General features: G+C 32.8%; 3 protein-coding genes across 5 annotated transcripts in view; 2 read left to right on the forward strand and 1 right to left on the reverse strand.

Annotated features, from left to right (window-relative positions):
- The window catches only part of LOC132759222 (atrial natriuretic peptide receptor 1-like), a 237,583-nt gene extending 218,132 nt beyond the window's left edge, over window positions 1–19,451 (forward strand). The window contains exons 14-22 of the mRNA XM_060750954.1: window positions 893–1,048; window positions 2,477–2,648; window positions 3,320–3,469; window positions 5,507–5,630; window positions 6,131–6,199; window positions 13,115–13,289; window positions 13,774–13,872; window positions 14,267–14,358; window positions 14,829–19,451. Coding sequence (XP_060606937.1) covers window positions 893–1,048; window positions 2,477–2,648; window positions 3,320–3,469; window positions 5,507–5,630; window positions 6,131–6,199; window positions 13,115–13,289; window positions 13,774–13,872; window positions 14,267–14,358; window positions 14,829–14,909 — 1,118 coding nt within the window. The 3' untranslated portion in view covers window positions 14,910–19,451. The remainder of the gene's footprint in view (window positions 1–892; window positions 1,049–2,476; window positions 2,649–3,319; window positions 3,470–5,506; window positions 5,631–6,130; window positions 6,200–13,114; window positions 13,290–13,773; window positions 13,873–14,266; window positions 14,359–14,828) is intronic.
- Window positions 19,452–26,202: 6,751 nt separating this feature from the next.
- Window positions 26,203–44,563, reverse strand: LOC132759219 (uncharacterized). The gene is made up of 4 exons (XM_060750950.1): window positions 44,344–44,563; window positions 27,636–27,843; window positions 26,872–27,079; window positions 26,203–26,630 (listed from the first exon to the last, which is right to left on the reverse strand). The coding sequence occupies exons 1-4, from the start codon at window positions 44,416–44,418 to the stop codon at window positions 26,312–26,314; spliced, it is 810 nt and encodes a 269-aa protein (XP_060606933.1). The 5' UTR covers window positions 44,419–44,563; the 3' UTR covers window positions 26,203–26,311.
- A 16,550-nt stretch (window positions 44,564–61,113) lies between these two features.
- LOC132759221 (collagen alpha-2(IV) chain-like) overlaps window positions 61,114–72,089 on the forward strand; it is a 15,128-nt gene continuing 4,152 nt past the window's right edge. For all 3 annotated transcript variants that reach the window (XM_060750951.1, XM_060750953.1, XM_060750952.1), the window contains exons 1-2: window positions 61,114–61,296; window positions 62,450–62,797. In XM_060750951.1, the coding sequence (XP_060606934.1) occupies window positions 61,254–61,296; window positions 62,450–62,797 (391 nt within the window). In that variant the 5' untranslated portion in view covers window positions 61,114–61,253. The remainder of the gene's footprint in view (window positions 61,297–62,449; window positions 62,798–72,089) is intronic.

Here is a 72,089-nt window from a genome sequence, read left to right on the forward strand (position 1 = left end):
AACTTCCTTATTTGAACTCAGATTTTTAAACTATTTCACAGAAATGATGACCATATTAAAATGGCGTGTCATGCGCAACATTTGGCTCGCTACCTTGAAGGTCAAGGTCACAGCATGACCTTGAAGCAAAATTGTGTCCGGCACATAACTTCATTATTTGAAGTCAGATTTTACAACTATTTCACAGAAATGATCACCACAATGAGACATTGTGTCGCGCGCAACATTTGGGTCGCTACCTTGAAGGTCAAGGTCACGGTATGACCTTGCAGCAAAATCGTGTCCGGCCCATAACTTTGTTACTGGAAGTCGAATTTAACAACTATTTCACAGAGATGATCACCATATTGAATCGACGTGTCGCATGCAACATTTAGGTCACTACGTTGAAGGTCAAGGTCACAGCATGACCTTGCAGCAAAATAATGTCAGGCGCATAACTTTGTTATTTGAAATCGGATTTTACAACTATTTCACAAAAATGATCACCATATTTAGACAATGTGTCGTGCACAATATTTGGGTTGGTTTTACACTTTGAACTTTGTCTGTGACATAACTCTGACACAACAAGAGGTATACCTTCCTGTGTCCAAAACCTATTCGGGGAGCATCACCCGGTTCAACCGGCTCTTGTTTAGGTTTGTTATGAACTCACATACATCCATAATACCGTATCTTTGTTTGGGTTTGTTATGGACTTGCATGTAAAGTTCATATTATAGAGTAGCTTTGTTATGAATTATAGTAGCTTTGTTATGAATTTTTGTATATCCAGACATATGTAATGTTCTTGAGTATTAACATATGTACATTTGTTATGAATAAACGTATAACCTGTCTATGTTAAAGACTTATTATGGACTCAACATTATCATATATATTTGTTTAGGTCTGTTATGGACTGCACCAGAGCTTCTTAGAATGTACAATCGATCTCCAAACGGCACTCAGAAGGGGGATGTATATAGTTTTGCAATCATATGTCAAGAAATTGTTTATAGGAATGGAGTATTCTACTTGGCAAATCTTGACCTACAACCAAAAGGTAAGACATTTGTAAAGCATGTAAAATGTTTTTAGACATTATTTGATTATTTTTTGAAAGCTGATAATGAAAGATTATTTATTGTGTATACAAGAAATTGACAATGTTCTAAAACATGTTTTGTGGATTTGTTTTTCTTATTAACTGTACGTATTTGATTGATTGTATGTAGCAATATGTTACAAATAACGTGACTGTCAAAATAATATTCGATCGAAACAAAAAAGCTATCTTGACACTAATTAATTACCTAATTTCCAATTTACATCAACGTGCAGATCTTAGTTTTAGCCTAATCAAATTATCTGCTGTACGCGGATTAATACTCTTGAAGTACTTTGGTCATTGACATACATTATATGATCGATCTATTTTCTCTGTCGGAGGCACATTCATTAAGATTAGACTGTCAAAAAGAAGTGAAAATGTAATGGATAAACCATACTGTGGAGACTTCCACAATTAGTTATCTGTCAATTTTTCTTGGAATCTAAAGAAGAAAAAAAAGATATATAATGCGATGGGGTTTAAGAAAACTGGATTTTAAGCACGTGGTAAATATTTGAAATTTAGTGTGTTAAATAAGCAATGGCGAAGTATTGCTCAGCCACGTGCTCGTTTTAATCGGATTTAATCTCGATTTATATAAAATTTTAAGAATAAGGTTTCCCCACCATCAATATATAGTTCACGAAACATCGGAACCTTTCGTCAGTTTCCGTGAAAACAGTTTTTTCTTAGAAATAAAACGAGTAAATGTGTGTTCTTACAAATTTGAAGCGGTCATAGAAATTGTATGTAAATTGCCGTTTATGGGTGTGATACCTTAATAGGTTGGGTGATATTTATAACCAAAGAGCGTCTTGTTAAACCAGATTTATTTGTTTGGAATCACGCAGACTAAGATGGTTATAAAATAAATCTTTGTCTGGATCACCATTCATATATAAAATTTTCACTGTGGATCTAGTTATAAAATATTTGAAGGATTTAAGAAAATAAACGTAAATATATACCAACAACATAACGTATTGTTGTACTTCTGCTGTTGCTTTTGTTGTTGTTGTTGTTGTTGTTTTACATAGATTTTATTTATGCGTGCAGCGTCATTAAATTTGTGAAAAATATAGTTCAAAGGTTTTGTTAATAATCAAGATTTGTTAATATTAATAAGAGCTAGAAAACATTGTAAACTTATTTTAAAAGGAAATTGTGCGCAAGTCTTTTGCAATTGAGTAGTAATATTTGCAGATTATAAAAAAGGTAAAATTCATATTATACCCGATGTTTAGAAGAAAGCAGATGAGTAGAAAAGGTGTCCAATAAATGATACATCTTTTTTGTGATTATGACTTAACTATAAGTTATCTCGTAGAATATAAGATAACATTGTTAAAGAACGGTGTCATTGGGTATAACATTTTGCAGAGGTGGTAGAAAGAGTTCGCGACTGGCAGAAGCCCCTGTTTCGCCCAACCCTGGAGGAGTTTGACTGCCCGTGTGACGAGCTCGCCGTCGTTATCAGACGCTGTTGGGCGGAAGATCCCATGGAGAGACCGGATTTTACGTCATTAAAGTCTATAATTAGAAAGTTAAACAAGTAAGAATGATGTTTTCTAAGGCGTTATTTAGATTAATGACGCCACATATGTAGCCATATTTATTTCAAAGTCTATAATTAGAAAGTTAAGCAAGTAAGAATGATGTTATCTAAGGCGTCATTAAGTTTAATGACGTCACATCTGTCGCCATATTTATTTTGAAGTCTATAATTAGAAAGTTAAACAAGTAAGAATGATGTTTTCTAACCGTTTGATGCATTAACGTCTGTGCGTTATTAACTTAAATGTGCGTCATTAAGTTAAATGACGTGATATCTGACGTCATATGATGTGTTACTATCCATTTCCTTATTCTGTGCATTACACGATCGCGCAAATACCGTTTTTACAGAGTCGAAAAAGCGGCACTGAGTTGTGATTAAAGCTGAAACGATATCTGTTAAATATATAAGTTAAAAAGTTTCTTTATGATTTATCCAATAGGTCTTAGATCAATGTGGCGAAAACATATATGAAAATACATATATGGCGACAAGCTACAATCATCACAAATACGCGTATTGAATTTATACATAATTTGGTTATTTCAAGTAAATAAACTAGGGTACAAAAGCCCGCATTGGTCTCATTTAGTTCGAAAAGGAAAGGAACAAAATGTGACAAATATTCTTATTATTTGATACTTTAAACGTTTTATTTTAATTTTTAGGGACGGGGACAAGGGTAATATATTGGACAATCTGCTATCTCGTATGGAGCAATATGCGAACAATTTGGAATCACTTGTCGAGGAGCGTACGGCCGACTTCCTGGAACAAAAGAAGAAGGCGGAGGACCTTCTGTATATGATGTTACCGAAGTAAGTTAAATTTGTCATATACTTATAAATTAAAAATTGATGAAATAAAATGCGTATTTTCATTGTTTTTTCATTTTCTGTATTTTCACTGTAGAAAAAATATTTTTCACTGCACTGAAGCATATTTTCCGTATTTTCAGTGGTGCCTTGCGTCTCTTTTGATTCCGTGTCATAGTATATTGTTATATTGACCTTTAAAGGGTATAAAGCTATATATATGTGTCAAAAATTGTTGTTTGAATTTTAAAAGTAAATACTTCCAAATTATTTATACAAAAGAAAAATGAAAGTATATTGCCTTTAAAGATCCTGTAACACAATTTGATATGGTTTTATATCGTAAATATGATGCTCAAACTAAGATTTATCAATTTTCAAAGTTCCAAAAAGCATTATTTATAAAGACATTATTGAATTTAACATTTCATGTAAATAAAGGGAGGTAATAAAAAGTTATGTTCTATAAAGTTTAAGTCAAATTTTTCAATAAGAAATGAATGCATATATTTTAATGATTACATATAATATATACGAATATTTGCAGTAACATTTTACATATTCTTCGATGTTTGAAAATTGTTTTATAAGCATAATTATATACACATATATAATTTCACTTAAGCGTGGTATACAACCTTAATTACAACATACAGAATCTTTAAAGCGAATGACGCACGAATGGCGCTCGCATGGAACGCACACATTGAACGGTTAAACGCTACTTTAAATAGCAGCATAATATTTTATTGCGAATTAAATTATTCTGTTTCCGTACAACATTCATATATAAATAACAGTTACATTTTATGTTACAATCGACCTTAAGATTATGGAGACAATACCGTACAGTTATACTGTTGTCAAGTTTTATCAAAAATGTTTATAAGATATAGCTTTATACCCTTTAACGTTGTGTTGTTGTTTGTATTTTTCGTCATTGACAACACTCGGTACTTGCTTATTGATATAATGAATTATAATAAATTTAGCATTGTCCATTGTCAAAATTAAGATATTTCATTGTTAAATTCTTGAACAAAAATCTGCCGCAGGAAAGAGTGTCCTTATACTCGGTGTAGAAAAATAAACTTGTTTGATTAGAATACACAATGAGTAGACAATGAGGCTCATGTTCAAAGTAAAATACGAAAATTTATAGTGTTCGGTTAACATCCGGGCAACATTCTTTCATTAAAATGATAATACTATTTGTTTTATATAACCGCCTTTGTTTGTATTTCGTGTGTTTTACTGAAGACAAATAATTATCATCATGCACTGGGTGCAACATCAATTATGACAACATATTGCATGTCAACATCCGAATGGCGTGTTCTAGATATTTTATCGAATTTGAGCCCAACACTAATTTACGGACAAAAGTTCAAACGCTTCAGTACATTGTTAATTTAATGTCCTAAATTTTTGCAGACCTAAGTTGAAATTGGTGTTTTATTTTCGTTATAGGAATTCATATAAAAAGTGTCTGTTAAGTAATTGATACAAAGTTATAAAATGTAAACATTTGATCATTTATACTACTAGTTACTTTACTAACAATAAGTATATTTATTACTATATCATAAGTGACAAGTATATATAAAAGTAGCATTTATTTTTTTAATAATTATATTTATAAGCAATAAGTATATTTTATAAGTATACATTTTATTTCTCCCTTCGACAAGTAGTTATTATACTTATATGCAATAAGTATATCTATAAGTAATATGTATATGTGTATACGTATTAGAAATTAGTACATTTATAAGTATATCTATAAGCAATAAGTACATCTATAGGTGTATATGTATAAGATATATTTATAAGTATATCTATATGCAGTAAGTATATTTATAAGTATACCTAAAAGCAATAATTATATTAATAAGTACAATTAACATGTATCTATAAGTAAACTTGCATGCAAGAAGTATATTTATAAGTATGTCTATAAATAATAAGAATATAATTACAATTATAATAATAAGTATATCTATAAGCAATAAGTATAATAACAAATATTTTTTTCCTTAGACAAGTTGCTGGTCAACTGATTCGTGGAGAGACTGTTATGCCGGAGACGTTTGATTCCGTAACCATTTACTTCAGTGATATATGTGGCTTTACGGCCTTGTCATCAGAAAGTACGCCAATGCAGGTACGTGTACTCCATATGTGAATTATACATTTTATGCCCCGCACTACTTTGGGGCATTTAAATTTGATATTTCCCTTCCCGTCGTTATGCTTTTCGTCCGTAGATTGGCAATATAGTGAAATGTGGAGCATCTGTGTCCTATGGCACGCTTACTCTTTATGTTTAATGCCGCGCACTACTTGATAATACACAGATTATTATTTTTTTGGTCTATAACTCGTGGTCAGACTTGATCATTGCATTTTTAAGTCTGTCGCAACATCAAAATTAAGCCGAGTGTAGTTAGAAATTACTGCACTTAGTCATGAAGAAATTTTACACAGTACAGCTTTCACCTGTTTTTCTTGTGCCTTATTCAGACATGCACTACATAGTATGTGCTATTATTGTAGCGGTAGGATATTGCAGCCAATGAAAAATTCCTTCCATTAAAGAGTTTGATTTACTTAATATGTTCTTAAAAACTATAACTTACTATGTATTCTTGTTTTCATTCACAGGTTATAGATTTATTGAACGATCTCTACACAACTTTTGATTCCATTATTGAAAACTTTGATGTATATAAGGTAAGTTCATTCATTAAAAAAATCCCATGGATATCAAAAAAAATATTTTGAATAGTTAAAGGAATATAAATTAATGTTTGACATGAAATTACAATGTTTCAGTCAAATAATTTTAGTAGCCATATTTACGATTTTTTTTTCTCTGAAAACATTTGAATGATACAATTCCACATTTATCTTAATATATCAATAATGTCTAATGGCCGTAAAAAAACCAATTTTAGTTTTTGGTGTGAAACAGTTGTAACTCTTTCTTTATGTCATATCATTTACATGTACGACCTTTTGTTTTTATTTGCCAACGTTATACAGTTTTAAATTTTAAATGTGTAGTTACTCAAGGAAGCATACTTTCTGTTACACTTTTTGGCCTTAAAATAAACAATATTGCTAGCGCTCTTACACCAGGCATAGATTGTTCTCTATGGAACGCCGTGACTGTCTTATGTAATCAATGTTTTTGTTATCTTGTGAAACGATGATATTGTTTTGTCGTTTGAGCATGTTAACATGTGCAATTTACATCATGTCTTGTCAAATGAACATGCTGACTTGTGCAAACAGCATGTTAACTTGTCAAACTATTATGATGACATGTGCAGACAACATGCGATCTTGTCAAAGTATCGTTATGACTTGTGCAAACAACATGTTAACTTGTCAAAGTATAACAATGACTTGTGCAAATGACATTGTAACTTGTCAAAATGTAATGATGACTTGTGCAAACGTCATGTGAACTTGTCAAATTATTGTGATGACATGTGCAAACAGCATGTTAACATGTCAATATGTCATGATGACTTGTGCAAACGCTATGTTAACTTGTCAAAGTATAATGATGACTTGTGAATAGGACATGTTAACTTGTCGAAATATCGTGATGACATGTGCAAACAGCATGTTAACTTGTCAAAGTATAATGATGACTTGTGCAAACAGCATGTTAACATGTCAAATAACCATAATGACTTGTGAAGACAACATGTGAACTTGTCAAAGAATCGTGATGACTTGTGCAAATGACATGTCATCTTGTATCATGCTGACATGTCAAAACGCACTGTTAACTTGTCAAAGTATCATGCTGACTTGTGCAAATACCATGCTAACATGTCAAAATTCAATGATGACATGTGTGTAAACAGCATGTTAACTTGTCGAATTATCGTTATGACATGTGCATACAGCATGTTAACTTGTCAAAGTATCATGATGACTTGTGCAAACGACATGTTAACTTTGTCCAAGTATAATGATGACTTGTGCAAATGCCATGCTAACTTGTCAAAATTTCATGATGACATGTGCAAACAGTATGTTAACATGTCAGATCATCGTGATAACATTTGCAAACAACATGCTAACTTGTCCAAGTATCATGATGACTTGTGAAAGCAACATGTTAACTTGTCAAAATTTCACGATGACATGTGCGAACAGCATGTTAACTTGTCAAGGTATCGTGATGACTTGTGCAAACTACATTCTAACTTGTCAATGTATCATGATGACTTGTGCAAATGCCATGTTAATTTGTCAATGTATCATGATGACTTGTGCAGACAACATGGTAATTTGTCAAAGAATCGTGATGACTTGTGCAAAACACATGTTAACTTGTTAAGGTATTATGAGCATGTCATCACGATAATTCGACAAGTTAACATGCTGTTTGCACATGTCATCATGAAATCTTGACAAGTTAACATGTCGTTTGTACAAGTCATTATGATATTTTGACAAGTTAACATGTCGTTTGCACAAGTCATCATGATACTTTGACAAGTTAACATGTCGTTTGCACAAGTCATCATGATACTTTGAAAAGTTAACATGTTGTCTGCACATGTCATAATGATTATTTGACAAGTTAACATGCTGTTTGAACAAGTCAGCATTGTCTTTAGACAAGATATGATGTAAATTACACATGTTTATATGCTTAAATGACAAAATAATATCATCATTTCACAAGATAGCAAAAACATTGATAGCATAAGACAGTCACAGCGTTCCATAGTTCTCTATATGTAGACGATTTTCTTATCTGCTATCGATCGAAAAGTATGAGAACAATTGAACGGCAACTTCAACAAAATTTAGATATAATTCAGAAGTGGGCAATAGAAAATGGGTTTAAATTTTCAAAGTCAAAAACTCAATGTGTTCATTTCTGCCGATTGCGAAAGCAACATAATGACCCTGAACTTTACATATCTGGTTCTAAAATTCCAGTAGTTGATAAAGCTAAGTTTCTAGGAATTATATTTGATAAAAAACTTTCTTTTATACCACATATTAAACATTTGAAAACTAAATGCCTAAAAGCTTTAAATTTACTTAAGGTTTTATCAAGTACAAATTGGGGATCAAATTCTTCCATATTACTGAAATTATACAGAAGTCTTATCCGATCAAAATTAGATTATGGTTCTGTAGTATATGGGTCCGCAAGAAAATCATATCTTCAAATGCTAGATACCATACATCACCAGGGTTTTACGTTTAGCTTTAGGTGCTTTTCGCACTTCACCTGTAGAAAGTCTATATGCGGAAGCTGGGGAAACCATCGCTTTATCTTCGTCGTAAAAAAACTATCACTTCAATATGCAACTAGAATTTCATCTAATAGGAAAAATCCAGCTAAAAATATTATTTTCAAACCAAGTTATACTGAAAAATTTGTTAGCAAAACCAAAGGAAATTAAACCATTAGGCCTTCGTTTAAAAGATGATTTAGATAAACTTAAAATTAATCCAGACAGTATCCTTCAAAATGACGATGAGGATGTTCCACCTTGGACTTATAATTCCCCGGAAATAAATATTAACCTTTCAAATATAAAAAAGGCATCAAATTCACCTGAATATTTCAAAGAGAAGTTTCTAGCAATTAAGGAAGAACATGAAGATTTTATACATATTTATACGGACGGTTCAAAAGAAGGTTGCAAAGTAGGTGCGGCTGTGTTTGAAAATAATTTTACATCTAGTATGAGGTTACCAGATAATGCATCAATTTTTACTGCTGAAGCAAAAGCTATCGATTTAGCATTGTCATACATAGCACAGCATACCCACGATAAATTTGTGATATTTTCTGACTCGCTTTCTGTTTTAATATCCATTAAAAATAAAAAAATCTGACAATATCATGGTAAAGAAACTTCTTTTGCGATTTCATGATATACTAAAACAAAATATGTTAAATTATATTGGATTCCAAGCCATGTAGGAATACGAGGAAATGAAAAAGTAGATGCTTTAGCTAAACAATCATTAAATTTTCAAAAAACTGACTTATTGTTACCTGCTTGTGATTTTAGACCGGCTATAAATAAACTCGTATCATCTGAATGGAAAGCAAATTGGGACAATGCCGTTTTTAATAAACTTCACGATATAAACCCGTCTCTTGATATGTCACCATCTCTATCTCTGTCAAACCGCCGTGATCAAACAGTTCTTCTTCGATGCCGAATTGGACACACTAAAATTACCCACTCTTATCTCCTCACAAATGACAATGCCCCTTTCTGTGTAGGTTGTAATGAAAATTTTACTGTCAAGCATTTTCTTCTTGAATGTCATGATTTTTCACAGGCCCGTAATAGATTTTATTCTGTATATTCACTCAAAGAACTTTTTAATACAATTCCATCAAAAAACATAATTGATTATTTAAAAGAGATAAACTTGTATTCTAGGATCTAATTGGCTCATTTCTATTGTCATTTACAATGTTTTACATAATATTTTAAGCCTATTATAGCATTCGGCACTGTCGGACCGTATTTGGTACAAAAACGAATATGGTACAAATTTGTACCATATTCGGCCGAATATGGTACAACTGTCTAATTGTACCATATACGTATCTGCAGTTTTGGGGTAAAATGCCTGACCAAATATGGTACAAACTTGTACCATATTCGGATGAAAAATGTACCACATTCGTTCCGAATATGGTACACACTCATCATCGTCATCATCATCATCATCGTTATCTCATCATCATCACCATCATCATCATCATCATCATCATCATCATCATCATCACCATCATCATCATCATCATCATCATCATCATCATAACTACAATTTGCATCAACGTCATCAATACCATCATGAAAATAATCATCATCGTCATCTCATCATCATCATCATCATCATCATCATCATCACCATCATCATCGTCATCGTCATCATCATCATCATCATCATCATCATCATCATCATCATAACTACAATTTGCATCAACGTCATCAATACCATCATGAAAATAATCATCATCGTCATCATCATCATCATCATCATCATCATCAGCAGCATCATCATCATCATCATAATCATCATCATCGGCGGCCGGTAATCATTGGCGTCAACATAATAAAAAACTTTTTTCATCATCATCATTATAATCATTATCATCGGCCGATAAACATCGCAGTTATCATCATCACAATCATCAAACCCCAATCATCATAACCACTGTCATCATCATCACCACCACCATCATCATCACAATTTTTTTACCATCATCATCATCACAAATGTTTTGTCATCATCATCATCACATATTCATTTTACATTTTGTATTTTATAATTTGTTTCATTCAAGAGATTCAACAAACTTGTACTTTTTTCATTTATTGGTATACTGACAGGATTTTTCAAAGTAATATTGAAGAACATAGAAACAGCATTTAAATTTTAATCCAACTGTAGCATTTTGACCAGACATAAATATACATATATACATTCATTTAGTAGCAGCCAAAATATCCCCAAATGTGCTTCGTAAAAAGTTACCATTAAATGAGCAAATGACAACAAATTTCCGGTAGAAGAACATAATCATCAATCACAAAAAATAACATAACAGGTTTCCAAACACCGATATACATGTATATTTCACCTGTAATGTCTGTACATGACAACTATGATATCATACCAACCGATTCCACTAAACACGCAAACGCAGCCATGCGTTTGCCCATTTTGGCCCCCTTGATGATTTCTTTTATTGCCGAAATAAGACCGCTGTTTCTGCCCGCTCTTGTTAATAGGAAACGAACGCTGACAGGATTTCTGTTACTAGTATCTAGTCCAATATCCGGCCGAATGTAAATTCTAGGTGTTTGCAAACTCATTGACCTTATTAAATCTCTAAAGGGTTTGCCGACCTTCGCCAACACAAACTGGATTGACGGGTTTGATTGTGTGCAGAACTTAAAAATTTCAACTTGAATGTGAAGTGGTAACATCAGAAATGGAAAAGTCGTTCGCCTCTGTGCCCTCCTATTGTTTATCATATCTTGAAGCTCTTTCAGGGCTGAACACACAGAGACGTCACCGTTGTCGCCAGAGTCACCGTTGTCGCCGAGTCACCGTTGTCGCCAGAGTCACCGTTGTCGCCGGAGTCACCGTTGCCGCCGGAGTCACCGTTGTCGCCGGAGTCACCGTTGTCGCCAGAGTCACCGTTGTCGCCGGAGTCACCGTTGTCGCCGGAGTCACCGTTGTCGCCGGAGTGACCGTTGTCGCCAGAGTCACCGTTGTCGCCGGAGTCACCGTTGTCGCAAGAGTCACCGTTGTCGCCAGACGCAGCGTTGTCGCCAGAGTCATCGTTGTCGCCAGATGCAGTGTTGTCGCCAGACGCAGCGGTGTCGCCGGAGTCACCGTTGTCGCCAGAGTCACCGTTGTCGCCAGACGCAGCGTTGTCGCCAGACGCAGCGTTGTCGCCAGACGCAGCGCTGTCGCCAGAGTCACCGTTGTCATACGACTGTTCTAAGCGTGATATTATGTCCTTGTACACGCGTTGATTGATACGGATACTAACGTAATGCATGCCAAATCCTTCTGGGAAATACCCCAATGCAATTGTTCCAACATCACCATCGAACTTTCCATCTGCTGACACAATTGATGAGTGTTCTAGTCCTCGGGTAGAAACTACCAGGCACTGCAAATTATATTCTCTCATAAGTGCAATGAGCGTGAGGTTGTCGCCGTATGTCCCATTCTTAGACATATTCTTAACGTATTCATCAAATGTTTCATCATAGACAAAAGTTTCATAGAAATATCTGTTTAATTGACAACTGCCCTACTTGAAACAGCGGTAGGGGAAGAATGGCCGTAGAAATCATTTCGTGACCAATCTCCACGAAAGTATCTGGCCCGCCCGGGAATCGAACCCAGGCCGCCTGCGTGCCAATCTGACGCGCAACCGACTGAGCTAGCCGGCGAAACAGTTACACAACCAGCAAAATCCATGTAAAGTGTGGTTAGGTTAGCTGTTTCTGTTACTGCTAGTTACGATGACGACGACGACGACGACGACGACGACGTGATGATGATGATGATGATGATGATACTTTTGTCACTTCCAATATTAGGTTAATACAATGTATTTGAGTTTGAAAAAAAGTTTACACATCGGCAGACTATTTCATTTATTAAGAAATACATAATTTATGTACCATATACGTAGGCCATTTTCATTTTATGAGTTTTTTTGGTATGTACCAAATACGTTTTGGCGAGCATAGAAAAACTTATTCCAACCGAATATGGTACAATGTTTGTACCATATTCGGTCGAAAATTGTACCATATTCGGTCCGAATATGGTACATTTGTACCATATTCGACCGAATATGGTACATTTGTACCATATTCGTTTTTGTACCAAATACGGTCCGACACGGCACGATATGGCCAGTTATGTGTTGACGTGCCGTAAAAATCCAAACAAACAAACAAAAATTTTTAAAACAAGATTCAATTCATATAAAAACACAGTCTAAATACCGCCTTTTCAAAAATTAATTATTCTCCTAGTGGAGTCTTCATTTTCAAGTTTGTAAGTCAAGGAATTGTCATATTTAATTATTCATGCCCCGTATTTCAGGTTGAGACTATAGGCGATGCGTACATGGTGGTCTCCGGCTTACCAATTAGAAACGGGTCCATGCATGCACGTGAAATAGCTAGAATGTCCATAGCGTTATTGAACGCTGTTCTGTCTTTCAAAATACGTCACAAGCCTTCTATCCAATTAAAATTAAGAATAGGAATTCACACTGGTAAGTTATTTAGAGATATTTGACTGTCTTCCTAATTTAAATTCAGGCCAGACATTCATACTGGTCAGTTATTTATAGATTCCTCACAACATGTCCGATTAAAACAAAGACGGTAAGTTATTCATGGATATGTCACAATTTGTCTGTCCAATTAAAATAAAGACGGTAAGTTATTTATAGATACAGTATGAATATTTTATCCAATTAAAACCAACAGTATAATGTAACTTATTTCTATATATGTCACTAGCTTCCTATCGAATGCTGGTTTATAAAACATTGCTTATAAATACAATGTATTTATTTAATAATACTTTTGTATAAAATATAAATACTAAATGTTAATTACAAATTATTATATTGTTGTAGCCATTCATAGTATGTAAATGTCTGTACTATCTGGTCTTATGGGAAAAAATCTTACAAAGTCATATGTAAGTATTCCGAAAAATGGGGAATTTTATGAATGTTTTATCGTTCACAGGTTCGGTATGTGCCGGTGTGGTCGGGTTGAAAATGCCGAGATATTGCTTGTTTGGTGATACTGTAAACACGGCATCGAGAATGGAATCAAATGGTTTACGTAAGTCTCTTTCTTTTGATTTTTTTCATTGATTTAGAATAAGATAGAGAAAACAATTCTTTACAATAATAAGACAAGTTATTTGAATGTGAGAAGCTTAATTACTTGTATTATTAAAGCTGAAAATAGGAGCTCAACACACCTGTAGTCAAAACCAATCAGAACATTATTGTAACAAGTAAAATCAGGCTGATAAAAGTTTTGCCTCATTGCGCATTGCTTAAATTTTGCACGAAGGTTTACCTCCACCGCTAGAGCTGGCGACGGTAGAGCTGGAATGTCGCCATGTGACTTTTACAGTGTGGGTATGGCTGTAAGCCAAACAAAACAAGGTAAGGCCGTGAACCAAACAAAACAAACAAAACGTTTCATACCAAATGTTTTATGTTTACAGCCCTTAAGATTCACGTTAGTCCTTACACTAAAGACATTCTAGATCAATTTGGATCCTTTGATCTAGAGCTGAGAGGTGCCGTCGAAATGAAGGTTTGTGTGCTTCTATGTTCTTCCTGTCTACATAATTATTTTGTCTGTAAATTGAAACTAAACATAACACTCGTTTGTGTCTTCTTCTTTTTGAAAAAAGTGCCGTACTTTGTTTATTAGATGTTGAAACATGAAATCGTTCGAGTTTTCAAATTCTTTGATAAATTAATTCGTTTAATCAGCACTACCTCATAATTTAATACTTCATACAATATGATGTCATTCATAGAATTATTCATTATAATTTTTTTTTTAGGAAAATAGACTCTAATTAACGGCCATTTTGGTATTTTTCTCAAATAATGACGTCGCAGCGGAAAACACTCTCTCACGTGATATATATACTAAAAATAGATTTTTACGAAAACTGTTGCGGTTTATAACAATATTAGCTGAAATTAGTCGATAATTACCAATTTTCATGTCAGTACTCTTTAACCCACAGTTAATTAATTATTTTTTTTGTGCAGGGTAAAGGGTCCGTAACAACATACTGGTTAAATGGCGAGCGAACTGGGATCGGAGATACGAAGATTGCGCCATTCTGCTGAAGCGGCTATTGCACGGGAAACCCGTGCATGATATCAACGTCTTGTCTAGAGTGATGTGTGAACTAGGGCGTGACGTGACAGTATTTGACAATATGTTTTTGTTATAACATATAAAGATTCAGCAACTGGGTTATGTTTTGTGACTTTTGTACAATCACATTCTGATACTTTTTATCACACCATTTCTTACTAAGGATATGTTTAAATTAGTTTTAAAGACGTTTATTTAGTGACACAGTCTGTGGTCAGTTACATAGTTAGTGCAAATTTTATTTTCTCTAGAAGTTACAAACGTAAGTACATATTTATTAGAAATGCTAGCTAGATCAGTTTTCATCCGCCTTGGAAAATAGTCCGGCAATGTACTAGTTATTTTGTTTAAATAGTGACAAAGACTTCGTAATATATCAAATCGTTTAATGACAAAAACAAAATTATTACTTCGGGACGTAATTTTTTGGATGGGTGTAAGTTATATTTTACATATCATTTACATTCCGTTATTTTATTTTGCTAACATTGTTTTGCATAATTATATGTTGCAAGTATTTCCGAACCAGAATTGCAAAAAAGAAACCTTTCACTCTTAAACCAGGATAAATTGAGAAAATCTATTGACGTGTATGACGTAATTATGACGTAAATGACGTAATTATGATGTCAAATGACGTAATCATGACGTAAATATAGTTATTCCGAACATGTGTTGTATGACATATCATGTTAAAGCTATTGTTTCTATAGGAACAGATTTTGTTACTACAAAAAACTGTATATATGTACACAATGAATTATAGAATGAATACTTGATCATTCATTAAGTTTGTAACCAGTTATAAAACACGTGTGATAACCAATTTCATTAAAGCACGTGACTTGGGTACGCATTTTGTAAAAATGTCTTTGGAAACGAGTCCACTAAAACGACACACAATTTTTCAAAGGATGTTTCCATCTGGATAAAACGGTGATAGATTGACGTTTAAATGTATGGGTGTTGTTTTTCCCTAAATATCGCTTACATACCGTTCTGTTTTTGATTTTTGTTTCGTTTTTTTCGTTTTCGCTATTTTTTTAAATCAATTATAAACAAGTTATAATTTCAAGCCCTTCTCATGGTAGCGCAATAATTTTATAATTATGATTATTGTTATACATGTAGTTTACTAATGCATATTTAGCTAAGCAATTTGTTGTATTAAAGGGACATAAATCACTCTTAGAAAGACAAGTAGACGCTCGCATATATTATATTTGTTCTGCTTCCGTGTGAGAAAATATCAAAGTCCTCGCTGCGGTTACCTCCCTTGAAAGGTTCAGTGACGTAACCGGCGCGAGGATTTTGTGAATAAATGGCAGACGATAAAATGAAACGTTGTTTTTAATATGTATATTATTGACGTCAAATGATAAGTCTAGAAGTTTTGGATTTAGATAACAAAAGAACGAACTATTTAGCCAGTCGTTTCAGGTTTGTGTCACGTATATGTAAGAATAAAAGTGACTGGAAAGTTTAAAATGGTTATGGTGATATAATTAGATCTATATGGAAGAAATAAATGTTTAAATATGTACATGTTACGTCTGAAATAGTTTTACGAATGTATTTATTATTATATATATATATGTATTTTTATTGTGTTTGTTTAGATGATATTTCAATTTAGCTTTTTAAAATTTCATTTTTTATTGTTCATTTCTTTTGAACGTTTGACTGAGTTAATGCAAAGGCTGTTTGAGTAGCGGCTAAATGAGGGAAACTGTTTTTATTGTCCCTTGATAGAAACCGACCAACTTTTGAAATCCGCACCTTCTTTTACGTACGTTTTACGTACGCTTTTTACGCTTTGACCATGTCATGTTCTTCAGGAATATGAGATTTGGAAATCCACTGATTATATTTACATGTAAACATTACCTACCTTTTACTGTACATACCAGTGCTACGAAATATTTGTCGACGAAGTTAATGCATCTAAGCATTCTGAAAATTCAAGCGTTTGTGTGAAGTCGATTTTTGTCGTCTGCTAACATTGTGACTGCGCGTATTTTTATTTCATAGTGAAAGAGAACATCATGCTTGCATCACGTTTTTAATTCACGAAAAATGCTGATATTTAAAAAGAAAAGCACGATAATTATATCTGAATAAATTAATGACGTATTTATTCCACTGATGTATCTATTTATAGAAATCGTTTTTTTAAGTAACTATTACCCATATTGGATTCGGTAAGATCAAACGCCTAGATAGTGTAAACCGATATAACTGCTTTAGGTAGTGATAGGCCATTTTAATAAAGACATCGTGGAAACAGCTTCCACTACAAAGCCGTAATGTCTTCCCAAAATTGTTTTTTGTTTATTATTTTCCTCGTGGGACTGCTCTATTTTTTCACACTTAAACCGGGTTTTCCCATGTGCGTGTGTGTGATTTTTTTTGCTGATGCTTTAACGTCTATATTTCTTTAGAAATATCTTTTGTTTGTATGACAAAAATTTGGTCAACGCTTACTGAAATTTCATCTAGCCTAGTGAACGTAATATGGATAATGAAAATGTTTTAATTATTTCGGTGCCAAAGACCTGCCAATTTATAAAATACTGTCAAATGTTTCCAAAAACAGGCTTATTTTGTTAGATAAAATACGATCCGATATCGAATAAAGCAATAAAACAAAAGTAATATAAAGATTCCGCTAAATGGGTATAATTATAAATTTCTATAAAATGTATTAATTTACTGAACTGCTACATCCTCTCTATGCCAACGGCAAATAATTCTGTCCATGCGACCAGTGCAGACCAAAATTATCAGGATTACTGTTTGGACCGGCTGATCATGGTCTGCAAAGTTCGCTATTTAGTCAACTTTAGTACATATTTTGGGGGAAAAAATCCCTATAAATTATAAATGGTTTTGTCCAGATTGAAAACTGGACAAGTTCATTAAATAGTTTTAGGTGGTAAGAGCTAGATAACAAATGACGGTATGTTCGGACAGCTTCTTTACTTTGCATCAAATGGAGAATATGTTTTCAGAAAAAAAATGTTCAAATATTTAAGTCGAACTAATTTGAAATTTTTAGTATGCCTGTTATAATAATTGGGAACAAAGGTTTAAGTTTCAACATTAGAAAAGTATATGTGACCAGTTTGACTTGTAATCAAACGAAACAATCATGTAGAGATTATTTGGTCAAGCGTATGTATACACCAATAATTTTCACATTCATTTCTTTTATTTCATTTCACTTCTTTCTTTGTTTCTGCTAGTATTTTCTGTAAAAACATTTGTTGTACATTAAAAATCTTAAAAGAAATTCCACTTTCCGTGATATTTAGATGCACATATTTTAGATAATTGTTGTGTTTTAATGTGTTTAGCCTAAGTTTTTAATAAAATGTTGTTACAGACATTTACAAATGTTGTTACGTTTTACAGACATTTACTAATCTTGTTACCGAGATTTGGGTTTTTTTTAATGTTTCTACAGACATTACCAAATGTTGTTACGGACATTTACAAATGTTTTACAAACATTTACGGACGCTATGACAGACTTTAACAAATGTTTAACATACATTTACTAATGTAATACATACACATACAAATGTATTACAGACATTACGAACGTTCTTACAAACATTTACAATTGTTGTTACAGACATTTACAAATGTTTTACAAACATTAACGAACGTTGTTACAAACATTTACGGACGTTGTGACAGACATTTACGAATGTTTTACGGACATTTACGAATGTTGTTACGGACATTTACGAACGTTGTTACGGACATTTGCGAATGTTATTACGGACATTTACGAATGTTTTACAGACATTTTTATACAGGAGTCTTATATTAAGAATTAAAATGAATACATAGAGTAAACAAATATTGTTTTTAGTGAGTAGAAATAATTTTGCATAATCAAGAAGTTAACTGTCCGAATTTTAGATTAATTTACACGATAGTTGGTATGTATAGCATTGAACTTTAAAACAATCAGTCGCATTTCGATATTTTTTCGTAGTGAGTAGAATTTTACATAAACAAGAAATATTTTGTCCGAAATTAAATCTTCTATAAATATATTAGACAGGTGGAGGGTTGTTAAACTTAGTTACTTAAGAATCTAGATTTAGGTGTTATTGACCAGAAGTGGTGATATTAAGCTAAAGAAGAGATATTAAACCAATTAAGGTGATATTAAAAAAAGGAGCCATATCAAACCAAAAAGGATGATATTAAACTAAGGGATGGTATTTAGAACACAAAGGGACGATATTATTCCAAAGGCACGATATTTATGGGAAAATAGGAGCTAAGTTTTATTTCTTAGAATAGATTATATTCCAAAATTCATTGTCTTAATAGAATTAATTATTTTTTAAGTTTTTATGGACTTGTACAGTGTCTGTAACAATATTTAAAACATCTATTTGTTTGAATCTTATTATATATAATATCGGATTATTTTGCTTAGGTTTTATAGTTAAATTTACTAATATTATATCAATAAAATCATGAGAAATTGATATTTTGTTGTTGTTGTTGTTGGTGGTGGTGGTGGTGTTGTTTTTTACAAATGTTGAAATTGGAACAGCTTTGAATACATAGTTACGTTTAAATAGTAGATATATCATATAAGCCGAAACTGTCCAATATATTAAATATTAAATTTCATTGGGCGCGGAGTACTGGAGCGAATATAGTGCCAGAGACTTTTATTGGGATTTGGAAGCTCTAAAAATAGAACATTTTCACATCCTCACTCACAATCCCGAGATTTACTGGCCCTTGAAATTGATCATTTTCCACCATCTTGTTTTACATAACCGAATTTGTTTACAGTTTCATCCATTACTCCATTACTGGGAATAACTTAGATCTCCTTAATCTTTACTGCTTTTTAACATTTTGCAACTTCTTTTTTTGTTATTTCTTTTGATTTTAGATAACAGGGCGGAATACAATATCGTGAAACATAGTCTCGGAAAATATCGCAAAAGTGTGAACTCGCTAGATAATAAATTATGACATAATAGCTTCATCTCCGTGTAAATATAACTCTGTGATATTGGATAGTTTGAGACTAATATTTTACTTAAATCACTGTTTTCAAAATTTAGGGGTTTATGTATTGAAGAAATTGAAATGTATTTTGCTAAACAACGCCAATTTGTAATTTATACGGCAATTTAAAGTAAAGTTTTCTGACAAATACCCATTTGTAGCCTCTTCAATAATAAGATATCCAGAGCATGGATTTTTCGTGTTTTGAAAAAAGACAACAAGTTTTACCACGGTAAATACACAGTGATGTACACAAAGTGATTAACAGTAAAACTTGAATACTCTTGAAAATAGTGAATTGACTTGCATAAAAATTAATTAATAACGGTGGTTTAACTTGGAGAAACCTTATCCAAATATGCAGTGAAAAACATTCAAATTTTCTTTCTGGATTATGGAGACTATTTACGTTTAGGAATCACGATCATGGTGGATTCAAGACGGTTTATATTAATCAAGGTAATCAAATAATAATTCTTATGGATCCCTCTGTTCTGTCAATTTGATTAAAGTGTTTCATATACAAATGATATCTTATGGATTTATACGATATTTTAATTTACAAGATCGGAAATTTATTCGATATTCTTTTTTATTTTATTGACTAGATTATATCATGTGATTATCAGATTATGTCACTGATGTGAAATACCTTGATCAGATTGGCCAAGCAGGGGCATGACGTCATGGCAGTATTTTACGTGTTTATTTTAGCTTGACTATAAATTTTACACCACAATCGTGTCCGCTTTCTAGGAGCTGGCCCGTTACATGGTTCAAACCCACGATCCCTGCGTTAACACATATATGCCTTATATGACGCCATACTCTTTAACATTGTATATTTCTAGCGTTCGAACGCATTTCTTGTAGAGGGGCGTATCATCTTAATAAGACTGCCTGATAATTACGTAATCAAACATTCTGTCCCTTCTATATATAGTTAAGGTTTAAAGTAGATTGGTCTGCAATGGACATATTTTCCATAAAGTATTTCAAGGTTCTATAAACTGATAAAAAAACAATAGAAATTTGGACAATCTTGTAAAATATTGCGATAAAAGATCTAAGTTATTCATTATGAACATTTATATGATAAATAGTAATATTTTGTTCAAGAATATTTTATTATTTGCTGTATTAATATATAAAATTAAATGTAATATCGGATCATGTATCTAACTATTTCCAACAACATTCATATATAATTCTTTTGCGGTTTCTTGTTATGTATGATACTAAAAATTATCAACGTAACTATTAATTGCATTACAGACCTTCCATTATAGACCAATTCACTTTAAATATTGCGGTCAACTAATAAAAAATAATAACACCAACAAGTTAGCTTTAACAAAATATTTATTCAACAATTTGAAAATTAAGGTAAAACAAATAGACAATAAATCATAAGATTGACAATAACAAAAAATCACGTGACCAAGATAACATACATCTTAATTAGGTCATGGATCATACAAACGTATACATGCGGTTTATACAATGATAAAGCAATTTAATTGACACACATCAAGTGTTCACAACATGTATAGACATCAAAAAAGACCAAAAAGAAGTATTTCAACATAAAGGACCAAAATGGAGTAATCCAACAAAATTGAATTATCTGTCATAAAGGATCAAAAACGATTTATGGAACAATAATTACCAAAAAAGGAGAAGTGCTACATAAAATACCTAAAAGGAGTATTCCCACAAAAACTACTAAAAATGTGTAATTATAAAAAATGAGTAATTCTACAAAAACTACCAAAAAGTAGTAACTCCACACACACACAAAAACTTTAATGGAATAACTATAGGTGTAATAAAAAGTCGGCTTACTTTTTTGGTATGGTAATATTTTTAAAACTTGTAAATGTTATCTAAATAACAGTCTGTCGAATACATTTCTTAGAAGATAACACAGATGTTTAGTCGAATTTAGTTGAAATATGCCAATAAGACTCATAATAGACCCTAAAATAAGTGAAATAAAATCACTATATTAATCTATATAAAAATATTTTAAAAAATCACTACTTAGTAGTGACGTCATTCTAAAAAAAAAATGAAGAAAAACGTATTCTACCATTTTATATAAAAAACGGAACAATTTATGGGTAATTAAACATGGCGGGTGTGTTTACATGAGCACATTTAGATCTTTCATCACTGTTCCCATGTTAATTACCAGTACAATATTTAAAACTATTTTCTGTCATGTTGTTCTGTATATGAGCCTGACATGAATAAACGTTTTTGTTGTTGTTGTTGTTGGAACGTTACGTCATTTGCTATAGTCTGGTTCCCTACCTACATTTACTCACCTCCTCCACAGTAGTTAACTCCCTTGGAAAGTACTGATAAGGGGAGATCACTACGTAGGAGATTGACATTAACTACGGAAAGTAGCGTATGGGGAAATTTATAAACGACAATTTTTTCTGAACACTTAAAGCCGAAAAGTAAGGAAAGAGTTAAGCATCCCAACGAATTTGCATTAAGAACATAATTTTTATACAGCAGTTTTTTTATTCTTAAATGCAAAAATGGACCATCAATAATATTAATATCACAATTAACAAAGGATGATAAATATGACTGGAAGATAAACAATGAAAAAATAACATAACCACAATGACAAAATAAAAACATCAATTAATCATTCTTAGGAATAGCCTTCTTGTGACGTGACGACAAACTTAATAATTATAGCAAAAGCGGGCAATTCTTGCAGTTAATAAACAATTTTAATGAATGTACTGATCAAATTGTGAAAATCATAATCTTCCCAATATGAATTTCGCAACATTCCATGATTATTGAATATTATAATAATAGTAACTGATTTGTGCCATTTCGCATTTTGAGCCGTTTCGGGAAATTTGCATAATGGCATTTGTCAGCCGCGCCATAGTTGTTTGATTTTCATAATTAATTTGCACCAACATGTGCTGCAAAAGATAACTAGCGTAAGCGGATTTTCACTACCACCTTTTGTTCGACTTTCCATGATTGATGTTGAGGAGAAATTATGCTTATTTGGATATTAAAAAAAAGAATCATTAATAAATTAGTCCGCCTGAAATTGACAGTATTACTAAGCCAGTGAGATATATTGACAAGTTTATCACATTAAACGATTGATCGGAGACGAATATATTCACTCGGTGTTAATGTTGCGCGCGCATACTAAATAAAACGTCGCGAAACTATTCATGTATACACATATTATAATTATCACATTGTTAAAAATTTTTGAAAATGTATATTTCATTTGTATTGTCCTTAAATGTAAGTAAAATGTAATATACAATGTAAATATCTTTCAAAATGACAACTCGACAAATGACGAAGACTTTTTGGAAGAAAAAGAGATAGAGTTATAAATAAAACAAACAATATATTTCATTTCATTCAAAGAAAATAATGATGAATTTCGGGGAAAATTATAAACTTTTCTTGGAAGAGTGTGAGTACAAAAACGCCAAAAAAAACTGGAAAACACTATCTTAAATCAAAAATGAAAGAAGCAGCTTAAAACTAGATTGAAATTTTAAAATGAAAAGATAACATACGAAACATATTCAGTTTGATGAATTATATTTAAATATTTTGCTATCTAAAGTTGATCAGGCCTTAGTTTAATTCAATACATCATATTAATTTGTTCATTACTTTTTAAAAAGGTGTGACAAGCAATTAGTTATCTCACGCATAATTTCATCAGTCATACAAATGTACATGTATAATTATTATAGATAAAAACGTCCGTTAAATATGACGTGTATACATTTGCGAAGAAATTGTTGCGCCATAATTCAGTGTCAAAAGAAATTGGAAAAAGTTTTAAACGTGAAAACTTTCCACAAAGAATAAAACTTATTTTGTCCTACATTTAACAAAACAATTTTATTTTCCTATGATAATATTGAAATTAATTACACCTATTCAGGTAATAAGTTACTACTGCAAAATTCAAGAGATATAGTTAAAGATCTCAACAAATCGAAATCATAATAATTCGAAATGCCTGTTCTATATACTAACTAAACAAATACATGTCCTACATTTATACCTATTTTGTTTTTTTCTTTTTTCACTTAGTTTTGAAAATTCCCCTCCATATTCTATGACCCTGTCAACAAGATGGCCAGATCCACCCTTTGTGTAATGTTTCAGCATTCACAAGCCGGGCGAGCACAAGCTAGCATTGCTCAGGCTCCTTTATACAAGCACGAAAAGAAAGCGAAAGCATCTAAATGATGATCTGGGACTAACGAAAACTGTCCAAAACTATCCAAAACTGTCTAGACATATTAGTCAACGCTTTAGACTTAAAACTGTCAGGAAATATGAACGTCCTCCGAAAGCAATATTTCACTTATGAATAATGTGTAAACAATGCAGCTTTCCAAACGTTTGGTAAATATCCACTTATTGGTCCTGTTTAAACATGCAAGTTTTCGACCATTCTTGCAGTGATATAAAACATGCCGCCGTCTTTCGTTTAATACTGTTTTATAAATCTTTTAAGGCATTGTCCATCGCCTTAAACAAACGTATACATTTAAAGTGTGAAGATGGGGCAGCATTTCTTGCACTGCTGTATCACCACACTAAATTGCAAGATAACGTGTTAACATTTTAACCTGAATAGTTTCAAGGTATTCGCTGACCCTGTGGTACAAATGTTAACGAAGGCGGAGACACCCCGAGTAGATTATATTGAGGCATAACGTCAGAATTTAGATTCTTAGCTGGACTTCCATTGGCTGATTTTTGAAATATATTCAAAGATTGTATACGTCTATCAGATAGTATTGCAGGCCTGTAAGTAGTTGAAGCGAATTTCTTGGACTTAAGTGATAAATCCGACTGTATTGGAATTGTTTTAGTCTGTTGGTTTGACATATACTTTTGAGTGTTAGCTATAAATTGATTTAACAAACCAGCATTTCCTACATTCATATCAGAGACTTTTGGAGGGCGAGGAATATTCGGAGGTTTGAACAATTTCATTAAGCCATCTGCCTTTACACTGGCATTTGCTGTTTCATTCTTCACAGAGGTATTAACAGACGCAGAGGCTGTATCTGCTACAGCTGTTTCTTTTATCTGAATTGTTTTCTCTATTTTAGTTGTGCCGGGTTCAGGTGAATTTGCGGGAACATTGATTGACACTGGGCTAGCCGCAGAATCTTTGTTCATAATAGGATCTGTATAAAATGGAGCATTTGTTGTCCAAATGGCATCTGTAAATCCAGATATTCCAATATTAGATTGAGTTGGTGACTCGGTTGTTGTAATATCTTCGGGTTCAATTTCACCGTCTAATAAAGGGTTTGCTGTGGTTTGCTTTGTTTGTACTGGGTTAATTAAAAATTGAATTCGACCGTTTGGTTTAACTATGCGTTCAATTCTGACCGGTCCAGAGGCTCGTAAAACAACTGGTTCACCGTATCCATCTGATAACGTTATGATCGAATCACCATTTGGTTGACGTCTTACAGTAATTGAGCCTGCGTCTGGGTTAGTACTTGGGTATCTTTTCTTTCCACTTGCTCCAGCCGAAGCTTTAGCACGGTTTGTCATTGGCTTTCCTTTCGCGACAGCATTTGCAATATTTGCTCCTGCTTGATTTGCGGCAGCCGCATTTACGTCAGCCTTTGGACTGCTCTTTACGACGGTTGTCACCTTGATGGTTTTTGTTTTGACAGATTTTGTGCTTGTTTGATTCGATGTGCTGTTGGCTTCAGCAGAAGACGCTGACACTTTTGCTGTGGCATTCAAGCTGACAGCCGCTGCAGCAGCTGGAACTGTTGTGTTCTTTGGCTGAGGATTAAATTGTTGGGTTGTATTAACCGGAGGAGGTCTAGGAATTGCTTGGAAATCATTGATTCTGGATGGTGCTGGAATCGGAACATCAAAGTTTCTCGGTGGAAATTGGCCTGGATATTGGGGTAAATTTTGTTCCACATTGTTTGAAACGCTATTACTTCCTTGTGAATCAAATGTTGAGCTCTGTCCGGGTGACACATTATTGTTTTGTGCCGAAGTTAATGAAGTCTGTGGCGTCCAGGGGTCTGCCATTAAAGTCTGAATATCCAAATTTGGTTGATCAGCGTTAGTTTGTACAGCAGTTTTATCTAATGTTTTGTCTTGAAATGTTCTGAGATTTGAACCTGTTCGACCTGCGGAAGATGGCATTTGAAGCAGGTCGTTGTTTTTCACAAACGGTCCATTTCCATTCTGAGTCTGTCTAACTCCGTTCGAATTCCTATTCAATTGATTTTTCTCCCGTGGAGATACACCATTTCTACCTAATGTACTCGAGGACAATAACGTTCCAATGTCCCATCTTGGAGTATTTCGAATTAGATCTGCTCCCAGAGTTGCCACTAGTTGTTGCCTCGTTCCGATTGTTTCGTTCATTGAGTGACAGCCTGGAGAGATCAATAACACCGCCACTGAATGGAGAACGATCAGGCGTGCTAGGTGCACTAGGTGATGGGGTCATTCTAAAATCGTGTCTTGGAAGAACGTTATTGTCCCGCACATTTCCTTGAAGTCTTGCCCGCTCTTGGAGGCGTCTAAGAGCGGCTTCTATCACACTTGGTATATTTAGTTCACCAAATCTGAGGAGAAGAAAACACCAGGTTATATGTATTAACTTATGCAAAATAGAATACGGTACATTTACCTCATATTCAATTCATATTTGTTATAATGGCAATGGTTCAACTATGGTGTTACTTAAATGTCGATGTTGTTTTATCATTATTTTTATCATTTATTTATTGTTTTCATTATTTTTCATATAAAAATAGGTAAGTACACTTATAAAAGAGTACCCTTTTTAAAAGTAAAGTTCTTTACCTTTTTGTCGGCGGAAGTGCTGGAGGCATTGCTCGTGGTATAGTATCAGACACGCGAGCAATATTTGATGACGTAGCAGGACCTGATCTGCGCATGCCCTGTAGAAGGTTTCTAAGACTTCTTGTTCCGCTAGAACTGCTTGAAGAAGAACTACTGCTGCTACCGGACGAACTGGACTGCTGACGAAACGCTGATTGGGGATGACCACCTGTATTAAATGAATACGTGTAGTTCATTTTAAGTGAATAAACCGTTTCATAACTTTTACAATAAGCGTACTCTCATTATAAATTTTTTTGCTGACAAACTTGTAGTTTATACAAATTTATTTTAGTTTGATTGCGATAGAAGCTGTAAGCTTATTGAAACACACTCGAATCCCCTCCTGAAACCAGCCAGTACTAAGCAATGATTGTAAAATTTTCTTGCTCAAGGAATCAACGCGTATGCATGTTTGTTTGTTGTTGTGGGGTTTTTTTATTTACACCAATATTAACAAATGTTTTCGTCATATCTCAGCGGTTCCTCCATCTTAAACATTTTGCTGGATAACTAACCAGTAATTTCCCATTTCTCCGCAAGTGATCGACTTTTAATTCCAAATGATTTCTGAATCAGCTGTAAGAAACTTTTACGATTGACCATTAGACCCAATGTCAGAGATCGTTGTCACGAAGACCCCAGGAGTTCTCCCTATTGGAATAAGCATATTTATGTCAAAAACAAAAATACAAAGATCAGATTTTGAATTATAATCAATTTACCGAAAGCTCTGTTCAGATTGGCTTGTGCAACTGCCGCAGTTTCTTGGAGGACGGATAAAGCGGTTGAGATAGAAGGCGAGGCATTCGTTGGCTGAGGCGGCGGTCTTTGGTTGGCAAGGAGAACAATTCTGTTGGGCTGTCCGCTTCCTTCGGGTGGTCTTATAACTAGAAGGCGTGGCCGAGATTGTGCGCTGTTTCGTTGACTTGCCTGAAAATGTATAAAACATTAAACTGTTTACTCGTGCCAAATACTAGTAAATGAGATAAAAATGTGTTGTTGTTTTTTCTCAGCTAACGTTTCTTGACGACCTTGTATCTTGAAGTTGAAAACTGTTTCTGAACTTCCAAGTTATCTGAAATCGAACGTTCATGATCGAATCAATATACATGTATTATTATTAAATGAATTTGTTAAACTCTCAATGCACCAAGTTAAGAAGAGAAGAAAAGCAAATTCATAATTCACACATACATAAAATAGCTAAACTTTACATGTCTTATTTTCTAAAATCGAATCTTATTTCTTCATTATTCAATCAATGTAACTGCATTTTTTAAACAGTTTATGCAACAAGTTATGGAATGGGGAAACAAACAAATTCATAAATTTCACCATATACAATGTACATTTGTATATAAAATAGCTAAACTTCACACGTCTCATTTGAAATTGCGGATTTAGTCTCAGGAGTGTCATACTATGTGATAAAAGCGATTGATGCCCGTCATAAACACAGGGAAGAGGTTAATAATTTTTATACATTTTAACAACGAACAAAGCATAAAAATGCCGATTATATATTCACGGTTATGAAATGACAGGGAAAAGTTATATATGGAGGTTATTGCGTTATGACACCTGTTAAAAGTATTAATTTTTAAAGTTATAGATTTAGCATAGTTACGCTGTCTGCTTTGCATAACACAGACTCTGCAGAGCAAAAGCCTTTCAGAGGCAAAGATTACGGTCGCTGCTAAGAGGGGTCGCTCACGAGAGGTTAAATGTATTGTAATGTTTTACACTGGGAAAAATTGAATGTGGCGGAGATATTGCTTTACAGAAGGCCGCACTACGAAGGTTGCACTGAATAAGGTGAATAAGGTTACAGGCTGCGTTCCGTGAAAGTAGTTCGTCTTTGTTGATCTTTGTATTCATACATATGTATGCTTCACAGTCAGTCATGAACAAAATTAGTTCGATACATTGCACTATCAGTCACCTTACTCCGGAAATAAAAGCATATGACTGATTATTTTTAGTACTAATTTACATGCGAGATTTATTGGAGAAAAACGTGTCTATGTTTAAAGAAAGTAAGAATGTTTAAAGAAAGTAAGAGTCGTTTTGTCTTCTGGCGTATAATTACAAAATGGCGTTTATAATACATCATTACACATCAATTTATTTTGAAATCTATACCTTCAAAATGTCTTTCAAACCTTTAATTTATTTGAAATTGTATTGACATGCTTTTTTGAAATACTGCTACAATGCGCTCGACTGTTTAATGTATAGATTACAATTGGGACAATGGAAACCGATCAGTTTATTTTCTATTTGTCACAGGGTGAGAAAAATGTGCAGTCTGAACGGGACTCGAACCCAGGAACCTCGGAATACCGTTCCGCGGTTCTTCCGACTGAGCTTTGCGGCTGATTACACATCTTCTCCCCTAAATGGTGAACAGTTCTAAACCGTTATAATTATATTCTTTAATATGAAGAAATGATTTGTGAGTGTCATCATCATTTTTTTCTTTAGAAAATGCCATTATTTCTTTAAATGTATTTGTAGACCTGAATAAGGAGATTCATCTATGCTGAAGTAGATTCATTAAAATTTGCAGTGTCATATATGACCTAATTTTGAAGTACAATTAAAGGTATTTTGACATTTAAAAAAGGTTAATACAACCAATTAATATGAAATGTAAAAGAGATGCACTGAAAATTAATTATGGGACACCTGATATACTGGGACACGAGTTCATTAAAATATGTTGTTAAAGGGACTCCACTGAGTTTTTTTTTTTTTTTTTTTTTTTTTTTTTTGACATGACGAGACTTGAAATAATTAATTTTTTTGTAGGCCTAGACCAATAACTTGTGTGCAAACTTTCTGATCTTTCGCTCTTTCCGTTTTTTCAGAATTATTATTCTAATTTCTAATTGTGAAAAATTATTCAAAGTTGAAAAGCGTTTTTCACTCAATTTGGGCTAAAATACCAAAATATATTATTTTTAATTTAAATGCCCCCTAGCACCGTTTCATGCATAACTCATTAACATGGCGTTCCTAAAGCATTTAGAAACATCGCAGATTGTGTTTTTACGGCAGTGATAAAGTTGCTGTAATATAAGCGTTCCTTAACTGAAAAACAGCGCTAAATATGTTTCTAAATTTTTTTGAAACGTATAATTTTAATCATTTTACAGATTTTTAACGTGGTATATTTCTGTTTTATATTTTGATAATCATATTTGATTATCTTGTAAATATAATATTATTATGTCATCATGGGCTTATAAGCATTATTTGATTGAAATAAAATTCCTGTCTATCTATTAATTGTTAAAATGTTGACCGACGCGAAAATTAGTAGAGAATGGGTAGGGGAAAAAATCACACTTCACACATTTGAAGAAAAATCAAAATACGATAAAAAAATTCTCTTAAATTTACTTAGTGATGTGACTGTAGTTCAAACATACTTAAACTCGATTGTTTTAGAGCTTAATTGAACCAGTTCGGGTCCGCTTCCTGGAACTAATCAGTATTAAATAAAAACAAGATTATGACCCCATTAAGGCTCGAACTTGCGACCCATAGATTACGAGACGGACACCTTACCACTAGGTCACCGCTCTTCTTGACTGCTGTACAATCAATGGCGGGAATTTTCCTTGCCTATACTGTTTTACTTGACAAATAACTTTCTAAATCATTCATTATACGAAACAAATAAGTTTTAAATATATCGTTTGTACGCGATAACTCAAACATATTCACGTTTGTTAAGTTATACAGTGTTAATTTATTTTTTATGATAAAAAGATACATTCAAAGTGGGCTATAGTCAAAGTTAGTGACCTAATTTAATCAAGTTTTGACGTTAGGTTACAATACACGGCGTCTTGTGCCCGCATTAATTAATTCAAATTTGACAATCTGCGTCTTTGTAATTGAAAAAAGGTGAAATAAACCTGCTACCATATGTAACGTTTTAATTTTACTCTCTTTATGTACTTTTTTAAAAGATGTTTGAAACGATTTCCGGGTTTATTGTTAGATTTTGGGAAAAAAATGACAGCATAAAAAGGTCGCGAGATATGTGTAAAAATCCTATCTCAGTTTTAAAAAATATTTAAAGCTGAGGTTTATTATTTTAGATATCTTAAAGGAACTCCACAGAGGAAAAAAAGCCTTGAAAATATAAAAGGGATTTTTTTACATAGATCAAGTGAAGCATTTAAAATGGACAAATATGCAAGCTTTTAAAAAAAAATAAAGAGACATTCTCAAAATTAAATTGAAAATCGATTGTTATTGATTTTCTTGGCCCAGTTCGATTGAAAAGCGTTGTAACAATCACTTTATTAACACTGACCGCAAACCGTTCTGAATCGTGTCAGTATGTCGTAAAATAGTCATGTTTTATATAAAACACGCGACGTACTCCGATAAATCAATATGAAATCAATAATCTATAAATGACCATACTACAAATATATATCACATTTTACTGACCAACGTAAAAGCACACGATGAGCGCACGATTTATTTAATTACATTATACTGACGAGGCCAGACAAAATAATTGAATGAAGCTAACCGTGTTAAGTATGTGACCTAGTTTTTCGACCAATGAGATTACCTAAATAGGAAAATACCTAAAAAAACCGAAATCAACAGTATATAGTTTATGGCCTACTTTTTCGCCAATGAGAAGACCTGAATAGGAAACTCCCAAACACTGACTTTAACATGGCTAATCTAACAGTTTATTCATTTAAACTTTGTATCTGTTTTGGACACTCAGTGCGGGTCTGTGAAAAAACAGCCAGCGACTACTAAGCTAGTTTAACGTATTACAAAAAAAATCACCTCTTACAATTACAATTATTACCAGTCGCTCTAACCCCCAACCCCCACCCCAGTCCCCTTTTAAAAGCTGTAGAAATATTTTAGTTATCTTTCTTTAAAGTGTAACACTTGTTACATAAATAAAATTAAGTGGATATACATTGTATTTTGTTGCGTCGTCATAATTCATCTTCAATATATAGCGTTCAAAAAGAATTTTTGCTGATTCTTTTCAACCTAATTTATCTTTTTGAATGACAGAAGTTTAATATATATACGTATATAGTTTCTATTTTTAGTTGTTGACGAATCTCTTTATTTGACGGTTAGAATGTGGCTTTATTCAACATAACATAACAATATTTTCAAAATACATTTTGGGATTGGGCAGAAAGCTGAGTTTGGCTTAGTTACATGTTATTTGTAAAACCAATTGCATTGCAAGTCCAAATAGAAACTAGCGCATGAAGTTTGTGTGGATGTGCAACTTGCATCCACATGTAATCAGAATATAGTCCGTATAGAAAATAGCGCATGAATTTGTGGCAGAATATAGTTCGGATGAATTTGTGATCAGAATATAGTTGGCATGACTTTGAGTCCAAATAGAAAATATCGCATGAATTTGTTACAGAATATAGTCCGGATAGGAAATAGCGCATGAATTTGTGATCAGAATATAGTCCGTATAGAAAATGTCGCATACATTTGTGGCAGAATGTAGTCCGGATGAATTTGTGATCAGAATATAGTTCTTATAGAAAATAGCGCATGAATTGATCAGAATATAGTCCGAATACGAAACAGCGCATAAAAAAGCGATCAGAATTTAATACGAATAGACAATAACGCATGGATTGCTATTGTAAGACTTAAAAGTTATTCTTAGATTATGCAAACTTTTTATGAGCCAATTTTACTTAAGAAGGAAAAACACCAAAAAGAATATTAATTAGCTAAATAAATCAAATAAACAATTAGTTTGACAGTTTTGTTCTATCATTTGGGTTTATGTTTTTAATTTGTCGGTCAAAAAAAAGTGCATTAAGGTTATTTTTACATTAAGTAGGCTAACTTTCTTCAACAGTTAAACATAAGTGTCTTTCATTTATATGTCTTTAATTCAATTTTCAGGAAACATGTATTCACTACGTTGTCGCGGCTTGCGCAATATAACAGGGGCAAAACGGATATCTATATAACCCCAATCATATATAGGTATCCATATAACTCACACCAAACAAGTATCCATATAACCAAATTCATTTACGGATAGTCAATATAACCCGAAATTTTAACGATATCTATAGCTTTTGAGAGGGAATGTTTTAACGGCAGACAATGAATTATTTATGTTAAATTAGTTTAGTAGGCGATATTAATATTAAATTGAATCATTGAATATGCAATGGAATATTGAAGCGGGTTCGGCGTTAATGATATTTCCTTTTACACTTTGGTATTTATATTTTATATACAGCACTTCCGTGATTTATGCTGTATATATAACGCATTGTTCCGGCGACATGCCGTCAATATGACATTGATATACATATTGTTATATAATTAAAACACTCATTTGTATTTGCCGTAGCTTTCGACATTTCGACCTTCTTCAGCCACATATAAATTATTATACATACAAATATGATCAGACAAAACAAGGAAAGCGGTGTAACGTTATTGAGCTGATATATGCATATGAAGTAACGTTAGTATATTTTAAGATGTATCACTAATTTTGATAACGGAAAATTGATCTGAAATCAGACGACATAAAATCCTTTTGAATAAAACATTGATTTGAATGTATTACTTATTCTATAAACAAAATATGACCTAAAAGCAGACTACATAAATATCTTTTTTTTTTTTTTAAGCTGCTAAAATGTATCTTTAAGTGTGTAAGCTAATGAATCTCTAATTTTGTAAAAATGACATGAAAGCAGACTTCATAAAAATCCTTTTGGAATAACAACGCTGATAAAAATTGTATCTTTCATTTTGAAAGTGAAAAAATGGCCTGAAAGCAGATGACATAACAACAACTTTGATTAAAACGTTTCTCTCGTTCTAAAAAAAGGAACATGACGACGACATTTATATATACCATTTTGAAGAAATCATTGACTTTATGCGAAGATTATGTAAACCATTCATTTGCATGAGTAGCACCGTAAGATGTCACATGACCTACCCCCTACCCCCCCCCCAGCACCGTCTCAAGTATGAAGCTATCTTAATTACGACTTACAATGAAAATCTAGAATAAAATGAGAAATGGAACTTTCTTTCTTTGTTAAATTTTTCATTTATTTATTCATAATTTCTTCATTCGTTCATTCATTCATTCATTCATTCATTCATTCATTCATTCATTCATTCATTCATTCATTCATTCATTCATTCATTCTTCCTTCCTTCCTTCCTTCCTTCATTCATTCATTCCTTCCTTCCTTCCTTCCTCCCTTCCTTCCTTCCTTCCTTCCTTCCTTTCTTCCTTTCTTCCTTCCTTTATTTATTCATTTATTTATTTGTTTAATTGTTTATTTATTCTTTCTTTCTTTCTTTCTTTCTTTCTTTCTTTCTTTATTCATTCATTCATTCATTCTTTTTATTTCTTTCTTTTCTTTCTTTTTTTCTTGTTTCACTTCACTTGAATGCTCCTTAAACATCTTGCTTTGTTTTATCTTGGTGATCACGTGCAATGTCTGTGTTATACTTTTGTATCAGTACATCTAGGTCAACTAAAATCATCCACTCCTATGATTATAAAGTATAGTACCCCTTTGACATGATATGTCGATTTTCCATTCTCATCAAATTTTACTGTGACAGTTTAAAATTTAAATCGCATTTAATTTGAATTTCCAATTGAAACTTTTGACAATCACTCTTTGATGTGTCAGTCTGTCAATGCAGGCGTGGTGTGTGCATTTTATTGTAGGTTTTTTCTTCGATAATTTTTATAGTAAACGTCTTATTGGGAATAGTAATTTTATGAAAAATACATAAGTTTATAACTTAGATATTGGCGGGAGAAATTTAGACGGGTTATGCATAGCAATGAAACAACAATGAAACAATGTGATTTATCGGTGAAATAAAATCCATATCACTCACTGCATAACACTTATTGTGTGAGTGATAGAGGATTTTCGGACTCTTTCTTTGCATGCATATAGTAATATTAAGGGTTGCGTAATTTTACATCCAAAATAATTGTTGTTGTTTTTTTTAATTTTTCTGTTCACGGTAATGTCAACCCCGATTGAACATTTCGTTCACCCAATCGCAACTTCTCGGCCCTTTCCGTCAAACTTCGGGTAAGACAGAACTATTATCAATAATAGCCAAAATGTTCCGATTGATCTATCACCCTCAGAGTGACGTGCTATAAATTTATATGATTGCAACGTTTAAACAAATTAAAGATGTCACGTCGACAATGATTTGTAGGCTTTTGTTACTTAATGAACGGATAAAAAATACTTATCATTATAATAAAATATTTGATAATAATTTCGCTGCAAAAACGAGTCTATTATTATATTGTTATGACTCTGTCTTTTCGAATTCGGCACTTTTCGGTTTTTATTACGAACACAGGTATAATTATGTCTTTTACATCCAATCCGGCTATAATTTCCATTTCGGGAAACACGTCCGCTCAGTCATTATTTTGGTCCGTTTTATTTTGGAAAGTAACAATTCCAGAATTTAAACTTGTATTTCGTCCGCCTATCTGCATGTCTGTCTGTCTGTATGTCCGTCCGTCCGTCCGTCCGTCAGCCCGCCCGTTCGTTGATCGGTATGTTCAGGATTCGTATCGACAAATACAAATGTGTTTGTGTGTGTGTTTTGTTGATGGAACGAATTGAGAAATTTTATCACTTCGTGTGCTCTTCCTTACGCTGAGTTATGTTTATAACAATATTGTTCTCATCAGAAAAAGACAGTTATTTTGTAGTTAACAAATGGTTCATGTTTTACTACATATTCATCTCATCAAGCAAACATGTGGAGTCAACTTATATATGTTAATGATGATATGTAAACATGATTGTAAAGACAGTAAACAAAATGTTTATTGACGCACGTGTGATAAAAATGTCGTAAAATATGCGACTGTGTGCATGACGTGTTAAATTAATGGGGTAACACATTGTGCATGTCACTCACATCTTCTCGGTCCTTTCCGGCAAACTCTGGTTATTATGAATAATAGCCAACGATCGTGTGCATGTCTGACTAATATTAAGAAGAAATTAATTGTTGAAAGCCCTGCTGTTTGTTTCATGGCACATTTCGTTTAAAAAAACTTATTTAAGTCGCATCTTCTCGGCCCTTTCCGGCAAACTCCGGTTATTATGAATAATAGCCGAGATTCTCCGATGTGTGCATGTCTGACTAATATTAAGAAGAAATTAATCGTTGAAAGATATATTGTATTTGCGTGATGTTTGTTTCATGGCACATTTCGTTTAATCTTATTTAAGTTCTGTCTTGCAACTTAATTAATCATTTTCGAGTTACCTCCCTTACTTGACTTAACCGGTCTATGGTCTTTTAATGAACTTCTGGATTTTTCTTTGCAATTTTATTATACCGCATAGGACAAGAGGATACCAGGGCTATGTGTTGCTAAGGCTTGAATACAAAATTTTGTTGAGTTGAGAGATCGATATCATAATAAAACATTGATGTTTAAATATTTAATGTCTTGCTAGCACAATGACATATATCAGGTAGAAAAGTATGCATAGTGCGGGATTCGAGCTTACCAATGCCTGTAAAGACGACAAACTTGACCTTTAATTAGACACAATCAATAAACAATGACAAAAGCCATCACTCATAGCAATAGATATGGAGATACGTGTGTACTGATTCCAAACTTATATTCATTAAACTAGTAAGTGGACTGCTCATAAATAATAATAATAATAATAATAATTATAATAATAACAATAGTAATATCAATAATAATAATAATGATAAAAATATTAATGATGATGATGATGATGATGACGACGATGATGACGACGATGACGATGATGATGATGATGATGATGATGATGATGATGATGATGATGATGATGATGATGATGATTATGATGATGATGATGATGATGGTGATGATGATGATGATGGTGATGATGATGATGATAATAATAATAAATTAATAATAATTATTATAATTTTAAACACTAAATTGCGCAATTCGTGGCCAATTAATATTTTCTATACTTTTGTAAATGCTTACTAATACTAAACATTAACCTATACTTCATTGACCCTATATATCAACACACCGCACTATGTCTCACAATGGACAAGTTTTATATCGCGTGAATTACGTGCCCTCCTTATTGATTTATTCTACTTATAAAGCAATAAATGTCCATTAGATTTATTTGGAATGTCAGGGACATTGTAGTTTTATCGACATTCTAATTAAAATGACATTATTACTCCACTTTGATTCTTTATTTAATATCGAAAATTTGGTGAATCACCGAAATGACCAATCAAATGCCATAACGAATTCGAAATACCTTTTATATACGGGATATATATTCACATATATTTATCACACTGATTTCCAGAGATGAATCATTATAACTAAATCACACCCTAAAATGACTAAGTACGTTGATGTTCAATCCAAAATTGATTCTGTCAATAGATAAACTGATAAACATAGTATCCAAAAGTGAAATAAGCATAAATCGAGTCAAAAGATTAAACAAAAAACCTGGTAAATAGATAAACAATATGGACTGAGTCAACAGATAAACCGAGAAACATAAATCATAGTGATTCAGACACAAATAGATAAACGGACGAAAGCCTTCTAAATAAATATAATGGACGAAATTGAATTTAAGTATACAAATAAAATAAACTGTTATAAACCAAAAAAATGCATACAAAATCAGCCTAGAAAATAGATAAACAAATATAAACTTCGTAGATAGACAAACAAATAAGGACAGAGTCAATAGATTGCATCAAATTAAAAAAAAGTCTATAGTGAAAAGTGTCAATAGATAAACCAAAGTTAGTAAAGTCAATAGATTTTAAGTGAACAAAGATATCTAAAGATAACCTAAAAATAAGCAGAGTCAATAGATAAACCAAAAATGAACAGAGTAAATGGATAAACTAAAATCAGGAGAGACAACAGATAAACTAACGTTAACAGAGTCAATAGATAAACCAAAATTAGCAAAGTCAATAGCTACATTTCAGTAAACAGAGTCAATAGATTTAATATAGTAAGTTAATAGATAAACCAAAATTAGCAAACTGAATATATATACCAAATTAGCAAAGACAATAGATAAATTTAAGTGAACAGAGTCAATAGATTAACTGAAGTAAGCAGAGCCAACGATATGAAGCTTAAAGCAGCAGAGTCCATAGATAAACTTAAGAAAGCAGAGTCAATAGATAAACAAAAAAGAGCAGAGCCAATAGACAAACCATTTCAAAACATCTGCTTGTCGAGATGACTCGGGTATTCTGTTTTCTTCTAAAAAAAATAAAATTTAAGGTTCAGGCACTTCAATTGTAATCAAAGTTTTAAATTTTGTAGTCTTGTAGCGTTGGAAACTTGAAGACACGTTTTCATTTTGTTTATATGTAACTAGGTTACACTGTTGTACATATAATGCATATTGATAAAGATTTATTTTCTGTGGTTTTCATTTCGTATGAATATCAAAAGAGATTGATCTTATGAATTTCTAATAAGTTTTCTATCAATACAAGGTTATATTTGCGGTGACTTTACAGTTTTATAATAAATGGTATTTAAACTTTATTACAGTTATTTAGTGACATAAAGCTTTGTTGTTGCCCACAATGTGTTTTGTAATATCACTAAAAAGTCAAACCACAAAATTCATCTTACCGTGTGTCTGTTATGGTTTGTACTGAAGTTTAAATGAAATTTTAAAATTATATTATTAGTATGCAAGTAATATCTATAATTTATGAAGAGATAATAGTTTACGCTTAGTTAACTTTACTAACGTAACGTAACGTAACGTAACGATGTTTCTCAACTTAATTTTTCATCGCGAAAACAGTTTGACATAATCAGCATAAATTATTTATTAATAGTCGTTTTATGTATAGTACAAACTTACAAATGTTTTATAATGAATACATTGTCTTTATCCGACTGATCAGTAAAATTTCAAAATTGCGCCAAACATCGATTTTTTTTCTGCTAACTACAATTTTTAACATGGCATTCGCAACTTCTCGGCCCTTTCCGTCAAACTTCGGAAAAAAATATTATGAATACATTGTAATCGGCGAGATGTTCCAAATATACAAGTGGTACATAATTGTGTGAATACAGGATAATTGTTTGTTTTAAGAGATAATATGGAAAACTTTAAAAAATATACGCTTGACACAAAACACCAGTGAAGATATAGGAAAAAAAACTATGTAACTTCCCTAAATGACGTTTGACGTCATGAAAATTTTTATATCCGTTGTACTTTGTGTTTAACATCTAGCCAAATATCAAAAATAAAACTTGATTTAAAGGCCTTTTACTATTATGCTCCATTATTTCTATTATGCAAAAGCTTTTTATTTGTTGGTGTCCTGTTACTGTTTCCAAAAAGTTACGCATTGGCCAATCACCTAAACCATCCTTTGCTACTTAAATGATTTAGTATTTTTTATTGAAGTCAAAATGCTACTTTGTTGACATTTTGCTACATTTATTACAAATAATTTCACATTTAGCACTAATATCTTTAAGGATAAATATCTTACATGCACTAAAACTTAACGTTATAAAACTAATATTTGCCCTTTCTAAAGAATGAAAAATTTAATAATTTCTAAGGAATAATGTGCCTTTAAAAAAATCTAAAATTATTTCTGTCTTTCTGTTCTTAAATCACCGTTTATCAACATTGCACAAAGATATAGCACAATTTAACACGTAGAATTTATCCAATAAAAACTGCACCGATTTAAAACCACTGCACTTTATTAATTCATAAAAATGTTAACGTCATTATAATAAACTTAACCGCAATTGTAATAAATTAATATAAATTGGCAAAGAAATACCAACAATACATATAATTAACTCCTAATTTTACATATGTATGCAAGACTTGTCAATTGATATTGTCTATCAAATTGTGTTCTTAACTCTAAGATATAGATAGTTAATCATTTATTGTTTCAGGAGTGGTTTCATATTTTTTCTGTTCTTTTTTGTTCTCGTAAATCTAAGCTTCATCAACATTCGATTTTTGCGTGTAACAGAAAAGATGGCCTAGTCACATTGTATGTTAAAAAGCATATATTTGAACAAAGATCTAGCAAAGGATCATTTGGTCAATGTTAAATCACTATTATGTATACCTAGACATCTGTATCATTTATGTCCATCACACCAAACTTGTAATGCTTTTTGGTCAATCGGAACTCCTCGGCTGTTATTTATGATTCGGAAAGGGCCGAGAAGTTGCAATTGGCTTTTTGGTTTTTGATCACTTATACGGCCCAGTATAAACGGGCCTCATTTTATATAACCCCGGTTCGTTAAACGATCGTTATGTTGAAGAAAATCTGCTTCAACCTCAGCCTGCGGATGGAAATAGGTTCTACCCATGCGTCAGTGCAGACATAGATCAGCCGGTACCATGGTCTGCACTGTTCGCTATTCAGCCAGTGCTTCTTTTGAAATTTGACCTAAAATGATGAATGGTTTTGTCCAGTTTGAAATGCATGGACAGGTTCATTTAAGATATTTAGCGTAATAACGGTTTAATTCACTAGCTGACCTCAGTAAAGCTTGAAAGTCGCCATATGACCTATACTGTGTTGTTGCGACGTAAAGCCCAACCATCCAACTAAAACGAAATGCACTGCCACGCATCTTGTTTAACTAATCTTTGATACTGCAACATTGCTTTCTTTGATTAAAATCAGAAATGATATGAATGACTATATATAAATTTGCTACAGCCGTGTATATAGAAAATAAAGACATCACAACGGACCAATGAAAATCTACGTTACAAAACGTGCAGTACCTTTACGTTATCATGACTGTGAAATTTGGGGCATAGAACATTAACCCTAACAATTCATCTTCATTCCATCAAAGTATAAAACATTACCATTTTTACATCAGTCATTTTACGTAGTCATTATGATTTTATTCATAAAATTATAGCGTAACGAACATCTTCATTTTTCTATGAAAACTATACAGTGTTTAAAATCGTTAACGTTCGGGATTTTCCGGTTTCACTTGAAAGATTTCGTGAGTATGTCAAACTTAGGTGTCGAGATTTGACGAACGAGATATGTCATTATTTAGTATTTGACACAAATTTGTCATTCAAGTAAGAAATTAAAAATTGTATACATGTATAAGTATTGTACATGTAGTGTTTTAACTACGTAAGATATTGTTACTGAAACAATGATGAATTTGTTTTAAGTTCTCACCGAACAGAATACATTATGATTGAGGGATGAAGTTTATATAACTAAATAAGCTTTCTGAATTGTAACACTGTCATTGAAATATATGTATATGAACTGTAATGTGGAAAGTGAAATATATATTTTAAACCAGATCAGGGACATATTGAGATACAAATGTACATGTAGCACTCAACTGAATTTTATCCCATTCACCCTTTGTACAAAAATCACGGCTACATTATGTCTCAGAAACGAATAAAAGGTTTCATTCTTTAGAAAGGAAAGACATGAGTGTTGTAATGTTTAAATAATGGTTTTAGAGCATGTTAAATGCTTATTACTTGAAGCAAGAAGTGCTGGATGCTAAAGTCTTTGTCATAGAAGTAGCAAAATCTGAACAAAGTGGTATTTTGACATCTATACAAAATGCTTAATCACTATAATTGTCATAATTGCCAAAACGCACCAGAATCCAAAGACAATTTAGATGATTGGCCAATGAGTAACACTTTAGAAACTATTATGACACATAAGAAATAAAAAGATTTTGGGAAATAAAAAAAATGCATACTGGGACATAATGGGCCTTTAATCTACAGATAGATCTATATTGGATTGTTAAAAGAGTTATGCATAACTTAGTGATCAGATAGTTTTTTAACAGGCGGCGTTCGTATTGTGTTTCTTTTACGTCTTTTGAGGCTGTTGTTTCATAGTTTGTATTTTCTTAATAATTAAGAGTCTAGCTTGTGTTTAACTCGAGGTCTGCTTTTGTAAAAAATATAAAAAAAATGATAAATGAATAACTGCAAAATCGGTGTTGGCACTTTTTCTGAACCCAGAAAGATTAATTCACTAACGCTTACCACAAGCACATGACTCAACATGAAATGATACATTGTTCCCCATGTTCCAAAATTTTTATCTAAAATCATTTCAATAAAAGCCTTGTAAGTTATCCTTATCATTTTATGCTATCAATAAGTCTACATTTAGTTGGCGTTACGTTAAGTTGATATAACCTTTCATATGGAAATGGAAAATTACATGGGAGAAGTTTGGAACAGCTCCTTCGTTGTATTGCGGCTGAGTTTGTATGGGTGATTTGAACATATTTATTGCCCCCCCCCCCCCCTTTAAAAAGGAAATATATACATACATGTATATAAAGACAGTTACAATTCAATGGTAAACGTATATGGCAAAATGATTGACCCATTTACCCACAAGTTCTCGCCACATGAACAGCGGGTCTTCCCTTAAGTTTGTACGATGTGGGGGTGGGGGGTGGGGAGGGGTGTTGGTAGGGGAATGGCATTGGGTAAAAGTGCGTTCGTTGGTGATGGCGGTCGGATGTGTTACAAATGCTAATTCCTGTTTGCAAACAATTAATTCTATTACCGGACACGTTAAAACATATAAGAAACTGTCTAAGTTGTTTGAATTATGATCATCAATTCTTGTAACTACTTTCCAGTGAACTATACAAAAAATTGCTTAAATAATCTTAAATAGACTTGTCACAAAACCACAAAACTTTACGCAAGTAATAAAATTACCTATTTAAAGCACAATATAGTTTTAAAGCCCTAATCAATTATATAATCAATATAAATAGTCGTTTTTTAAATGGTGTATAGCTAAATTTCATGACAAAACAACAGTAAACTTTCACCATAATAATTAATCATATTTCATTAACACACCGTTATATAGTTTATCAGCAAAAAACAACAAAAACCAACAACAAAAAGCAACAACAAAAAGCAACAACAACAGCCGTATGTAATGTTACGATATGGCGTGCTGTTATTCAAAATATGTTGGTGTAAATATTTGTCATAAATAACAACAATCGATCAATGTAAACAATATGTATAAAGCGTCTTGATAAGAAAGAGATAAAAAAAATATAACTTCTATAGATCATCAACCTCTTTTGTTGCCTCTATAAAGCAACTACATCTTTTGTAACAACAATGATAATGCATCGTTTTGTTGATCTACGCGAAATACAGTTGTTTTTCTCTAAATCTAATTCAATACAGAAAACCTATGCAATCACCATTGGGGAGAGATACAAAAGAGTTTGGTTGTTGTTTTAGAGTGGTTCCTCTAGAGAGGTTAAATATCTTGTATTGTCTTACTTCGGGGACGATTCGAAACTTTAAGTAAAGTACATTTTGTATGGTGCATGGTTTTTCAAATGAGCACATGCTAATTTTCAGAGTGTTGTGTTACGTTAACCGAGTATTCTTAGAACATATTCTCAACTTTAATCCGAGCCTGCAACAGTTTCAATTTTGTCATTCTGGGCGTTCTTTAGGGATTCTTATTCTCACTTTTTAGATTACAAACGATTTTATTTTATTAACAATAGAAATTACACCATTGTGCCTCAAATAAACAAACTTGTTTTATATTGTATGAAGTTAAAGGAAAGTTTTTTTAATCATTTTCTGTTAGTGAGGAAAGCAATAGGTTTATTTTATTATAATATTTATTCCAATCCATGACTTCAGTCCAAGAAACAGCATTTATAAAGACTGCGTATGAATACATTTAATGCTGGAACTTGTTTTAAAATCGAGCTAAAATAAATACGAATTTAAATAAATATATAAAGCAAATTGTATATTTTTAAAATTATTAACAATACAAATAATACGAAGCAAGCACAATATATATCACTATGAATCCTCATATTTTCTAAAATCTTCTGACGTACTTGATTTTTACTTACAGTCATGTATTTACAATATGACAAATTAGAATCTCTTTATATGTAAAATTTGTAAAGAAAATAAATCATTATGTAATTTTAAAGAACATTATCTAAATTAGAATGTAAAAATATAATATGAAAGTATAAAGAATAGGGCAAATATAATTTTTATAACGAACTGTGGATTATTTGTAGCTAAATCAGACAGTCAAAATCAATGTCTTAGATTCGGATTCTTAAACATATAAAACATAAAGAAACATTAATATCTGTATGCATTTTGATTGATATATACTTAAAAAAATAATTTGGAAAAATAATGGATCCGCTCGTTTACAAAATAGCATATCATTAATACATAAGACTGTTTGGCAGGCATTTGTAAAAAGAAAATCATTATAAACTTTAAAGATACATACCAGTGGAACATGTCTAGCTGTTACTTGTGTTAGAATTAAAATCCAAAGAAAACTAATTTTTCCGTATCCAAACATTTTTTCTTTCAAACTGTTTTTAACGTTCCCTTAAGTCTTTAATAGAAGAAGAAAATAACCTAGCGCACGCTAAAACACTGCTCGTCCGTTGCACGCGCTACCTGACGTCTGAAGCGTTCTATAGCGTTACAAGTTTATCTTCTGCGGCGTTAAAGCGTTCACGCGAGGTGAGAAATACTAATACATGCGCGTTAACGGATCCCCGTTATGATGTCGTTACGTTACGTTAATTACAAGGTATAACAGTTCATAGAGAATAATGGTTAAGAGAAGAGAAGGCATTCTTTTTTAAAAGAGCACGTAAAGGCACGGCTCTCTTTGTATTTCGAACAGAAAGAAAACACGACGTTCTCGTATTTCGAGAATAAAGAAAACATCTTGATGCGCTTATGGAACGGAAACCAAATTATTTTTATCTTCGAACTAAGCATTGTCATTTTAAATCCGGGACAAGTCTAAGAAAACTTATTTAAACAAGAAGGCCATATGACCCCTTACCGCTCGGCAAATTTGATAGCAGAAGATGTTCAAAGTTTTCTTTTTATACAGTTCGTGAAAATAGACGGACGACGGGCATTTAATTTCAATCAGATAAGGCTTATAAGCACATAACTACATAATAACAAAATATTTACAAGATAACGAGCATTGAGCATACCATCTTTTATCAAAATAACATTATAATCATAATAACATTGTTATCATAAAAACAATATGATAATATAGGGAAAGATCATAATAACATTGATATTATAATAACATTGTGATACTACAGGAAAAAGTCATAATAACATTGTTAACATAATAACATTGTGATAATATAGGGAAATTTTATAATAACATTGTTCACATAATAACATTATGATAATATAGGGAAATTTCATAATAACGTTATTATCATGATAACATTGTTATCATAACAAAACATGGTTATCATAATAGCATTTTGATTGTATAGGGAAAGTTCGTAATAACAAGTTATTCATTAAAATTTGAAACAGACATACTTCTAGCGAGTAACCGCTTTGTTGGACCGTATTTGGTACAAAAACGAATATGGTACAAATGTACCATATTCGGTCGAATATGGTACAAATGTACCATATTCGGACCGAATATGGTACAATTTTCGACCGAATATGGTACAAACATTGTACCATATTCGGTTGGAATAAGTTTTTCTATGCTCGCCAAAACGTATTTGGTGCATACCAAAAAAAACTCATAAAATGAAAATGGCCTACGTATATGGTATATAAATTATGTATTTCTTAATAAATGAAATAGTCTGCCGACGTGTAAACTTTTTTTCAAACTCAAATACATTGTATTAACCTAATATTGGAAGTGACAAAAGTATCATCATCATCATCATCATCATCATCATCATCATCGTCGTCGTCGTCGTCGTCGTCGTCGTCGTCGTCGTAACTAGCAGTAACAGAAACAGCTAACCTAACCACACTTTACATGGATTTTGCTGGTTGTGTAACTGTTTCGCCGGCTACCTCAGTCGGTTGCGCGTCAGATTGGCACGCAGGCGGCCTGGGTTCGATTCCCGGGCGGGCCAGATACTTTCGTGGAGATTGGTCACGAAATGATTTCTACGGCCATTCTTCCCCTACCGCTGTTTCAAGTAGGGCAGTTGTCAATTACTGGCGAATGTATCTGCTTAGTACTGGTTACTAAGTACTAGTACTCTAAGACTAGAGACGTGCTTGCTCCAGGTAACTCTGTAAAAGTTTGAGGATTATCGCATTTTGGTTATGTTCATAGTGTGTGAACTTGTAAGGGTAAAGGTAGGCGAGCAAATCCATGAAGCGCGCTGTAACACCGCAAAACGTCCGTACCGCAAAACGTACGTATACGGACCTTTTGCGGCGCATATCGTCCACATTTTTCTGACGTACATTTTGCGGCAAAAAGGCATGGCCCTGCCGCATAACGTCCATATTTTAAAGTTTATATAATTTTCATTAATTTTGACCAGTTATTATCAGGTGTTAGTGTGTGTTAATTTTACCTGAGTATGCGCCTGTCTGTCCGTCCAAATTTAGCTTGTTACCACTCTAGCATCCACATACCTTAAGCAATATGGCCAGAGTTATTTGCCCTTGAATTACAATATCTGTTATATTTCACATTGTTACCACTCCAACGCTTTCATTTCTTCTTCAATCTTGACGATTTTTAACAGAATATCTATGACCATAAAATCTCAACAAAGTTAGATTATAGGTTAAATCTAACAAAAAAAAAAAAAAAAAAAAAAAAAAAAAAAAAGCCTTGTTAGTGCTTTCGTTTCTTCTCCATTCTTGATTTTTTTTAAACAGATTATGTATAACAATAAGGTCTCCGATCAAGTTCATTTATGAGCTAAGAGGATTCCCATCCCCACCCCCGTCCCCCGCGACAAAAACTCTCTTGCTCAATTATGACTAGGCATAATTATATAGGATCACAAAAATATTGCACTTTAATGTTTATTTCGTCATATCTTTACCTGAAACAATATGAAAGTGACAGAACCAATAAAAGTCACGTTTATAATGAATATATTTTAATACAGAAAATATGGACGATATGCGATGCAAAGACACACTCCCGCCGCAAAACGTACCAAGTACGATATGCACCGCAAAACGTCCACATGTGTACGATATGCGACGCAAAACGTCCACACGCGTACGTTTTGCGGTACGGACGTTTTGCGGTGTTACAGCGCGCCAGCGCTTCTTGGAAAATTTGATCGTTTAATACCCCTCGGTATTAATGCTTATATTTTAATACATTTTAATAATAATTGGTAGGTTTTGTCCAGATATGATTGCTTTAAGCAAACGTCGTTGCAGGAATGTCGACGTCGCATTCGATTGGTCGAATGACGTCGCGTCAGCCATATTAATGATTTCGTGCATTGTTTGGGTCAATCTAAAACTTCTGACAAGAAGATATTGCATGAGAAAATCCGAAAAATAAACAAGAAATTGGGCCGAAAAAATAACTAACGAAATTCATATTTCATGCATTTGCAGTTGTTTTACGATAGAATTTCTTCGATATAATTCAATATCCTTTGGTCAGTAGTTTTAGATTGACCCAAACAATTCACAAGATCATTAATAGCAATTTTCAAATTTTTAAAACTTTTTTTTTCGAAAGTGTATTTTCACCAAAATCCGATTTAAGAGATTTTGAGCTCTTTTAAATGAATATATCTCTCCAAAAATAAGGATGTTTGACTGACCGATGATGATCATTGGGGTGTTGATAATTGATGTGATGATGATGATGATGATGATGATGATGATGATGATAACAAACGTATTTTGATGATTATGACAGCGATGTTTATCGGTCGATGACGATTATTATAATGATGATGATTATGATGACAAATGTGTTTTGATGATGCTGACGGCGATTTTTATCGGTAGATTATGATGATGATGATGTGCTGACCGTCGTTATCATCATTACAAAACTTTTGTCATCATCATCACCATCGACCGAAAAACATCGCAGTTATCATCATCACATTTTTGTGATCTTCATTACGATGATGATAATGGTGATGATGATGATGGTGTTGATGATGATGATGACCTTGATGATTGTGGTGATAATGATGGTGATGATGATGACAATGATGATAAAAGTTTGTGATGATGATGATGACGGTAATTTTGATCGTCGTCATCATCATCAAAACTTTTGTCATCATCATGACGATGATGATGATAATGGCGTTAATGGTGACGATGATGATGATGGTGTTAATGGTGACGATGATGATGTAATTGATGATGATGACAATGGTGATGATGATTGGGGTTTGATGACTGTGATGATGATAACTGCGTTGTTTATCGGCCGATGATAATGATTATAATGATGATGATGAAAAAAGTTTTTTATTATGTTGACGCCAATGATTACCGGCCGCCGATGATGATGATTATGATGATGATGATGATGTTGATGATGATGATGATGATGATGACGATGATGATTATTTTCATGATGGTATTGATGACGTTGATGCAAATTGTAGTTATGATGATGATGACGATGATGATGATGACGATGACGATGACGATGATGACGATGACGATGATGATGGTGATGATGATGATGATGATGAGATGACGATGATGATTATTTTCATGATGGTATTGATGACGTTGATGCAAATTGTAGTTATGATGATGATGATGGCGATGTGATGATGATGATGTGATGATGATGATGTGATGATGATGATAATGATGATGATGGTGATGATGATGAGATAACGATGATGATGATGATGATGATGACGATGATGAGTGTGTACCATATTCGGAACGAATGTGGTACATTTTTCATCCGAATATGGTACAAGTTTGTACCATATTTGGTCAGGCATTTTACCCCAAAACTGCAGATACGTATATGGTACAATTAGACAGTTGTACCATATTCGGCCGAATATGGTACAAATTTGTACCATATTCGTTTTTCTACCAAATACGGTCCGACAGCGCGCTTCATGGATTTGCTCGCCTACCTTTACCCTTACAAGTTCACACACTATGAACATAACCAAAATGCGATAATCCTCAAACTTTTACAGAGTTACCTGGAGCAAGCACGTCTCTAGTCTTAGAGTACTAGTACTTAGTAACCAGTACTAAGCAGATACATTCGCCAGTAATTGACAACTGCCCTACTTGAAACAGCGGTAGGGGAAGAATGGCCGTAGAAATCATTTCGTGACCAATCTCCACGAAAGTATCTGGCCCGCCCGGGAATCGAACCCAGGCCGCCTGCGTGCCAATCTGACGCGCAACCGACTGAGCTAGCCGGCGAAACAGTTACACAACCAGCAAAATCCATGTAAAGTGTGGTTAGGTTAGCTGTTTCTGTTACTGCTAGTTACGACGACGACGACGACGACGATGATGATGATGATACTTTTGTCACTTCCAATTTTAGGTTAATACAATGTATTTGAGTTTGAAAAAAAGTTTACACATCGGCAGACTATTTCATTTATTAAGAAATACATAATTTATGTACCATATACGTAGGCCATTTTCATTTTATGAGTTTTTTTGGTATGTACCAAATACGTTTTGGCGAGCATAGAAAAACTTATTCCAACCGAATATGGTACAATGTTTGTACCATATTCGGTCGAAAATTGTACCATATTCGGTCCGAATATGGTACATTTGTACCATATTCGACCGAATATGGTACATTTGTACCATATTCGTTTTTGTACCAAATACGGTCCAACACACCGCAAAACGTACGTATATGGACGTTTTGCGGCGCATATCGTCCACATTTTTCTGACGTACATTTTGCGGCAAAAAGGCATGGTCCTGCCGCATAACGTCCATATTTTAAAGTTTATATAATTTTCGTTAATTTTGACCAGTTATTATCAGGTGTTATTGTGTGTTAATTTTAGCTTGCCTAGTATGCGCCTGTCTGTCCGTCCAAATTTAGCTTGTTACCACTCTAGCATCCACATACCTTAAGCAATATGGCCAGAGTTATTTGCCCTTGAATTACAATATCTGTTATATTTCACATTGTTACCACTCCAACGCTTTCATTTCTTCTTCAATCTTGACGATTTTTAACAGAATATCTATGACCATAAAATCTCAACAAAGTTAGATTATAGGTTAAATCTAACAAAAAAAAAACAAAAACAAAAACCAAAAAAAACTCTCTATATTTCGCCTTGTTAGTGCTTTCGTTTCTTCTCCATTCTTGATTTTTTTAAACAGATTATGTATAACAATAAGGTCTCCGATCAAGTTCATTTATGAGCTAAGAGGATTCCCATCCCCACCCCCGTCCCCCGCGACAAAAGCTCTCTTGCTCAATTATGACTAGGCATAATTATATAGGATCACAAAAATATTGCACTTTAATGTTTATTTCGTCATATCTTTACCTGAAACAATATGAAAGTGACAGAACCAATAAAAGTCACGTTTATAATGAATATATTTTAATACAGAAATATGGACGATATGCGATGCAAAGACACACTCCCGCCGCAAAACGTACCAAGTACGATATGCACCGCAAAACGTCCACATGTGTACGATATGCGACGCAAAACGTCCACACGCGTACGTTTTGCGGTACGGACGTTTTGCGGTGTTACAGCGCGCCAGCGCTTCTTGGAAAATTTGATCGTTTAATACCCCTCGGTATTAATGCTTATATTTTAATACATTTTAATAATAATTGGTAGGTTTTGTCCAGATATGATTGCTTTAAGCAAACGTCGTTGCAGGAATGTCGACGTCGCATTCGATTGGTCGAATGACGTCGCGTCAGCCATATTAATGATTTCGTGCATTGTTTGGGTCAATCTAAAACTTCTGACAAGAAGATATTGCATGAGAAAATCCGAAAAATAAACAAGAAATTGGGCCGAAAAAATAACTAACGAAATTCATATTTCATGCATTTGCAGTTGTTTTACGATAGAATTTCTTCGATATAATTCAATATCCTTTGGTCAGTAGTTTTAGATTGACCCAAACAATTCACAAGATCATTAATAGCAATTTTCAAATTTTTAAAACTTTTTTTTTTGAAAGTGTATTTTCACCAAAATCCGATTTAAGAGATTTTGAGCTCTTTTAAATGAATATATCTCTCCAAAAATAAGGATGTTTGACTGACCGATGATGATCATTGGGGTGTTGATAATTGATGTGATGATGATGATGATGATGATGATGATGATGATGATGATGATAACAAACGTATTTTGATGATTATGACAGCGATGTTTATCGGTCGATGATGATTATTATAATGATGATGATTATGATGACAAATGTGTTTTGATGATGCTGACGGCGATTTTTATCGGTAGATTATGATGATGATGATGTGCTGACCGTCGTTATCATCATTACAAAACTTTTGTCATCATCATCACCATCGACCGAAAAACATCGCAGTTATCATCATCACATTTTTGTGATCTTCATTACGATGATGATAATGGTGATGATGATGATGGTGTTGATGATGATGATGACCTTGATGATTGTGGTGATAATGATGGTGATGATGATGACAATGATGATAAAAGTTTGTGATGATGATGATGACGGTAATTTTGATCGTCGTCATCATCATCAAAACTTTTGTCATCATCATGACGATGATGATGATAATGGCGTTAATGGTGACGATGATGATGATGGTGTTAATGGTGACGATGATGATGTAATTGATGATGATGACAATGGTGATGATGATTGGGGTTTGATGACTGTGATGATGATAACTGCGTTGTTTATCGGCCGATGATAATGATTATAATGATGATGATGAAAAAAGTTTTTTATTATGTTGACGCCAATGATTACCGGCCGCCGATGATGATGATTATGATGATGATGATGATGCTGCTGATGATGATGATGATGATGATGATGACGATGATGATTATTTTCATGATGGTATTGATGACGTTGATGCAAATTGTAGTTATGATGATGATGATGATGATGATGACGATGATGATGATGACGATGATGATGATGACGATGACGATGATGATGTGTGATGATGATGATGATGATGAGATGACGATGATGATTATTTTCATGATGGTATTGATGACGTTGATGCAAATTGTAGTTATGATGATGATGATGATGATGGTGATGATGATGGTGATGATGATGATGATGATGATGATGATAATGATGATGATGGTGATGATGATGAGATAACGATGATGATGATGATGATGATGACGATGATGAGTGTGTACCATATTCGGAACGAATGTGGTACATTTTTCATCCGAATATGGTACAAGTTTGTACCATATTTGGTCAGGCATTTTACCCCAAAACTGCAGATACGTATATGGTACAATTAGACAGTTGTACCATATTCGGCCGAATATGGTACAAATTTGTACCATATTCGTTTTTGTACCAAATACGGTCCGACACCGCTTCATGGAATGTCTCTCCGGATTTTTTTTTCATTACGGGTAAGTCCTAAGAATAAGGCTCTACTTTCTATTTATTCTATTTAGTAATTATGATAGAATGTAGAAGTTTATAAGGAAAATACTACATGAAGATGTCTTTAATATTGCGTTCCAGCCCCTCGTAAATCACAAAAAGTCACGTGGTTATGCACCGTGATTTTTAGTATTGAAAGGTGAAAAATGCGCGAAGCATTGTAAGCATTTTTTTCTCCTTTTTGCAAGGAGGGCATTATTTTAACGACTGGATAGCCTCAGTGGCCGGTGAACAATTTCTTTGCACTCATTTAGTTGACCACGCGGTAATGAACGTGCATTTCATGTACAGACATATAGGGCATGCGTAAAATAGCATCCTAATTACTTTCTAACTTCTGTTCGAACCTAGGTTTATTGAATACATGTCAATTTGTCAGTTTTTATTTCTACTGATTTTCGAAGAGAAAAAACCTGGTGAATAAGTACATTTAAAAATGAATTTGGAAAGTTTATGTATTAGTATTAAAATAACGAACAAAATGAAAACAATTTGAAATGTGTAATAAATTCTTATACAATGTATCTAATATTTAATATTTTTCACTTTAGTGTACTCTAAAAACATACAGAATAAATGTAGTTCACAAGTAGCTTAACTGTTGTTTTCAATTTATACGAAAACACTAGTTAAAAGATATATTGGTTTATCAAAGGTACATCAATTTCTCAAGGGTTTATCGTTGTTTTGAAGACATATAGATGTATTTCTTGTATATCGGTGTGTCAACGATATATCGTGTATAGGTGATACATGTGAATCAATGTTATGAGGGTATATCGATTAAACAAAAGATGTATCGCTGAATCGAGGGCATACCGGTTTATGAACGGTAGTTTGATGACGGTTTATCAGTATAAAGCATCAATGATATATCGGCGAATCGATGAAATATCGGTATATCGATGAATAACATTTACAATTAACTCAATAAAATGTGAAGTTGAAATCTTGAAGTTCACAACATAACATGAAGTTGAAATCGTGAATTTATGAAGTTTAAAGGAACTCCATCCTAAAAAGATAACATTTGAATTTCTTACATAAATGGGCTGGGGCACTTTAAGCAGAAATATATGCAAAGATAGTTTAGAAATATACTTTGAAATAAATACAAAATCGTATTTTTATGCATTTTTAGCCCAGTTTGAGTGAATCCGTAGAATTCGTAAAGTTTACGAAGCTGAAATAGTTATATTTAAAACGTGTGTTGAATAATTGAACTTGAAACCGCATTTTCATGAAGTTGAAACCGTTAATTCTTGAGTTGAAACCGTGAATTCATGAAGTTGAAATAATGAATTCATGAAGTTGAAATTGTGAATTCGTGAGGTGAATTTTTAAGTTGAAATCGTGAAATCATTAATTCCGTATTTTGAAAACGATTCACGAAGATAAAATTGTGAATTCACGAAGATGAAATCGGGAATTCATGAAGATGAAATCGGGAATTCATGAAGTTCAAATGTCTCCATCGGTCTTTCGTAATATGTTCATTGAAAGAAAAAGTGCTTTACTATGATTACAATTATGCATGCATAGCAATGGCCAAATAGCGTCATTCTATGTCAGTCTTGCAATTGCAATTATTCGGGCGTTTGTTTTACAAGCAAAACTTCAAAGAAAGAATTTTAATGTATATTAATCAGGTCAAAAATGGTAACTTATCATTCTTTGGAAAAAACAACATAAGTAATGTTGTTTCTTTCTGGTATTTCGGATCATCGATATCAGAATAATTATTCAGACAGGCGTAATCTGCAATGTTTGCAATTTCCTTTTATATAATTGCATGTGAGGGGACTGCATTATTTGAATTGATAAACTCAAAACCAGTGTTTAAAACAGTGTGGTGTCTTTAAAGCAGCACGCCTCCAGATTCATGCTAATTTTCATGAAAATTTGAAAATGTATTTAACAGTATAATATTGTAAAGTTACCAAAAGAATGCAATTTACACATTATCAATGGCACTTACAACCTATGTAAATTACTATAAAGAGGTCAAAATATGCAAAAATAGCCCTTACTGCGTTAGTAACGCAGTAGAAATATAGTTATAAATACTGAAAAATTCGGTCATTAATCGCACATAACATGTAAATTTTTACTAGAATTTTGAATCTTTATACCTTTCCTAAAATCTTAGTACATTTTTCTCAGGTTTGATTTTATCGAAATATTTTTGCTCATCTGGAGGCGTGCAGCTTTAAAAACTCGTCATTTCACTGAAATAAGTTTTGCTAATTTTCATGAAAATTTTGTAAATGTATTTAAAAGTGTAATGTTGTGAAGTAAACAAAGAAAGTAATTAACACATTGCAAAAGGCACATACAGTCCATGTAAATTACCAGAAAGAGGTCATATTATTTAAAAATAGCTCTTACTGCGTTAGGAACACAGTAGAAATATTATGATAAACACTACAAAGTCAGTCATGAATCGCATACAACATGTAAATTATTATTTAAAATTGACTCTTTTTACTTTTCTTAAAAACGTCAGTACATTTTTCTAAAGTTTGATTGTCTTGAAATATGTTGACTCATCTGGAGGCATGCAGCTTTAAGCTTTTTTAAGGTTCAATATTTTAATATTACTGTATAAAATGCTGCTAAAATGTGGACAGAGAGCGATGTTGCATTAAAAAAAAACAGCTTGCGAATTGTATAAGTGAAGATGGCCGCAATATTCAATTAGCCTACATATTGCCCGTATATGAAATCATTTTTTATAATTATTCATTCATCAAAATTTTTATTGGTTAAGTTAACTCTGTTTAACATGAACATGCATTTTTTATTTAGATGTATGATTGAACTTTACTTGCTTCTTTATTGCTCTTGTTATATGATCAATTAATACATATAATATCTATTTTTAAACTTTTCGTGAAAAAGTATGCAACATATTTGTTCCATATTTTTTTTAAACAGAAACAATGGGCCAATTCAGGTATCTTACATGTCAACGTCAACGTCATTTTTGCATATGATTGGATATATAACATATGTCTTTGATTGGTATTTGTCTATAGACTATGAAAAATGGGACATTTTCATTTTCTTAAAGTCTAAGGTTATGAAGTGTTGCGTGGGAGATGTAAATTTCTACTCATTTAACATCGCATTAAAAGTAACATGCCTCGTCCTGGGAATGATTTACGATTTTATTTAAGACTGTAGTGCATATTTTTAATGAGATTTTTGAGTTATTTTAGTAATTTGTTCTTATGTTGTGGTTGTTTTTATAACGCAGCGTGGCATTTTATAAAGGAAACGCAAGTTTGTGAAAATGAAAAAAGAATAAAAATATGAAAATAAAATATATTAAAATGGTAACAAGGACCTCTTTGTATTAGGGGCGTGGACAAAATGATAAGTGTGTAAGGATATACTTAAACTAGAAGTACATACACAGTTTTTCTTATTAAAGAAAACAGAGTTACTAAGCTGAAGTATTCGTTTAACCATTGTTAACCTATAGCTCTTCAGCGCTTCTTATGTAAAATTCTTCCAAGTATAATTTCCAATAACCGTAAATTATACCACACCCAGACTATGGTATAATTTTCAGTTTTGAAGATCGAAGGAGTAAGTGTTTCTGGACGGAGCTATAGGTTAAAACAGATACACCATTGATGCGTTGACGATTTCTGGGTTTTTTATGCAACCTCACTCGACTTCGTCTCGTGAGGTTAAGGCATAAGAAAGGTCACGTGATTATGGTATAATTTACGCAAACCCAGAAATCGTCAACGCAGCAATGGTATATCTATTACCTACGTTATTTCCACGCAGAAATATCATCATTGTTCTTCTAAAGTTTTGAAATAGATTTGCCCTGCTTTGAATTTATGACAGTCCATTCAAAATTTAAGGGATTTCAATATAGAAAATAGAAAAAATGAGTTTCCAACGCTATAGTGCCAATTGGAACATCTCGGTTAATATGAATGATAACTTGTCCGGTGTTTGACGGAAAGGGCCGAGAAGATGTTATTGGGTATGAAGCCTGGTTTAGACTACGCGAATGTGCGGGCTGGTCTTGCTCATTACTCGTGGTAAAGTCGGATCACTTCCGGCTCCTACAGGAATAAGATAAGTAATAAAACAATGCTCAGACTACCTATCCACTTTGCTCAGTTGGTTTCAAACACTAATTCAATTCAATATTCTTCATAATTATGTTCTTTTGTAAAAGTCATGTCCGGCAACTACCGGGAAAGGGATAGCAAATAGCCTGAAATTAACCGGAAGTGAATGAAAGTTAAACACGATCATTAGGAATACCTCGTTGATTACCAATTATCGTTCATATCCGGAGTTGGATGGGAAATGCGGGAAAATGTTATCCTGAATTGAGAGAAAAATATATCTTTTCACGAATATGGACCTCTAAATAGCAAGACATCTCTTTACGAAATCTCTGTCACAAAAGTATGTATAAAATGTGCAATGTGCGTCCGAAATGATATTGCTAATTGTCATATAAATATTCTTTAATTACCGCGAACTAATAACGAGACATTCGGTAAAGAATTTGTCAAATGCATGTATAACTTTATACTCTACATAAATGTCTGTATTAACAAAACATGCCCTAGTTTATATATTTACTTATACCTACACCTAGAGTCTACATTCTGAGTTGAAAACAATAATACTAGTATGATACCACATAGGACAGCGCTAAAAATCTTTAGATTTAATTGCTTAGATATATACATACTCCTGACAGTTAAAAAAACAATATGTAAAGTTATAAACAAAACACGTTTTGTTATAAATGTAGAAATGTGCTCGTTTGACCGATAGCTCGTAAATTTATAAGAAAATATGCTCCATTAAATTTTTGTGCTGTGTCATCCGCTAATTTGGTTTGATAAATATGTCTTGTCTCACTTTACAATAACACAATAACTCTGTTTTCCCCTTTTCAGGGTTTGGTCTTACCGCTGTAGAAGTTTGTAATCAAGCCCTAACACGCGGTAAAACGCGGTTAACCGCAATCCGCTATTTCTGTAGATTTTTCTTTAATCTGTTAAAAATTGACATAAAGTTAAAACGTTAGTGACAATTGTCTTTGTTTTCCTCAAATTATAACAATGTAAGGTTTTATTTTTATTGTATTTTCATGGTGAATATTTAAGCGCGTGTCTGTGTCAATCATTTTGAGAATATTAAAAAAAAAATGTTATTGATAGGCGTTGCCTTTACCAGGGAGCGTTGACGCCTCGTGGGTTGCTCTTGTAAGTAACTGTTACATTGAAATTAATGACAAAACAAACAAAAAATATTGACGAAAAGGCTGCAAATTGTACACAGAGGGTTCACGATTTTCACGTGCATTACGGTACCCTATGTTGTTCAGTATTTTGGCAATCTATTTTGTTATACCGTTATTATTTTCAATGAGTATAGAAAACTTTGCACGTGCAATCGATCCATTTCTGACTCGAGCAACGCATGGCATTGATATGGTTGTGAAATGTAATGTTACTATAGATGTAAGTGTATACAATTTATGACTGCTGCATGTCGGTAAGTACAAAGACTTAACTAAATTAATATACATTGTATCTTAAAAAAGACATTTATTTTGCAGTACGCGAAGTTCCAAAAGAGAGTGTGCGCTTTTAAAGATACAATGAGCCGTGCCTTGACAAAATCGCGCAGACTGATCAGGATCCATGCTGTTCGCTTACCAACCCTATTACAAGAAGAGAAACTGATAGCGAACAGCATGGATCCTGATAAGACTGCGCGGATGTGCAGGCTGGTCTGGATCCATTCTGGTCGCAAACGCACTATGTTGGTTTTGTCGTGACGCGGCTCACAATCAATTATTACATATTTAGCAAACATTTTCGTTTCAACATTCAGAAACTACATTAGTTTTGTTTTTAAAGTGCACTCTTTCTTTTTGGCTTTCTTTTGAGTGTATGGATCATTAAATTCACCAGCACGTCCAATCTTTTGTGTGTTATAGATTTGTTTGAATATGATTTGAAGATTATGAAGAAAAGAATCTAGAAAAGGGACAAAGGGCCGTGTTTTGCTTAACTAGGGACATACCCAAGTTGGACCAAGATAAATATATCGTTCATAAGTTCATTGAATTATTTTAAACACATTTATAAAATATGTCTTCTATTTTCCATTCAGTAAATTTGTGGTTGTTGTTGTTGTTGTTGCTGCTGCTGCTGCTGCTGTTGACCGCCGCAAATAAGATCCTTACACCTTTATGCAACATGCCGGCGTTTTCTTAATACTTACTTATACCTCGAACACTACAATAAGATTTTACGAAGCAAAATTTGTTTGTTTTTTTTTTCATGCGTGGAAGCTGTCTGAAAGCCAGTGGTTCTATTTAGGTGCCCGCTCGTGCCTGAAAATCAATTAATGCACGAATGGGTACCTGAGGTTTTCCTCCACCAGTAAAACTGTGAAAATGCCATTATTATGACCTTTACAAAGTTGATGTGACTTAAAACCGAACAGTACAAGAACTAAACAAAACGATGCGGCATGTCTACGCTAAAACATATATTCTAGAAAACATTATGTAAGCAAGTTATGCTTTTCGGTATTGCTGAACAAATCTAGTTACTGTCCTACTTTTAAACCTTAAAGCATGTTATATTTTCGACGAAATACATGGTAAGACAACAATGCAAAGGGAAGCAATGCTGTTTTCATCCTAAATCTAATCGGCTGCAAAATTACCTCCCTTAATTTCATTCGATAGTAGAAAAAAAGCATGCATAGGACTTTAAAAGCATCACTATTGTGATAGGAGTGTCATTATTATGGAATTCTAAAGATTTTTTTTAAAGATTGACAAATATAATTTGTTCAATATAATTTATTATACTCAAAATGTATACATTTTGGAAATAATCAGACCCCAACCTAGTGATTAAGTATTTTATATGGAAGTCAAAATACTACTTTGTTTACATTTTGCTACTTTTTTGACAAATAATGTCACATTCAGTGCTTCTTTTTTCAAGTGATAAGCATTAAGTATGCCCAGATGCGGTAGATTACTAATATTCGAGCTCAGGAACTTGATATGTCAAAGTGGACACGAGATATTTGTGTATCTTTTGGTGATTTAAATGCTCCCCAAAGTGCACTGTCAAAAAATCATAACTTTACAATGCTCAATTTTTTAAAGCACATGTATTTCACATGTATTGTACTTAAAAGGTACATTTTAGGCCTTAGAAACAAATACATTTTTCATTGTCTAAAAAAGCAAAATTGAGTTTTATAACATTTAAATATTGTTAACATTGTGTTCACAAAGCAACTTATTAAACTTTAATGAAAAAGATAACATTAATGATTTTATATAGAATCATCTTATATGTTCAACTGACATAATTATCTCCATAGCATACTGTAAAATCAGTTATTTCCACGAGGTCAAAATTTCGTCAAATCAATATTTTTGACTAATATGCAAGGCTAAATATTCGCAAATTTCTACTTTCAATTCCGAACATTAATCTTCGCGAAAATCTTCCATTCGCGAAATTTGAGAAATATGATCATTCGCAAAAGTTCCTGATTTTACAATAGCAACCTCTGTATACGAAGCGTAGCTTTCTGTCTGAATTTATTTCACATATACAGTTTATCTCCGCTTATAACGATATTCAGGGGAATATCGTTATATCCTGATATCGTTATATCCGAGAGGCATAAAATTGAAACGGGACCGCGACAACATCATCGTTTTAAGCGGTATATCGTTATAAGCGGTATATCGTTATAAGCGATATATCGTTATAAGAGATATCGCTATAAGTAGAGTTTACTGTTTATACTAATGGCCAAACTGGCTAGTATTTTGAAAGTTAAACTTCTTTATCTATTTACGGGCATTTTACGACATTGTTTCTTAGATGATCAGCACGCGCATTTTATTTCCTCAACGAAAAAGCGTCCGAACAATTGCACGGATCAGTCAGCAACAAAATCGGACAAATGAATGTGTAATGTTGAGCCCAGTGAAAAGGTATTATTTTATGAAAATGTCATCTACTTACAGAAGCAATCGCTGTGCGTGCAAGAGCTTGTGCTATGCGAGCATTGTGTGATTAATATTTCTGTTAATTTGAACTTTCAAGCAATAGCTCTGGCCAAACTGCAGCAAAATTAGATAAACTGGTATGTGATAATGTGATCTGCAAATTACATACTAGCAGAAGAAATCGCTGCGCGATCTAGTGCTTATGTCATGCGAGCATTATGTGACCTTGTTTCTTGGGCTAGCGCCATATGACTAATATTGCCGTAAAACGGAGACCTCCGGCTAGCTTATTCTTTTCCTGGGCCCGCTCGTGCCCAATATAATGCCTGCGCGAAAGAACACTTATTGTCTTTCTTCACCATTAAAGCTTAAAAGTCACAGTGACGATGTGACTTATATATCTTTCATGACTTAAGACCCACGGGGAAAAACAACCACACATTATCTAATTTCAAAATGATAAATAAATGTTCGAATCTTCTTTGAAATAACAAAAAAAATATCTCTATTTTTAAAAAAACAAAAAAAACGTTGCTAATCAATCTTGAAGAGCACGATGTCAAAATTGCCGCTGGCCGAAAAACGTCAAACGTTTGTCATACGTACACAATGACGGTTTTTACGATCTCTTAATTACAGCTTTAATTTCGTGATTGTTATGTTATTGACGGTTTAATGTCTTCATAATAACGAGTGCTTTATTTACATATATAATTCAAAAAATGTGCTTACTCGCAGGAATACTGTTTTCCTTATTAATATGCGGTAAAGTATACAAAATTAATCTATTTCTTACTTTTTTTCTGAGTATTGCTTGTTGGTAATTTTCTGGTAACGTTTTGATACAAACGCGCATTTGATATGATTGTGTAAAAGAAGCAAATATCTATTTATTTACGGGTCAAGACTTGATCTCGTTTGCTGAATGACATGTATACAATTCTTTATATGAACATGAATTGTATTTATTAGTTTTTTTTGTACTAAAAACAAAATTGTTCATATTTTATGCTCCTTTTTAGTATAATTCTTCAGACGCAGTCATTTTTTTTCTGATACTATACTTTATTATTCTATCTTGATATATAAAGTCAGTTTTAATTTATAATCTTTAAATTTCATGTATTTTGGTATTGGAAGTTAATTCTCAGTGTTGTGGATGAAAATTGCGTATAATGGTTTTATGTTTTAATTTATAAATTTATGTAATTAAAGGTTATAATATGCAATACATTTTGTATTTCAATGAAATATTAATCAAATTTTAATCTGTTTTTTATCCATTTGTTATTTTAATTTTACTTCATTACAGACGTTGCAGTCATGTGATCATTTTTGCAAAACGATTTACTTCGTTCCCAATTTGTTTTAAAGTAGATGCGTATGAACAAAAATAATTATTGTGCATAACATGAAAGAAATATGATAAGTTTCAATACAATTAATGGCTATTATTCACAAAAATTACACATTTATAGTGACTTTACACGAAATTTTCCCTTACTAATAAGATTCATAGCATTGTTTAAAAAAAAAACTTAAAGACAGACTTATATGACGTTATATTGTGAGCGAAACAAAAAACACGCCCATCTGTACTTTTTGTACTTTGATTAAATTTAAATGTAATAGAAACTTGATTTGCATATAAATTTGGATACCCGTCTTTCCTATGATATAATCTTTCGTTTGATAAACATATGATAATTGTTTTCGAAGGATTCTTTATTGACTAATTCAAGAGTTCCTGTTTTAAATCTAAAGCTTTCTCTATTTCATTGTATATTCAAAGATTTTTTTTTTCACGAGAACGACGTCTTCTATACAAAGGATGTCTTTTTATATTTAAGAAAGTTTTTTTATAAGTTTAATTGTTAAAACACAAATGTTTCAAACAGAATGCTTTGCTAAATTTTAGAAAGTGTTTCACAAGGTCAGAGATTTGGGGATGGATTTTCACAACCTGGACGTGACGGGTTCAGAGGCGGTCCCAGTGGCACTGGTGCAACGGTTCAGGGAAGAGGAGATGGGTTCGGGTCCGGGGGCCAGTTTGGAGGTGGTAGCGGGTTTGGCGGCGGCGGCGGCGGTGGTGGTGGTGGCGCGGTTCCAGCTGTAGGAGAATGCCCACGTGACCGTAGAATTGATGGGTTTAGATGCTACGGTCGGGGCTCGGACGTGGCCGACTGTCCGTCAGGTTCCACTTGTATGAGAGACGGAACTCCGTCAGGATCATTCTGCTGCTGGGAAAGTTCTACCCCCGTTCAGTGTAAGTGAAATAGATATACATAGTTTTCCTGAGCCAACAGTGTTACAATTAATGTATTATGAACGTAGCACTTTCCCCACAAAAATGATTCAATTTTTAAGACAATCGTGTGCCCCTTTTATGTTACAAATGTTATTGACATGAATATACTTGCGAATAATGGTTGATTGGTTCATTAAACAGTTCTCTGTGTATGAAGCGGTGCGAAAAAATGAAAGTACGAAAATATTAACTACGACACGGTCAAGCATGTCGGGTTTTCGTACGTTTGTCATTTCGCCACGCCATAGTATTACTGTCCAAGGAATAGATCACAATACTTGCGATCATACATGAACGATATGAGGTAAAAGATAATTCTGGAAATGAGAGTTACGAGTACCATATTTTGACAATTGCATGGTTTTATTACCTTTTATAAGAAAAATATGCATAAATCTGCAGTAAAAATGAAAGATATACTAGCACTGTGCTTAAATTTTATATAAATAACAGCTACAAGTCTTTTTGTATATATAAAATAAACAAGTTTTGACTTCACACATTGTAGATATTTGATGTTTTAATCCATATGAGGCTATACGGTCATGTTCATTAAAATATCCTGGAAGGAAGTAACTTTACTTGACTCAAAATAGGGAATAAGCTTCTCATTCATAGCTTGTGCATTATTTTTTGTTATTCAAATTGGACATATTCAGGAAGAATTTCATAGTTTTCAATAAATGTCTGTGTACATAAAAAATGAATAAAAGAAAACAAGTAGACAAGAAATTTATAATCTTTTAGTTGATCGTTCAAGACGTTATTTAAAGCTGTACGCCGACAGATTTTTGTTCATGTAAAAATGAAAAATTAAAAAAAAATATTGTTCTAATAACTGAACATATTGTCAAGCTGAAAAATTTAGTGATGTAATCTCTTGCTTGGTGTACATACCCACTTCTGAAGAAATTACCTCTTGTTAAAATGTGCAGATTTTGCCGTTTTCCGTTAGTAACGGGATATTATTTTTGTGATCAAAGATTTCAAATTCTACCATTTTTTTCATAATGTATTTAAAATTTTATCTGAATAATGATTATTCATGTATTTCTTTATATATCTACTTATATGTCTTTGTTTTGATGATATCTTTAACACATGTGAAGGCGTGCCACTTTAATGTAAAATTTAAACATTGGTAATTAATCATTGGACCACATTTTTCAATTATCTATTTTGAACAAAAACATGTACATGTACTAGTTAATAATCAATCACGATCGAAGCGAATCACGTGCGGGACATGGGGTAATTGAAAAGTTATGTAATTCGAAAACAACATCGTTTTCTATCATGAAAATAATTCATTTAAAACTTATTTTAAAATATATATCGTAGTTCATTTTAAACAGCCTCATTTGGTCATAATGAGTTTGCACTTGTTTTATATAGGAAAAGATATGCTATATTTCAAAGATACTGACGCAAAATTATAATTAATTTGAAGTAATTTAAACCGGAAATGAAAATATTTTGGAATGAAAGTCAAAGCTTTGATTTTCCTTTATCTTTTAATTTTACAACGCTGAAATTCTTTTATGGATTTACCCGCTTTAAATTTTGGACCGTTTGGTGTTTTAAAAATAAAACAGATGTGATCAATCAGCCGACAGTTACCCGTTAAAAATCATTATCAGTCTATGAAAATGAGCAAGCTTCCAGGAAGTACGCAAATACTTAAAGGCATATCTGGGAGTAGCCATGCCGCTTTCTATTTCTCAGTGTTTTGCGTTAAACCCCAGTCACACTAGAGCTTACGATTATTTGCGACCACCGGCGACTTGTAAAACTGACGATCATCAGCGATTGTCTGCGACCAAAACCATTTTTGCTCAAATAAATTTACTTTTGCTAGTATCGTAAGACAAGTCATCATTGACAATCGCACGACAGGTCATAAGTAAACGTACGATGGTCTCAAGATTGCCTGGGATTACTTACGACTACCCGTGACATAACATGCGATCATCTACAACTTGTCGTACGACCATCACACGATTACTAAAGACTACTTAAGATTATCAGTGACTAGTGGCAATTTGTAAAGACTGTCGTAAGATTGTCGCACTTCCGAACGACCATCGTGCGACAGCCTTAAGACCTTATAAGATCACTAGCGACCTGTTTGATCGCAAGGAGGTTTTTGTGACCTAAATAAGATAACCTGAGACTGTCAAAGATCACCGATGACCGTCGTAAGACGTTTAAAAGATTGTCCGCGACCAGAGGTCACTGGTGATCGTGAACTGGTCTTCACTAATCGTAAGCTCTAGTGTGACTGGAGTTTAAATTGCATTCAGAACACACCGACCATTACCAGTTAGTCCATATCCGAAGTTTGACGGGAATGGTCGAAAACTTACGACTTCTGACGACTTGTCTGAACACACACACAAATTCCGATTTAATTTTTATAAATTGCATGTAGGTACATCTTCCGATTTAGGACAGTGTCGCTGTTTGTCCCCAAATATAAGGACATAGTGTAAATTGATTTCAGGAAGCATTATCACGTGACTTTCAGTTTAAGGTCGTACATGTACCTTAAACTACTGAAATCCATAATAATATGAGGTTATTATTCATTGTCTAGTACAATATTGAATTATATTGGACGAGTACACAGCTGTCAAAACGATATTGGACGAGGTGCTAGCCAGGTCTGATATAGGTTTTGTAGCTGTGTGCGAGTCCAATAGAAACAGTATTGTTCTTAACCATGTTTAATGAATTCTTTATTTCACAAAACATAATTTTACATTTTGCCTCAACTGCAATATGGATTTGATAACGATTTTTGAACTCTCAAAAATAAAAATGAGGCTAGATGGAGTATATTATACATCTGATGAAGATATTTTTACTCTAAATATGAAAACGAGGCTAGACAGGATGCAATATTAATTTAAAGTTTTAAACCCTTTGGACTCTCAATGAAAACGGGGCTAAATTGATAAGATTGGATACTGGAACATCACGTTTTGCAAATGCGTGGTTATATTTTATAAGTTGTGATATAATATATTAATATAATGGCAGACTTTTGTTTGTTTATTTTTTGTGTCAATTTTGTAAAGTTATGTCAACATTTGATAGATCTTACACAAAAACACATGTACGCTTGTAAATTAAAGATTTTTTATGTCATAATAGTCAAATAGTTAAAAATATTTTACTTGAGTTACTTAAAACCGCAAAATTTATCAAAGGACGCACACTTTTATGATGACAGGTATTGTTACGCCATGTTTTGGATATGTTAGTTGGTATTTAAACACATGTGTTCTATGTAGCAAGTTGTAAAGGTGTCAAATTAACCAACAAGAACACAAGTTTTATGTCTTCCTGTTCCTGGTAAACTGTGTCTGCATTGACACGGCAGTGTTTGGCAATCGCATCTTCTCGGCCCTTTCCGTCAATATTCGGATCAATCGTAACAACTCGGCAATCTCCGTCAAGTTCGGAGATTGACCTCGTATGTAAGTGTAGGAATACACCAAATTGTTATACGGCCCGGCGAAGCACCGATTTTAATTATTGATGTAAACAAAGATGGCGGAGTTCTCTCAGCTGTTTGTTATATGCGTTGAAAGAAATGAAAAAAAGATTTAAATTTAAATCATGAACAAGTAAAAGCGCAAGAGAACATGAGTCCGGTATTAAAAGCAGGTCTTTAACATGAATTATACATCAATTATACAATAGATATAGATCTCTATGAGTATTCATTCGAGAACTCGGATGCTCCTCTGTGCAACAGAAAAAAATATAAACATGCACCATCACTAGTTCACAGGCACTAGACACAATTTATTTATCCATATCCATATAAGAAAAAACAACATCAAACTATAAGAAAATGATCGCACAAACAGTGAAGTATAAGTAACACACTTATAAAGGTGCTTATTAACTGATTAATTAACCAGTGTTTAACAAATTCTTTCACACTTCTAATTGTTCTTATAAATATAAAAACATATTTTAATTAATCCATGTTTTTTATGGTATTTAATTTTTTGACAACAACAAAAATGAATAAATATAGACTTATAGCTGATTATTCTCTCAGAACTCATATAAATTATTATTTTAATAATTATTTTTTAAGGGAAAATTCACTATTTTTTTGACAAAAAAATATCTTCTTTATAGCGAGCTCGACGAGCTGGCCCGAAGGGCCTGCTCGCAAAGCGAGCTTTACGGTAACGCGAGTACCTGCTAAGTGATGGTTTTGAAAACTTTCGTCCAAAGTACCGAATTGGACACATCGCAACCTTTCGAATTTAAAGATAACGGTAAAAACTGAGGAATTCTGACTGAAAACGGATGTGTAGACTGGTCACCCGCGCACGTCTATGGGAACCATAATTGGACAAGGAACCAGAATAACGTAAGCTGTGTATAAAAAAATGAAAATCGAAGGCGCCATTTTGTTTGAAATCTGATAAATAAAAACAATTTTTTGTCGAATTTTGTTGTGAAAACTATCTAGAATGAAAGAAAATGGTCTAACTAAGAAAATGAATCCGAACACCAATATCTTATATTCAGTCGTTAACGCTGTACAGACGTTTAAAATATTGTTTACATGACGTCACAATGTAGCGCCAAACAGCACGTGCAAAACAAACAAATCAAGTACGCTATTTTAATGTCGCAAACGTGTTAAGTTTTACATTTATTTCACTTACAATAATCTTTATTTCGCTTGAAAAATTAAAGAGTGAAATAAAATAAACAAAGTTTTATCAACGTTTTCAAAACTCGTAATTCATTTCACGACAGGGACGGGGCCATATTTAACACAGTACGTGTGGCAAACTCGCATTTGAGATTATTTCATACTATTTCACGTAAAAAGTTCATCGAGCTCGCTTTGAGGCTTTGCCTTTTTCATATTAGCGAGCTCGACGAGCTGGCCCGAAGGGCCTGCTCGCAAAGCGAGCTTTACGGTAACGCGAGTACCTGCCAAGTGATGGTTTTGAAATCTTTCGTCCAAAGTACCGAATTGGACACATCGCAACCTTTCGAATTTAAAGATAACGATAAAAACTGAGGAATTCTGACTGAAAACGGATGTGTAGACTGGTCACCCGCGCACGTCTATGGGAACCATAATTGGACAGGGAACCAGAATAACGGAAGCTGTGTATAAAAAATGAAAATCGAAGGCGCCATTTTGTTTGAAATCTGATAAATAAAAACATTTTTTTGTCGAATTTTGTTGTGAAAACTATTTAGAATGAAAGAAAATGGTCTAACTAAGAAAATGAATCCGAACACCAATATCTTTTATACAGTCGTTAACGCTGTACAGACGTTTAAAGTATTGTTTACGTGACGTCACAATGTAGCGCCAAACAGCACGTGCAAAACAATCAAATCAAGTACGCTATTTTACAGCAGTAAGTGATGAGTTTCCAAATAAGTTTTTCTTTATTTAAGGGTTGAAAAGATCTTAATAGCTAAAAATAATATGCAATTGTTCCATTATCGGAATACCCAGCTTATTATCATTGAGTTACAGTAAATGTTGTGGCACCCTATTATAACTGACACTGAAAATTTCATTGATAGAAATTTTTATATATTTTTTAATTGTTTTTTATTTGATTTCCTTTTAAATATAAATGTTTAGTCTATAGATGGACAAGCCAAAGCCCAAAGGCCCTTGACTTCCCCATATAAAATAAAATTCTGTGATCATCAATTCCCTATTACTCACTCCACATTCTTAATATATTTTTTAAGATCTTTAACACTATGAACATGTACTAAAACAATATTATATCTTAAATAAATAAATTAATTAATCAATAAATATTCCAAATATGGTAGTTCACATAGCAAAATTTTACTAGCAATTATTTCTGAAGTTTATTAAAACATTGGTCTAAAGGTAATCTGAAAATTTAACATTTATCTATGTTTATCCTTTAACAGATTTGATTTTATAGCCAATATCCTTGCTCCTACTGAGATTTGAACTCAGAACTCCTCTTAGTTTGCATGATTTATCAATAAACCAGAGGTGTTTTACCAATTAAACTATAGGAGACATAGTATCAGCCACAATCTTTATAGAAAACTAATAATGTTTCTACAAATTTACAGACAAAATAATTTAATTATTAGAATAATAAAATAGATATAATTAAAGTATTTTTGGCTGGTATTTGTTTACTACCTTTAATACTTATGTGCAGTGATTATTTTCCTATATTTTACAGCCAAAAAAAACAGACATTTCCCCCTCAAAATGATATTTTTCAACTGAAATGCCCTGTGCACATTCTTCACCAGAACAATGGCTTAACAGCAGATAGCTTATATGATTGATAAAATTAAATGACTGAAAGACATAAAGTTGTTGTTATAGATAACTTATGCTTTGTACCATTTATGTTAAATTGAATTAATAATTTAATTAAATGTGTAGTTAAATTCCATTCATAGTTGTTGGAATTTGATTTCAGATTTGCAACATATCTATTTTTCTCTTCAGAAAGCCGCAGGTTGTTTTGAAAATAAAACGAAAACAAAAAAACTCTGATGTGATATCAACAAATTGACATTGAGATGATTCATAATCATTAAATGAGTACTTAACTGTGATAAAAAAGGGAAGATTATGTTAACAGTCAATATGACCATTTTTTGTTGCTTTTCATTATCCTAACATGATGAATACAGTGAAATTGTGAAAAAGATATCCAAATTGTGAATTTTGTATCGGATATGAGCAATAACTATTAGACATAAGACTTGACTGACATAAACTATAACAAGCCTGTAACGTCTGATATATTATACTAGGTCCCTGGCCTGTTCAATTTGTGAAAAAAAGGTGATAATGCTAACTACCTATAAAATAGTTAAGTAAAAAGAAGTTTTTAAGCAGTATGTGTAAACTAAATTAGTCTAATATTAACCGCCTTTCCTTGTTGATCTTGTTTATCGTGTTTTATAACCACATCATTAGTTTATAAAATTTGATAAGATCAACAGACACTGTCTATGATAAAAAAAGTGCCAGTGTGCATGATTTTGGGAAATAAAATTTAAAAACAACTAAATTATCTAAGTGTCGGGTTTATCTATGTGTGTGTCGGGGTTATCTCCTAAACCAGTACTGGTCGGGGACCACCAATACCGGACAACCATCAAACCCGGACGGCCCAGAAAATGCTTAATTTAGTATTTTCTTTGTTCAGTGGTTGTCAGTCACTTATTAATCAACAATAAATGCATGTTTCTTCTAAAATCAAGTAAATAAATTTATTTCAACCTCCATAAATGGTAAAAATTTAATGTCTATTTACAGAATGTTGACGTTAAAATTTGAGGGTCAAGAAAGCAATGCCCGACCTCATATACCAGCTATAATCATTTGCAGAGTAAACAATAGAATATCCAAAACTTCAGCATTTGTTGCTGACATACGAATGACAGACTATTCTCTCCCTTACCAGTTCCTCCCCCTGACGGTTCTCTCCCTAACTGTTTCCTCCCCTGACGGTTCTCTCCCAAATTTGAAATATGCAGACAGTTCTCCCCCAATTTTATTTTAATAAGTTATCATTTTAGTTTTGACTTAATCTAATAATATTTCTTAATGAAGATTATTAAAAGAATGTGTTTGATATTAACTGCATTTTATGTTTTATGTTTATCAGCTGAAAAGTGTTTGTAAATTTAACACCTTTTTTCAGTATTTTAATCCTATCAACACCTTTATTGTGAGAGATATAGATCATTGGATAGTGATTGATATACACCTGTAATTATGTTAATATGTGACCTAGAATTATATTTCAAAATGCTAGTTATAAGATGTACCTATGTGTGTACAAGTTATGAAATAAACTCTGTTCTGTTCTATGTTAAGGTCTAGCTTGTGATGTTCATTTATTTGTTTAATAAATAGTGAATAAGGTGGAAACAAGTATGTTTTAGAAAATAAATAAACAACAACTGGTATGCAAACACATTCCACATATACTTTTTCACGAAATTGATTTAAAAACATGTAGTCATTAACTTGAAACAATATACATGTATAATACCAAATAACTAATATAATACTTATTGATCAACACCTTTTCACAGCTATTTTAATCTAATCAACACCTTGATTCTTGAGTATTTGCATTAATAAACACCTCAATTAACTTAACGCATACATGTGTGTATTGAACTCTTTTTTTCATTAATCAAAAGTTTAGCAATTAAAATTTATTAATCATTTTTTGCCTATAAATTTCATTTTTATTTATTAAAAAAAAAAATAAAAAAATAATATCTTAATTATGATTATCCTATCAAGTAAATTATTCATTAACTATTTTCAATGACTAAACACATTAAAAAGTATACATTACATCTAATTAAAAAATCAGGATAATTAACTAATATCATCATTGATCAATTATATATATTATTATATGTTAAAAAAAATTCTAATTCAAATTATATCAATTGATAATAAAGTTACAAATTTATTAAACATCTAAATACTTCAATAAAATATTTTTATTCTGATTTATATTAATTTTTGATAATAAACTTACCAATTTATTGTTGCTGATGATGCTAACAAAATTGAAACTTGAATTAAACATCTGAATACTTCATTAAAGTATTTTTCTCTCTAATTTATATCAATTTATAATAAACCTACCCATTTATTTAACATCTAAACACTTCAATAAAATCTGTTTTTCTTTCTAATTTATATCAATTGATAATAAACTTACGCATTTATTTATCATCTACATACTTTAATAATAATGTAATTTTAGAAATAAGAATGGGAATAATAATGTAATTATAAAAATAAGAATTAGGAGGAACTATCTTCTAATTTGCAAACATGCAGACAGTAAGATAAGTGTCAATACATTCGGACATAACCTCCAGAAATTATACCTTTTAGAGTTGTGAAAAGAATCCTGCTTTAATATGCCAATACTTGCGGCAAACCAATTTAATCCTCTGCTTATAGACTGGAAACTGCTCTGTCAAAATTTCATCAAAAAATATATATGCTTTCTGCCGAGAACGTTAAATACGTCTCGGTTCGGCATCGTGCATACGTAAATCAACCATTTTGAATATAGTCCGTCAATATGGCGCATCCCGTGTTATATCCGAGGCGAATTCTTGAAGTCGCCCGAGTTGTTCCGATTGTATTCGGATAAGACTATTATAAATACTAGCCGAGGAGTTCCGATTGCAGCGTTTA

The sequence above is a fragment of the Ruditapes philippinarum genome, unplaced genomic scaffold (assembly GCF_026571515.1).
Source record: "Ruditapes philippinarum isolate M1 unplaced genomic scaffold, ASM2657151v2 ctg20_1_1_1_1, whole genome shotgun sequence".
Classification (NCBI taxonomy): domain Eukaryota; kingdom Metazoa; phylum Mollusca; class Bivalvia; order Venerida; family Veneridae; genus Ruditapes; species Ruditapes philippinarum.

Excerpts from the sequence above, each read along its gene's own strand:
- LOC132759219 (XM_060750950.1), bottom strand. The coding sequence starts at position 44,418 with ATGTTTGGATACGGAAAAATTAGTTTTCTTTGGATTTTAATTCTAACA. Across the intron at positions 27,080-27,635 it reads CAATCTGAACAGAGCTTTCG|GTGGTCATCCCCAATCAGCG; the intron begins GTAAATTGATTA and ends CATTTAATACAG. Across the intron at positions 26,631-26,871 it reads GCACTTCCGCCGACAAAAAG|ATTTGGTGAACTAAATATAC; the intron begins GTAAAGAACTTT and ends TCTTCTCCTCAG.